Below are 72,089 nucleotides of genomic sequence, written 5' to 3' on the forward strand. Positions count from 1 at the left end.
GACTCGCGAACACCCGCGAAATCGCAGACTCGCGAACACCCGCGAAATCGCGGACTCGCGAACACTCCCGAAATAGCGGACTCGCGAACACTCGCGAAATCGCGGACTCGCGAACACTCGCAAAATCGCGAAATCGCGGACTCGCAAAATCGCGGACTCGCGGACACTCGCGAAATCGCGGACTCGCGAACACCCGCGAAATCGCGGACTCGCGAACACTCGCGAAATCGCGGACTCGCGAAATCGCGGACTCGCTAACACTCCCGAAATAGCGGACTCGCGAACACCCGCGAAATCGAAGACTCGCGAACACCCTGGTGAAAACCCGCGAAATCGCGGACTCGCGAACACCCGCGAAATCGCGGACTCGCGAAATCACGGACTCGCGAAATCGCGGACTCGCGAACACTCCCGAAATCGCGGACTCGCGAACAGCCGCGAAATCGCGGACTCGCGAACACCAGCGAAATCGCGGACACGCGAACACTCCCGAAATCGCGGACTCGCGAACACCCGCGAAATCGCGGTCTCGCGAACACCCGCGAAATCGCGGACTCGCGAACACCCGCGAAATCGCGGACTCGCGAAATCGCGGACTCGCGAACAATCCCGAAATTGCGGACTCGCGGACACCCGCGAAATAGCGGACTCGCGAAATCGCGAACACTCGCGAATTCGCGGACTCGCGAACACTCGCGAAATCGCGGACTCGCGAACACTCGCGAAATCGCGGACTCGCGAACACTCCCGAAATCGCGGACTCGCGAACACTCCTGAAATAGCGGACTCGCGAACACCAGCGAAATCGCGGACTCGCGAACACTCCCGAAATCGCGGACTCGCGAACACCCGCGAAATCGCGGACTCGCGAACACCCGCGAAATCGCGGACTCGCGAAATCGCGGACTCGCGAATACTCCCGACATCGCCGACTCGCGAACACTCCCGAAATCGCGGACTCGCGAACACTCCCGAAATAGCGGACTCGCGAACACCAGCGAAATCGCAGACTCGCGAACACTCCCGAAATCGCGGACTCGCGAACACCCGCGAAATCGCGAACACCCGCGAAATCGCGGACTCGCGAAATCACGGACTCGCGAAATCGCGGACTCGCGAACACTCCCGAAATCGCGGACTCGCGAACAGCCGCGAAATCGCGGACTCGCGAAATCGCGGACTCGCGAACACCCGCGAAATCGCGGACTCGCGAACACTCGCGAAATCGCGGACTCGCGAACTCTCCCGAAATCGCGGACTCGCGAAAACCCGCGAAATCGCGGACTCGCGAACACCCGCGAAATCGCGGACTCGCGAAATCGCGGACTCGCGAACACTCCCGAAATCGCGGACTCGCGGATACGCGAAATCGCGGACTCGCGAACACCCGCGAAATCGCGGACTCGCGAAATCGCGGACTCGCGAAATCGCGGACACGCGAAATCGCGGACTCGCGAACACCCGCGAAATCGCGGACTCGCGAAATCGCGGACTCGCGAAATCACGGACTCGCGAAATCGCGGACTCGCGAACACTCCCGAAATCGCGGACTCGCGAACACTCGCGAACACTCGCAAAATCGCGAAATCGCGGACTCGCAAAATCGCGGACTCGCGGACACTCGCGAAATCGCGGACTCGCGAACACCCGCGAAATCGCGGACTCGCGAACACTCGCGAAATCGCGGACTCGCGAACACTCCCGAAATAGCGGACTCGCGAACACCCGCGAAATCGCAGACTCGCGAACACCCGCGAAATCGCAGACTCGCGAACACCCGCGAAATCGCGGACTCGCGAAATCGCGGACTCGCGAAATCGCGGACTCGCGAACACTCGCGAAATCGCGGACTCTCGAACAATCCTGAAATTGCGGACTCGCGAACACCCGCGAAATAGCGGACTCGCGAAATCGCGAACACTCGCGAATTCGCGGACTCGCGAACACTCGCGAAATCGCGGACTCGCGAACACTCGCGAAATCGCGGACTCGCGAACACTCCCGAAATCGCGAACTCGCGAACACTCGCGAAATCGCGGACTCGCGAACACTCCCGAAATAGCGGACTCGCGAACACCCGCGAAATCGCAGACTCGCGAACACCCGCGAAATCGCGGACTCGCGAACACTCCCGAAATAGCGGACTCGCGAACACTCGCGAAATCGCGGACTCGCGAACACTCCCGAAATCGCGAACTCGCGAACACTCGCGAAATCGCGGACTCGCGAACACTCCCGAAATAGCGGACTCGCGAACACCCGCGAAATCGCAGACTCGCGAACACCCGCGAAATCGCAGACTCGCGAACACCCGCGAAATCGCAGACTCGCGAACACCCGCGAAATCGCGGACTCGCGAACACCCGCGAAATCGCGGACTCGCAAACACCCGCGAAATCGCGGACTCGCGAAATCACGGACTCGCGAAATCGCGGACTCGCGAACACCCGCGAAATCGCGGACTCGCGAAATCACGGACTCGCGAAATCGCGGACTCGCGAACACTCCCGAAATCGCGGACTCGCGAACACCTGCGAAATCGCGAACACTCCCGAAATCGCGGACTCGCGAACACCCGCGAAATCGCGGACTCGCGAACACCCGCGAAATCGCGGACTCGCGAAATCGCGGACTCGCGAACACTCCCGAAATCGCGGACTCGCGGATACGCGAAATCGCGGACTCGCGAACACCCGCGAAATCGCGGACTCGCGAAATCGCGGACACGCGAAATCGCGGACTCGCGAACACCCGCGAAATCGCGGACTCGCGAAATCGCGGACTCGCGAAATCACGGACTCGCGAAATCGCGGACTCGCGAACACTCCCGAAATCGCGGACTCGCGAACACTCGCGAACACTCGCAAAATCGCGAAATCGCGGACTCGCAAAATCGCGGACTCGCGGACACTCGCGAAATCGCGGACTCGCGAACACCCGCGAAATCGCGGACTCGCGAACACTCGCGAAATCGCGGACTCGCGAAATCGCGGACTCGCTAACACTCCCGAAATAGCGGACTCGCGAACACCCGCGAAATCGAAGACTCGCGAACACCCTGGTGAAAACCCGCGAAATCGCGGACTCGCGAACACCCGCGAAATCGCGGACTCGCGAAATCACGGACTCGCGAAATCGCGGACTCGCGAACACTCCCGAAATCGCGGACTCGCGAACAGCCGCGAAATCGCGGACTCGCGAACACCAGCGAAATCGCGGACACGCGAACACTCCCGAAATCGCGGACTCGCGAACACCCGCGAAATCGCGGTCTCGCGAACACCCGCGAAATCGCGGACTCGCGAACACCCGCGAAATCGCGGACTCGCGAAATCGCGGACTCGCGAACAATCCCGAAATTGCGGACTCGCGGACACCCGCGAAATAGCGGACTCGCGAAATCGCGAACACTCGCGAATTCGCGGACTCGCGAACACTCGCGAAATCGCGGACTCGCGAACACTCGCGAAATCGCGGACTCGCGAACACTCCCGAAATCGCGGACTCGCGAACACTCCCGAAATAGCGGACTCGCGAACACAAGCGAAATCGCGGACTCGCGAACACTCCCGAAATCGCGGACTCGCGAACACCCGCGAAATCGCGGACTCGCGAAATCGCGGACTCGCGAATACTCCCGACATCGCCGACTCGCGAACACTCCCGAAATCGCGGACTCGCGAACACTCCCGAAATAGCGGACTCGCGAACACCAGCGAAATCGCAGACTCGCGAACACTCCCGAAATCGCGGACTCGCGAACACCCGCGAAATCGCGAACACCCGCGAAATCGCGGACTCGCGAACACTCCCGAAATTGCGGACTCGCGAACACCCGCGAAATCGCGGACTCGCGAACACCCGCGAAATCGCGGACTCGCGAACACCCGCGAAATGGCGGACTCGCGAAATCACGGACTCGCGAAATCGCGGACTCGGGAACACCCGCGAAATCGCGGACTCGCGAACACCAGCGAAATCGCGGAATCGCGAACACTCCCGAAATCACGGACTCGCGAAATCGCGGACTCGCGAACACCAGCGAAATCGCGGACTCGCGAACACTCCCGAAATCGCGGACTCGCGGACTCGCGGACACTCGCGAAATCGCGGACTCGCGAACACCCGCGAAATCGCGGACACGCGAAATCACGGACTCGCGAAATCACGGACTCGCGAACACTCGCGAAATCGCGGACTCGCGAACACTCGCGAAATCGCGGACTCGCGAACACTCCCGAAATCGCGAACTCGCGAACACTCGCGAAATCGCGGACTCGCGAACACTCCCGAAATAGCGGACTAGCGAACACCCGCGAAATCGCGGACTCGCGAACACTCCCGAAATCGCGAACTCGCGAACACTCGCGAAATCGCGGACTCGCGAACACTCCCGAAATAGCGGACTAGCGAACACCCGCGAAATCGCAGACTCGCGAACACCCGCGAAATCGCAGACTCGCGAACACCCGCGAAATCGCGGACTCGCGAACACTCCCGAAATAGCGGACTCGCGAACACCCGCGAAATCGCGGACTCGCGAACACTCGCGAAATCGCGGACTCGCGAACACTCCCGAAATCGCGAACTCGCGAAAACTCGCGAAATCGCGGACTCGCGAACACTCCCGAAATAGCGGACTAGCGAACACCCGCGAAATCGCAGACTCGCGAACACCCGCGAAATCGCAGACTCGCGAACACCCGCGAAATCGCGGACTCGCGAACACCCGCGAAATCGCGGACTCGCAAACACCCGCGAAATCGCGGACTCGCGAAATCACGGACTCGCGAAATCGCGGACTCGCGAACACCCGCGAAATCGCGGACTCGCGAAATCACGGACTCGCGAAATCGCGGACTCGCGAACACTCCCGAAATCGCGGACTCGCGAACACCTGCGAAATCGCGAACACTCCCGAAATCGCGGACTCGCGAACACCCGCGAAGTCGCGGACTCGCGAACACTCGCGAAATCGCGGACTCGCGAACACTCGCGAAATCGCGGACTCGCGAACTCTCCCGAAATCGCGGACTCGCGAAAACCCGCGAAATCGCGGACTCGCGAACACCCGCGAAATCGCGGACTCGCGAAATCGCGGACTCGCGAACACTCCCGAAATCGCGGACTCGCGGATACGCGAAATCGCGGACTCGCGAACACCCGCGAAATCGCGGACTCGCGAAATCGCGGACTCGCGAAATCGCGGACACGCGAAATCGCGGACTCGCGAACACCCGCGAAATCGCGGACTCGCGAAATCGCGGACTCGCGAAATCACGGACTCGCGAAATCGCGGACTCGCGAACACTCCCGAAATCGCGGACTCGCGAACACTCGCGAACACTCGCAAAATCGCGAAATCGCGGACTCGCAAAATCGCGGACTCGCGGACACTCGCGAAATCGCGGACTCGCGAACACCCGCGAAATCGCGGACTCGCGAACACTCGCGAAATCGCGGACTCGCGAACACTCCCGAAATAGCGGACTCGCGAACACCCGCGAAATCGCGGACTCGCGAACACCCGCGAAATCGCGGACTCGCGAACACCCGCGAAATCGCGGACTCGCGAAATCGCGGACTCGCGAACACTCCCGAAATCGCGGACTCGCGGATACGCGAAATCGCGGACTCGCGAACACCCGCGAAATCGCGGACTCGCGAAATCGCGGACTCGCGAAATCGCGGACACGCGAAATCGCGGACTCGCGAACACCCGCGAAATCGCGGACTCGCGAAATCGCGGACTCGCGAAATCACGGACTCGCGAAATCGCGGACTCGCGAACACTCCCGAAATCGCGGACTCGCGAACACTCGCGAACACTCGCAAAATCGCGAAATCGCGGACTCGCAAAATCGCGGACTCGCGGACACTCGCGAAATCGCGGACTCGCGAACACCCGCGAAATCGCGGACTCGCGAACACTCGCGAAATCGCGGACTCGCGAACACTCCCGAAATAGCGGACTCGCGAACACCCGCGAAATCGCAGACTCGCGAACACCCGCGAAATCGCAGACTCGCGAACACCCGCGAAATCGCGGACTCGCGAAATCGCGGACTCGCGAAATCGCGGACTCGCGAACACTCGCGAAATCGCGGACTCTCGAACAATCCTGAAATTGCGGACTCGCGAACACCCGCGAAATAGCGGACTCGCGAAATCGCGAACACTCGCGAATTCGCGGACTCGCGAACACTCGCGAAATCGCGGACTCGCGAACACTCGCGAAATCGCGGACTCGCGAACACTCCCGAAATCGCGAACTCGCGAACACTCGCGAAATCGCGGACTCGCGAACACTCCCGAAATAGCGGACTCGCGAACACCCGCGAAATCGCAGACTCGCGAACACCCGCGAAATCGCGGACTCGCGAACACTCCCGAAATAGCGGACTCGCGAACACTCGCGAAATCGCGGACTCGCGAACACTCCCGAAATCGCGAACTCGCGAACACTCGCGAAATCGCGGACTCGCGAACACTCCCGAAATAGCGGACTCGCGAACACCCGCGAAATCGCAGACTCGCGAACACCCGCGAAATCGCAGACTCGCGAACACCCGCGAAATCGCAGACTCGCGAACACCCGCGAAATCGCGGACTCGCGAACACCCGCGAAATCGCGGACTCGCAAACACCCGCGAAATCGCGGACTCGCGAAATCACGGACTCGCGAAATCGCGGACTCGCGAACACCCGCGAAATCGCGGACTCGCGAAATCACGGACTCGCGAAATCGCGGACTCGCGAACACTCCCGAAATCGCGGACTCGCGAACACCTGCGAAATCGCGAACACTCCCGAAATCGCGGACTCGCGAACACCCGCGAAATCGCGGACTCGCGAACACCCGCGAAATCGCGGACTCGCGAAATCGCGGACTCGCGAACACTCCCGAAATCGCGGACTCGCGGATACGCGAAATCGCGGACTCGCGAACACCCGCGAAATCGCGGACTCGCGAAATCGCGGACTCGCGAAATCGCGGACACGCGAAATCGCGGACTCGCGAACACCCGCGAAATCGCGGACTCGCGAAATCGCGGACTCGCGAAATCACGGACTCGCGAAATCGCGGACTCGCGAACACTCCCGAAATCGCGGACTCGCGAACACTCGCGAACACTCGCAAAATCGCGAAATCGCGGACTCGCAAAATCGCGGACTCGCGGACACTCGCGAAATCGCGGACTCGCGAACACCCGCGAAATCGCGGACTCGCGAACACTCGCGAAATCGCGGACTCGCGAAATCGCGGACTCGCTAACACTCCCGAAATAGCGGACTCGCGAACACCCGCGAAATCGAAGACTCGCGAACACCCTGGTGAAAACCCGCGAAATCGCGGACTCGCGAACACCCGCGAAATAGCGGACTCGCGAAATCGCGAACACTCGCGAATTCGCGGACTCGCGAACACTCGCGAAATCGCGGACTCGCGAACACTCGCGAAATCGCGGACTCGCGAACACTCCCGAAATCGCGGACTCGCGAACACTCCCGAAATAGCGGACTCGCGAACACAAGCGAAATCGCGGACTCGCGAACACTCCAGAAATCGCGGACTCGCGAACACCCGCGAAATCGCGGACTCGCGAAATCGCGGACTCGCGAATACTCCCGACATCGCCGACTCGCGAACACTCCCGAAATCGCGGACTCGCGAACACTCCCGAAATAGCGGACTCGCGAACACCAGCGAAATCGCAGACTCGCGAACACTCCCGAAATCGCGGACTCGCGAACACCCGCGAAATCGCGAACACCCGCGAAATCGCGGACTCGCGAACACTCCCGAAATTGCGGACTCGCGAACACCCGCGAAATCGCGGACTCGCGAACACCCGCGAAATCGCGGACTCGCGAACACCCGCGAAATGGCGGACTCGCGAAATCACGGACTCGCGAAATCGCGGACTCGGGAACACCCGCGAAATCGCGGACTCGCGAACACCAGCGAAATCGCGGAATCGCGAACACTCCCGAAATCACGGACTCGCGAAATCGCGGACTCGCGAACACCAGCGAAATCGCGGACTCGCGAACACTCCCGAAATCGCGGACTCGCGGACTCGCGGACACTCGCGAAATCGCGGACTCGCGAACACCCGCGAAATCGCGGACACGCGAAATCACGGACTCGCGAAATCACGGACTCGCGAACACTCGCGAAATCGCGGACTCGCGAACACTCGCGAAATCGCGGACTCGCGAACACTCCCGAAATCGCGAACTCGCGAACACTCGCGAAATCGCGGACTCGCGAACACTCCCGAAATAGCGGACTAGCGAACACCCGCGAAATCGCAGACTCGCGAACACCCGCGAAATCGCAGACTCGCGAACACCCGCGAAATCGCGGACTCGCGAACACTCCCGAAATAGCGGACTCGCGAACACCCGCGAAATCGCGGACTCGCGAACACTCGCGAAATCGCGGACTCGCGAACACTCCCGAAATCGCGAACTCGCGAACACTCGCGAAATCGCGGACTCGCGAACACTCCCGAAATAGCGGACTAGCGAACACCCGCGAAATCGCAGACTCGCGAACACCCGCGAAATCGCAGACTCGCGAACACCCGCGAAATCGCGGACTCGCGAACACCCGCGAAATCGCGGACTCGCAAACACCCGCGAAATCGCGGACTCGCGAAATCACGGACTCGCGAAATCGCGGACTCGCGAACACCCGCGAAATCGCGGACTCGCGAAATCACGGACTCGCGAAATCGCGGACTCGCGAACACTCCCGAAATCGCGGACTCGCGAACACCTGCGAAATCGCGAACACTCCCGAAATCGCGGACTCGCGAACACCCGCGAAGTCGCGGACTCGCGAACACTCGCGAAATCGCGGACTCGCGAACTCTCCCGAAATCGCGGACTCGCGAAAACCCGCGAAATCGCGGACTCGCGAACACCCGCGAAATAGCGGACTCGCGAAATCGCGAACACTCGCGAATTCGCGGACTCGCGAACACTCGCGAAATCGCGGACTCGCGAACACTCGCGAAATCGCGGACTCGCGAACACTCCCGAAATCGCGAACTCGCGAACACTCGCGAAATCGCGGACTCGCGAACACTCCCGAAATAGCGGACTCGCGAACACCCGCGAAATCGCAGACTCGCGAACACCCGCGAAATCGCGGACTCGCGAACACTCCCGAAATAGCGGACTCGCGAACACCAGCGAAATCGCGGACTCGCGAACACTCCCGAAATCGCGGACTCGCGAACACCCGCGAAATCGCGGACTCGCGAAATCGCGGACTCGCGAATACTCCCGACATCGCGGACTCGCGAACACTCCCGAAATCGCGGACTCGCGAACACTCCCGAAATCGCGAAATCGCGGACTCGCGAACACTCGCGAAATTGCGGACTCGCGAACACTCGCGAAATCGCGGACTCGCGAACACTCGCGAAATCGCGGACTCGCGAACACCCGCGAAATCGCGGACTCGCGAACACCCGCGAAATAGCGGACTCGCGAAATCGCGAACACTCGCGAATTCGCGGACTCGCGAACACTCGCGAAATCGCGGACTCGCGAACACTCGCGAAATCGCGGACTCGCGAACACTCCCGAAATCGCGGACTCGCGAACACTCCCGAAATAGCGGACTCGCGAACACCAGCGAAATCGCGGACTCGCGAACACTCCCGAAATCGCGGACTCGCGAACACCCGCGAAATCGCGGACTCGCGAAATCGCGGACTCGCGAATACTCCCGACATCGCGGACTCGCGAACACTCCCGAAATCGCGGACTCGCGAACACTCCCGAAATCGCGAAATCGCGGACTCGCGAACACTCGCGAAATCGCGGACTCGCGAACACTCGCGAAATCGCAGACTCGCGAAAACCCGCGAAATCGCGGACTCGCGAACACTCCCGAAATTGCGGACTCGCGAACACCCGCGAAATCGCGGACTCGCGAACACCCGCGAAATCGCGGACTCGCGAAATCGCGGACTCGCGAAATCACGGACTCGCGAAATCACGGACTCGCGAAATCGCGGACTCGCGAACACTCGCGAAATCGCGGACTCGGGAACACCCGCGAAATCGCGGACTGGCGAACACCAGCGAAATCGCGGAATCGCGAACACTCCCGAAATCACGGACTCGCGAAATCGCGGACTCGCGAACACTCGCGAAATCGCGGACTCGCGAAATCACGGACTCGCGAAATCGCGGACTCGCGAACACTCCCGAAATCGCGGACTCGCGAACACTCCCGAAATCGCGGACTCGCGAACACCCGCGAAATCGCGGACTCGCGAACACCCGCGAAATCGCGGACTCGCGAACACCCGCGAAATCGCGGACTCGCGGACTCGCGAACACTCGCGAAATTGCGGACTCGCGAACACTCGCGAAATCGCGGACTCGCGAACACTCGCGAAATCGCGGACTCGCGAACACCCGCGAAATCGCGGACTCGCGAACACCCGCGAAATAGCGGACTCGCGAAATCGCGAACACTCGCGAATTCGCGGACTCGCGAACACTCGCGAAATCGCGGACTCGCGAACACTCGCGAAATCGCGGACTCGCGAACACTCCCGAAATCGCGGACTCGCGAACACTCCCGAAATAGCGGACTCGCGAACACCAGCGAAATCGCGGACTCGCGAACACTCCCGAAATCGCGGACTCGCGAACACCCGCGAAATCGCGGACTCGCGAAATCGCGGACTCGCGAATACTCCCGACATCGCGGACTCGCGAACACTCCCGAAATCGCGGACTCGCGAACACTCCCGAAATCGCGAAATCGCGGACTCGCGAACACTCCCGAAATAGCGGACTCGCGAACACTCCCGAAATCGCGAAATCGCGGACTCGCGAACACTCCCGAAATCGCGGACTCGCGAACACTCCCGAAATAGCGGACTCGCGAACACAAGCGAAATCGCGGACTCGCGAACACTCCCGAAATCGCGGACTCGCGAACACCCGCGAAATCGCGGACTCGCGAAATCGCGGACTCGCGAATACTCCCGACATCGCCGACTCGCGAACACTCCCGAAATCGCGGACTCGCGAACACTCCCGAAATAGCGGACTCGCGAACACCAGCGAAATCGCAGACTCGCGAACACTCCCGAAATCGCGGACTCGCGAACACCCGCGAAATCGCGAACACCCGCGAAATCGCGGACTCGCGAACACTCCCGAAATTGCGGACTCGCGAACACCCGCGAAATCGCGGACTCGCGAACACCCGCGAAATCGCGGACTCGCGAACACCCGCGAAATGGCGGACTCGCGAAATCACGGACTCGCGAAATCGCGGACTCGGGAACACCCGCGAAATCGCGGACTCGCGAACACCAGCGAAATCGCGGAATCGCGAACACTCCCGAAATCACGGACTCGCGAAATCGCGGACTCGCGAACACTCGCGAAATCGCGGACTCGCGAAATCACGGACTCGCGAAATCGCGGACTCGCGAACACTCCCGAAATCGCGGACTCGCGAACACCTGCGAAATCGCGAACACTCCCGAAATCGCGGACTCGCGAACACCCGCGAAATCGCGGACTCGCGAACACTCGCGAAATCGCGGACTCGCGAACTCTCCCGAAATCGCGGACTCGCGAAAACCCGCGAAATCGCGGACTCGCGAACACCCGCGAAATCGCGGACTCGCGAAATCGCAGACTCGCGAACACTCCCGAAATCGCGGACTCGCGGATACGCGAACACCCGCGAAATCGCGGACTCGCGAAATCGCGGACTCGCGAACACCCGCGATATCGCGGACTCGCGAAATCGCGGACTCGCGAAATCACGGACTCGCGAACACTCCCGAAATCGCGGACTCGCGAACACTCGCGAACACTCGCAAAATCGCGAAATCGCGGACTCGCAAAATCGCGGACTCGCGGACACTCGCGAAATCGCGGACTCGCGAACACCCGCGAAATCGCGGACTCGCGAACACTCGCGAAATCGCGGACTCGCGAAATCGCGGACTCGCTAACACTCCCGAAATAGCGGACTCGCGAACACCCGCGAAATCGAAGACTCGCGAACACCCTGGTGAAAACCCGCGAAATCGCGGACTCGCGAACACCCGCGAAATCGCGGACTCGCGAAATCACGGACTCGCGAAATCGCGGACTCGCGAACACTCCCGAAATCGCGGACTCGCGAACAGCCGCGAAATCGCGGACTCGCGAACACCAGCGAAATCGCGGACTCGCGAACACTCCCGAAATCGCGGACTCGCGGACTCGCGGACACTCGCGAAATCGCGGACTCGCGAACACCCGCGAAATCGCGGACACGCGAAATCGCGGACTCGCGAACACTCCCGAAATAGCGGACTCGCGAACACCCGCGAAATCGCGGACTCGCGAACACTCGCGAAATCGCGGACTCGCGAACACTCCCGAAATCGCGAACTCGCGAACACTCGCGAAATCGCGGACTCGCGAACACTCCCGAAATAGCGGACTAGCGAACACCCGCGAAATCGCAGACTCGCGAACACCCGCGAAATCGCGGACTCGCGAACACCCGCGAAATCGCGGACTCGCAAACACCCGCGAAATCGCGGACTCGCGAAATCACGGACTCGCGAAATCGCGGACTCGCGAACACCCGCGAAATCGCGGACTCGCGAAATCACGGACTCGCGAAATCGCGGACTCGCGAACACTCCCGAAATCGCGGACTCGCGAACACCTGCGAAATCGCGAACACTCCCGAAATCGCGGACTCGCGAACACCCGCGAAATCGCGGACTCGCGAACACTCGCGAAATCGCGGACTCGCGAACTCTCCCGAAATCGCGGACTCGCGAAAACCCGCGAAATCGCGGACTCGCGAACACCCGCGAAATCGCGGACTCGCGAAATCGCGGACTCGCGAACACTCCCGAAATCGCGGACTCGCGGATACGCGAAATCGCGGACTCGCGAACACCCGCGAAATCGCGGACTCGCGAAATCGCGGACACGCGAAATCGCGGACTCGCGAACACCCGCGAAATCGCGGACTCGCGAAATCGCGGACTCGCGAAATCACGGACTCGCGAAATCGCGGACTCGCGAACACTCCCGAAATCGCGGACTCGCGAACACTCGCGAACACTCGCAAAATCGCGAAATCGCGGACTCGCAAAATCGCGGACTCGCGGACACTCGCGGAATCGCGGACTCGCGAACACCCGCGAAATCGCGGACTCGCGAACACTCGCGAAATCGCGGACTCGCGAACACTCCCGAAATAGCGGACTCGCGAACACCCGCGAAATCGCAGACTCGCGAACACCCGCGAAATCGCAGACTCGCGAACACCCGCGAAATCGCGGACTCGCGAAATCGCGGACTCGCGAAATCGCGGACTCGCGAACACTCGCGAAATCGCGGACTCTCGAACAATCCCGAAATTGCGGACTCGCGAACACCCGCGAAATAGCGGACTCGCGAAATCGCGAACACTCGCGAATTCGCGGACTCGCGAACACTCGCGAAATCGCGGACTCGCGAACACTCGCGAAATCGCGGACTCGCGAACACTCCCGAAATCGCGAACTCGCGAACACTCGCGAAATCGCGGACTCGCGAACACTCCCGAAATAGCGGACTCGCGAACACCCGCGAAATCGCAGACTCGCGAACACCCGCGAAATCGCGGACTCGCGAACACTCCCGAAATAGCGGACTCGCGAACACTCGCGAAATCGCGGACTCGCGAACACTCCCGAAATCGCGAACTCGCGAACACTCGCGAAATCGCGGACTCGCGAACACTCCCGAAATAGCGGACTCGCGAACACCCGCGAAATCGCAGACTCGCGAACACCCGCGAAATCGCGGACTCGCGAACACTCCCGAAATAGCGGACTCGCGAACACTCGCGAAATCGCGGACTCGCGAACACTCGCAAAATCGCGAAATCGCGGACTCGCAAAATCGCGGACTCGCGGACACTCGCGAAATCGCGGACTCGCGAACACCCGCGAAATCGCGGACTCGCGAACACGCGAAATCGCGGACTCGCGAAATCGCGGACTCGCTAACACTCCCGAAATAGCGGACTCGCGAACACCCGCGAAATCGAAGACTCGCGAACACCCTGGTGAAAACCCGCGAAATCGCGGACTCGCGAACACCCGCGAAATCGCGGACTCGCGAAATCACGGACTCGCGAAATCGCGGACTCGCGAACACTCCCGAAATCGCGGACTCGCGAACAGCCGCGAAATCGCGGACTCGCGAACACCAGCGAAATCGCGGAAACGCGAACACTCCCGAAATCGCGGACTCGCGAACACCCGCGAAATCGCGGTCTCGCGAACACCCGCGAAATCGCGGACTCGCGAACACCCGCGAAATCGCGGACTCGCGAAATCGCGGACTCGCGAACAATCCCGAAATTGCGGACTCGCAAACACCCGCGAAATAGCGGACTCGCGAAATCGCGAACACTCGCGAATTCGCGGACTCGCGAACACTCGCGAAATCGCGGACTCGCGAACACTCGCGAAATCGCGGACTCGCGAACACTCCCGAAATCGCGGACTCGCGAACACTCCCGAAATAGCGGACTCGCGAACACCAGCGAAATCGCGGACTCGCGAACACTCCCGAAATCGCGGACTCGCGAACACCCGCGAAATCGCGGACTCGCGAAATCGCAGACTCGCGAATACTCCCGACATCGCCGACTCGCGAACACTCCCGAAATCGCGGACTCGCGAACACTCCCGAAATAGCGGACTCGCGAACACCAGCGAAATCGCGGACTCGCGAACACTCCCGAAATCGCGGACTCGCGAACACCCGCGAAATCGCGGACTCGCGAAATCGCGGACTCGCGAATACTCCCGACATCGCGGACTCGCGAACACTCCCGAAATCGCGGACTCGCGAACACTCCCGAAATCGCGAAATCGCGGACTCGCGAACACTCGCGAAATTGCGGACTCGCGAACACTCGCGAAATCGCGGACTCGCGAACACTCGCGAAATCGCGGACTCGCGAACACCCGCGAAATCGCGGACTCGCGAACACCCGCGAAATAGCGGACTCGCGAAATCGCGAACACTCGCGAATTCGCGGACTCGCGAACACTCGCGAAATCGCGGACTCGCGAACACTCGCGAAATCGCGGACTCGCGAACACTCCCGAAATCGCGGACTCGCGAACACTCCCGAAATAGCGGACTCGCGAACACCAGCGAAATCGCGGACTCGCGAACACTCCCGAAATCGCGGACTCGCGAACACCCGCGAAATCGCGGACTCGCGAAATCGCGGACTCGCGAATACTCCCGACATCGCGGACTCGCGAACACTCCCGAAATCGCGGACTCGCGAACACTCCCGAAATCGCGAAATCGCGGACTCGCGAACACTCGCGAAATCGCGGACTCGCGAACACTCGCGAAATCGCGGACTCGCGAAAACCCGCGAAATCGCGGACTCGCGAACACTCCCGAAATTGCGGACTCGCGAACACCCGCGAAATCGCGGACTCGCGAACACCCGCGAAATCGCGGACTCGCGAAATCGCGGACTCGCGAAATCACGGACTCGCGAAATCACGGACTCGCGAAATCGCGGACTCGCGAACACTCGCGAAATCGCGGACTCGGGAACACCCGCGAAATCGCGGACTGGCGAACACCAGCGAAATCGCGGAATCGCGAACACTCCCGAAACCACGGACTCGCGAAATCGCGGACTCGCGAACACTCGCGAAATCGCGGACTCGCGAAATCACGGACTCGCGAAATCGCGGACTCGCGAACACTCCCGAAATCGCGGACTCGCGAACACTCCCGAAATCGCGGACTCGCGAACACCCGCGAAATCGCGGACTCGCGAACACCCGCGAAATCGCGGACTCGCGAACACCCGCGAAATCGCGGACTCGCGGACTCGCGAACACTCGCGAAATTGCGGACTCGCGAACACTCGCGAAATCGCGGACTCGCGAACACTCGCGAAATCGCGGACTCGCGAACACCCGCGAAATCGCGGACTCGCGAACACCCGCGAAATAGCGGACTCGCGAAATCGCGAACACTCGCGAATTCGCGGACTCGCGAACACTCGCGAAATCGCGGACTCGCGAACACTCGCGAAATCGCGGACTCGCGAACACTCCCGAAATCGCGGACTCGCGAACACTCCCGAAATAGCGGACTCGCGAACACCAGCGAAATCGCGGACTCGCGAACACTCCCGAAATCGCGGACTCGCGAACACCCGCGAAATCGCGGACTCGCGAAATCGCGGACTCGCGAATACTCCCGACATCGCGGACTCGCGAACACTCCCGAAATCGCGGACTCGCGAACACTCCCGAAATCGCGAAATCGCGGACTCGCGAACACTCGCGAAATCGCGGACTCGCGAACACTCGCGAAATCGCGGACTCGCGAAAACCCGCGAAATCGCGGACTCGCGAACACTCCCGAAATTGCGGACTCGCGAACACCCGCGAAATCGCGGACTCGCGAACACCCGCGAAATCGCGGACTCGCGAAATCGCGGACTCGCGAAATCACGGACTCGCGAAATCACGGACTCGCGAAATCGCGGACTCGCGAACACTCGCGAAATCGCGGACTCGGGAACACCCGCGAAATCGCGGACTGGCGAACACCAGCGAAATCGCGGAATCACGAACACTCCCGAAATCACGGACTCGCGAAATCGCGGACTCGCGAACACTCGCGAAATCGCGGACTCGCGAAATCACGGACTCGCGAAATCGCGGACTCGCGAACACTCCCGAAATCGCGGACTCGCGAACACTCCCGAAATCGCGGACTCGCGAACACCCGCGAAATCGCGGACTCGCGAACACCCGCGAAATCGCGGACTCGCGAACACCCGCGAAATCGCGGACTCGCGAAATCGCGGACTCGCGAAATCGCGGACTCGCGAAATCGCGGACTCGCGAACACTCGCGAAATCGCGGACTCTCGAACAATCCCGAAATTGCGGACTCGCGAACACCCGCGAAATAGCGGACTCGCGAAATCGCGAACACTCCCGAAATTGCGGACTCGCGAACACCCGCGAAATCGCGGACTCGCGAACACCCGCGAAATCGCGGACTCGCGAAATCACGGACACGCGAAATCACGGACTCGCGAAATCGCGAACTCGCGAACACTCGCGAAATCGCGGACTCGCGAACACCCGCGAAATCGCAGACTCGCGAACACCCGCGAAATCGCGGACTCGCGAACACTCCCGAAATAGCGGACTCGCGAACACTCGCGAAATCGCGGACTCGCGAACACTCCCGAAATCGCGAACTCGCGAACACTCGCGAAATCGCGGACTCGCGAACACTCCCGAAATAGCGGACTCGCGAACACCCGCGAAATCGCAGACTCGCGAACACCCGCGAAATCGCGGACTCGCGAACACTCCCGAAATAGCGGACTCGCGAACACTCGCGAAATCGCGGACTCGCGAACACTCGCAAAATCGCGAAATCGCGGACTCGCAAAATCGCGGACTCGCGGACACTCGCGAAATCGCGGACTCGCGAACACCCGCGAAATCGCGGACTCGCGAACACTCGCGAAATCGCGGACTCGCGAAATCGCGGACTCGCTAACACTCCCGAAATAGCGGACTCGCGAACACCCGCGAAATCGAAGACTCGCGAACACCCTGGTGAAAAACCGCGAAATCGCGGACTCGCGAACACCCGCGAAATCGCGGACTCGCGAAATCACGGACTCGCGAAATCGCGGACTCGCGAACACTCCCGAAATCGCGGACTCGCGAACAGCCGCGAAATCGCGGACTCGCGAACACCAGCGAAATCGCGGACACGCGAACACTCCCGAAATCGCGGACTCGCGAACACCCGCGAAATCGCGGTCTCGCGAACACCCGCGAAATCGCGGACTCGCGAACACCCGCGAAATCGCGGACTCGCGAAATCGCGGACTCGCGAACAATCCCGAAATTGCGGACTCGCGGACACCCGCGAAATAGCGGACTCGCGAAATCGCGAACACTCGCGAATTCGCGGACTCGCGAACACTCGCGAAATCGCGGACTCGCGAACACTCGCGAAATCGCGGACTCGCGAACACTCCCGAAATCGCGGACTCGCGAACACTCCCGAAATAGCGGACTCGCGAACACCAGCGAAATCGCGGACTCGCGAACACTCCCGAAATCGCGGACTCGCGAACACCCGCGAAATCGCGGACTCGCGAAATCGCGGACTCGCGAATACTCCCGACATCGCCGACTCGCGAACACTCCCGAAATCGCGGACTCGCGAACACTCCCGAAATAGCGGACTCGCGAACACCAGCGAAATCGCAGACTCGCGAACACTCCCGAAATCGCGGACTCGCGAACACCCGCGAAATCGCGAACACCCGCGAAATCGCGGACTCGCGAACACTCCCGAAATTGCGGACTCGCGAACACCCGCGAAATCGCGGACTCGCGAACACCCGCGAAATCACGGACTCGCGAACACCCGCGAAATCGCGGACTCGCGAAATCACGGACTCGCGAAATCGCGGACTCGGGAACACCCGCGAAATCGCGGACTCGCGAACACCAGCGAAATCGCGGAATCGCGAACACTCCCGAAATCACGGACTCGCGAAATCGCGGACTCGCGAACACTCGCGAAATCGCGGACTCGCGAAATCACGGACTCGCGAAATCGCGGACTCGCGAACACTCCCGAAATCGCGGACTCGCGAACACCTGCGAAATCGCGAACACTCCCGAAATCGCGGACTCGCGAACACCCGCGAAATCGCGGACTCGCGAACACTCGCGAAATCGCGGACTCGCGAACTCTCCCGAAATCGCGGACTCGCGAAAACCCGCGAAATCGCGGACTCGCGAACACCCGCGAAATCGCGGACTCGCGAAATCGCGGACTCGCGAACACTCCCGAAATCGCGGACTCGCGGATACGCGAACACCCGCGAAATCGCGGTGTCGCGAAATCGCGGACTCGCGAACACCCGCGAAATCGCGGACTCGCGAAATCGCGGACTCGCGAAATCACGGACTCGCGAAATCGCGGACTCGCGAACACTCCCGAAATCGCGGACTCGCGAACACTCGCGAACACTCGCAAAATCGCGAAATCGCGGACTCGCAAAATCGCGGACTCGCGGACACTCGCGAAATCGCGGACTCGCGAACACCCGCGAAATCGCGGACTCGCGAACACTCGCGAAATCGCGGACTCGCGAAATCGCGGACTCGCTAACACTCCCGAAATAGCGGACTCGCGAACACCCGCGAAATCGAAGACTCGCGAACACCCTGGTGAAAACCCGCGAAATCGCGGACTCGCGAACACCCGCGAAATCGCGGACTCGCGAAATCACGGACTCGCGAAATCGCGGACTCGCGAACACTCCCGAAATCGCGGACTCGCGAACAGCCGCGAAATCGCGGACTCGCGAACACCAGCGAAATCGCGGACTCGCGAACACTCCCGAAATCGCGGACTCGCGGACTCGCGGACACTCGCGAAATCGCGGACTCGCGAACACCCGCGAAATCGCGGACACGCGAAATCACGGACTCGCGAAATCACGGACTCGCGAACACTCGCGAAATCGCGGACTCGCGAACACTCGCGAAATCGCGGACTCGCGAACACTCCCGAAATCGCGAACTCGCGAACACTCGCGAAATCGCGGACTCGCGAACACTCCCGAAATAGCGGACTCGCGAACACCCGCGAAATCGCAGACTCGCGAATTCCCGCGAAATCGCAGACTCGCGAACACCCGCGAAATCGCGGACTCGCGAACACTCCCGAAATAGCGGACTCGCGAACACTCCCGAAATAGCGGACTCGCGAACACCCGCGAAATCGCGGACTCGCGAACACTCGCGAAATCGCGGACTCGCGAACACTCCCGAAATCGCGAACTCGCGAACACTCGCGAAATCGCGGACTCGCGAACACTCCCGAAATAGCGGACTAGCGAACACCCGCGAAATCGCAGACTCGCGAACACCCGCGAAATCGCAGACTCGCGAACACCCGCGAAATCGCAGACTCGCGAACACCCGCGAAATCGCGGACTCGCGAACACCCGCGAAATCGCGGACTCGCAAACACCCGCGAAATCGCGGACTCGCGAAATCACGGACTCGCGAAATCGCGGACTCGCGAACACCCGCGAAATCGCGGACTCGCGAAATCACGGACTCGCGAAATCGCGGACTCGCGAACACTCCCGAAATCGCGGACTCGCGAACACCTGCGAAATCGCGAACACTCCCGAAATCGCGGACTCGCGAACACCCGCGAAATCGCGGACTCGCGAACACTCGCGAAATCGCGGACTCGCGAACTCTCCCGAAATCGCGGACTCGCGAAAACCCGCGAAATCGCGGACTCGCGAACACCCGCGAAATCGCGGACTCGCGAAATCGCGGACTCGCGAACACTCCCGAAATCGCGGACTCGCGGATACGCGAAATCGCGGACTCGCGAACACCCGCGAAATCGCGGACTCGCGAAATCGCGGACTCGCGAAATCGCGGACACGCGAAATCGTGGACTCGCAAACACCCGCGAAATCGCGGACTCGCGAAATCGCGGACTCGCGAAATCACGGACTCGCGAAATCGCGGACTCGCGAACACTCCCGAAATCGCGGACTCGCGAATACTCGCGAACACTCGCAAAATCGCGAAATCGCGGACTCGCAAAATCGCGGACTCGCGGACACTCGCGAAATCGCGGACTCGCGAACACCCGCGAAATCGCGGACTCGCGAACACTCGCGAAATCGCGGACTCGCGAACACTCCCGAAATAGCGGACTCGCGAACACCCGCGAAATCGCAGACTCGCGAACACCCGCGAAATCGCAGACTCGCGAACACCCGCGAAATCGCGGACTCGCGAAATCGCGGACTCGCGAAATCGCGGACTCGCGAACACTCGCGAAATCGCGGACTCTCGAACAATCCCGAAATTGCGGACTCGCGAACACCCGCGAAATAGCGGACTCGCGAAATCGCGAACACTCGCGAATTCGCGGACTCGCGAACACTCGCGAAATCGCGGACTCGCGAACACTCGCGAAATCGCGGACTCGCGAACACTCCCGAAATCGCGAACCCGCGAACACTCGCGAAATCGCGGACTCGCGAACACTCCCGAAATAGCGGACTCGCGAACACCCGCGAAATCGCAGACTCGCGAACACCCGCGAAATCGCGGACTCGCGAACACTCCCGAAATAGCGGACTCGCGAACACTCGCGAAATCGCGGACTCGCGAACACTCCCGAAATCGCGAACTCGCGAACACTCGCGAAATCGCGGACTCGCGAACACTCCCGAAATAGCGGACTCGCGAACACCCGCGAAATCGCAGACTCGCGAACACCCGCGAAATCGCGGACTCGCGAACACTCCCGAAATAGCGGACTCGCGAACACTCGCGAAATCGCGGACTCGCGAACACTCGCAAAATCGCGAAATCGCGGACTCGCAAAATCGCGGACTCGCGGACACTCGCGAAATCGCGGACTCGCGAACACCCGCGAAATCGCGGACTCGCGAACACTCGCGAAATCGCGGACTCGCGAAATCGCGGACTCGCTAACACTCCCGAAATAGCGGACTCGCGAACACCCGCGAAATCGAAGACTCGCGAACACCCTGGTGAAAACCCGCGAAATCGCGGACTCGCGAACACCCGCGAAATCGCGGACTCGCGAAATCACGGACTCGCGAAATCGCGGACTCGCGAACACTCCCGAAATCGCGGACTCGCGAACAGCCGCGAAATCGCGGACTCGCGAACACCAGCGAAATCGCGGACACGCGAACACTCCCGAAATCGCGGACTCGCGAACACCCGCGAAATCGCGGTCTCGCGAACACCCGCGAAATCGCGGACTCGCGAACACCCGCGAAATCGCGGACTCGCGAAATCGCGGACTCGCGAACACTCCCGAAATCGCGGACTCGCGAACACCCGCGAAATCGCGGACTCGCGAAATCGCGGACTCGCGAATACTCCCGACATCGCCGACTCGCGAACACTCCCGAAATCGCGGACTCGCGAACACTCCCGAAATAGCGGACTCGCGAACACCAGCGAAATCGCAGACTCGCGAACACTCCCGAAATCGCGGACTCGCGAACACTCCCGAAATAGCGGACTCGCGAACACCAGCGAAATCGCAGACTCGCGAACACTCCCGAAATCGCGGACTCGCGAACACCCGCGAAATCGCGAACACCCGCGAAATCGCGGACTCGCGAACACTCCCGAAATTGCGGACTCGCGAACACCCGCGAAATCGCAGACTCGCGAACACCCGCGAAATCGCGGACTCGCGAACACTCCCGAAATAGCGGACTCGCGAACACTCGCGAAATCGCGGACTCGCGAACACTCCCGAAATCGCGAACTCGCGAACACTCGCGAAATCGCGGACTCGCGAACACTCCCGAAATAGCGGACTCGCGAACACCCGCGAAATCGCAGACTCGCGAACACCCGCGAAATCGCGGACTCGCGAACACTCCCGAAATAGCGGACTCGCGAACACTCGCGAAATCGCGGACTCGCGAACACTCGCAAAATCGCGAAATCGCGGACTCGCAAAATCGCGGACTCGCGGACACTCGCGAAATCGCGGACTCGCGAACACCCGCGAAATCGCGGACTCGCGAACACGCGAAATCGCGGACTCGCGAAATCGCGGACTCGCTAACACTCCCGAAATAGCGGACTCGCGAACACCCGCGAAATCGAAGACTCGCGAACACCCTGGTGAAAACCCGCGAAATCGCGGACTCGCGAACACCCGCGAAATCGCGGACTCGCGAAATCACGGACTCGCGAAATCGCGGACTCGCGAACACTCCCGAAATCGCGGACTCGCGAACAGCCGCGAAATCGCGGACTCGCGAACACCAGCGAAATCGCGGACACGCGAACACTCCCGAAATCGCGGACTCGCGAACACCCGCGAAATCGCGGTCTCGCGAACACCCGCGAAATCGCGGACTCGCGAACACCCGCGAAATCGCGGACTCGCGAAATCGCGGACTCGCGAACAATCCCGAAATTGCGGACTCGCAAACACCCGCGAAATAGCGGACTCGCGAAATCGCGAACACTCGCGAATTCGCGGACTCGCGAACACTCGCGAAATCGCGGACTCGCGAACACTCGCGAAATCGCAGACTCGCGAATACTCCCGACATCGCCGACTCGCGAACACTAACGAAATCGCGGACTCGCGAACACTCCCGAAATAGCGGACTCGCGAACACCAGCGAAATCGCGGACTCGCGAACACTCCCGAAATCGCGGACTCGCGAACACCCGCGAAATCGCGGACTCGCGAAATCGCGGACTCGCGAATACTCCCGACATCGCGGACTCGCGAACACTCCCGAAATCGCGGACTCGCGAACACTCCCGAAATCGCGAAATCGCGGACTCGCGAACACTCGCGAAATTGCGGACTCGCGAACACTCGCGAAATCGCGGACTCGCGAACACTCGCGAAATCGCGGACTCGCGAACACCCGCGAAATCGCGGACTCGCGAACACCCGCGAAATAGCGGACTCGCGAAATCGCGAACACTCGCGAATTCGCGGACTCGCGAACACTCGCGAAATCGCGGACTCGCGAACACTCGCGAAATCGCGGACTCGCGAACACTCCCGAAATCGCGGACTCGCGAACACTCCCGAAATAGCGGACTCGCGAACACCAGCGAAATCGCGGACTCGCGAACACTCCCGAAATCGCGGACTCGCGAACACCCGCGAAATCGCGGACTCGCGAAATCGCGGACTCGCGAATACTCCCGACATCGCGGACTCGCGAACACTCCCGAAATCGCGGACTCGCGAACACTCCCGAAATCGCGAAATCGCGGACTCGCGAACACTCGCGAAATCGCGGACTCGCGAAAACCCGCGAAATCGCGGACTCGCGAACACTCCCGAAATTGCGGACTCGCGAACACCCGCGAAATCGCGGACTCGCGAAAACCCGCGAAATCGCGGACTCGCGAAATCGCGGACTCGCGAAATCACGGACTCGCGAAATCACGGACTCGCGAAATCGCGGACTCGCGAACACTCGCGAAATCGCGGACTCGGGAACACCCGCGAAATCGCGGACTGGCGAACACCAGCGAAATCGCGGAATCGCGAACACTCCCGAAATCACGGACTCGCGAAATCGCGGACTCGCGAACACTCGCGAAATCGCGGACTCGCGAAATCACGGACTCGCGAAATCGCGGACTCGCGAACACTCCCGAAATCGCGGACTCGCGAACACTCCCGAAATCGCGGACTCGCGAACACCCGCGAAATCGCGGACTCGCGAACACCCGCGAAATCGCGGACTCGCGAACACCCGCGAAATCGCGGACTCGCGGACTCGCGAACACTCGCGAAATTGCGGACTCGCGAACACTCGCGAAATCGCGGACTCGCGAACACTCGCGAAATCGCGGACTCGCGAACACCCGCGAAATCGCGGACTCGCGAACACCCGCGAAATAGCGGACTCGCGAAATCGCGAACACTCGCGAATTCGCGGACTCGCGAACACTCGCGAAATCGCGGACTCGCGAACACTCGCGAAATCGCGGACTCGCGAACACTCCCGAAATCGCGGACTCGCGAACACTCCCGAAATAGCGGACTCGCGAACACCAGCGAAATCGCGGACTCGCGAACACTCCCGAAATCGCGGACTCGCGAACACCCGCGAAATCGCGGACTCGCGAAATCGCGGACTCGCGAATACTCCCGACATCGCGGACTCGCGAACACTCCCGAAATCGCGGACTCGCGAACACTCCCGAAATCGCGAAATCGCGGACTCGCGAACACTCGCGAAATCGCGGACTCGCGAACACTCGCGAAATCGCGGACTCGCGAAAACCCGCGAAATCGCGGACTCGCGAACACTCCCGAAATTGCGGACTCGCGAACACCCGCGAAATCGCGGACTCGCGAACACCCGCGAAATCGCGGACTCGCGAAATCGCGGACTCGCGAAATCACGGACTCGCGAAATCACGGACTCGCGAAATCGCGGACTCGCGAACACTCGCGAAATCGCGGACTCGGGAACACCCGCGAAATCGCGGACTGGCGAACACCAGCGAAATCGCGGAATCGCGAACACTCCCGAAATCACGGACTCGCGAAATCGCGGACTCGCGAACACTCGCGAAATCGCGGACTCGCGAAATCACGGACTCGCGAAATCGCGGACTCGCGAACACTCCCGAAATCGCGGACTCGCGAACACTCCCGAAATCGCGGACTCGCGAACACCCGCGAAATCGCGGACTCGCGAACACCCGCGAAATCGCGGACTCGCGAACACCCGCGAAATCGCGGACTCGCGAAATCGCGGACTCGCGAACACCCGCGAAATCGCGGACTCGCGAACACCCGCGAAATCGCGGACTCGCGGACTCGCGAACACTCGCGAAATTGCGGACTCGCGAACACTCGCGAAATCGCGGACTCGCGAACACTCGCGAAATCGCGGACTCGCGAACACCCGCGAAATCGCGGACTCGCGAACACCCGCGAAATAGCGGACTCGCGAAATCGCGAACACTCGCGAATTCGCGGACTCGCGAACACTCGCGAAATCGCGGACTCGCGAACACTCGCGAAATCGCGGACTCGCGAACACTCCCGAAATCGCGGACTCGCGAACACTCCCGAAATAGCGGACTCGCGAACACCAGCGAAATCGCGGACTCGCGAACACTCCCGAAATCGCGGACTCGCGAACACCCGCGAAATCGCGGACTCGCGAAATCGCGGACTCGCGAATACTCCCGACATCGCGGACTCGCGAACACTCCCGAAATCGCGGACTCGCGAACACTCCCGAAATCGCGAAATCGCGGACTCGCGAACACTCGCGAAATCGCGGACTCGCGAACACTCGCGAAATCGCGGACTCGCGAAAACCCGCGAAATCGCGGACTCGCGAACACTCCCGAAATTGCGGACTCGCGAACACCCGCGAAATCGCGGACTCGCGAACACCCGCGAAATCGCGGACTCGCGAAATCGCGGACTCGCGAAATCACGGACTCGCGAAATCACGGACTCGCGAAATCACGGACTCGCGAAATCGCGGACTCGCGAACACTCGCGAAATCGCGGACTCGGGAACACCCGCGAAATCGCGGACTGGCGAACACCAGCGAAATCGCGGAATCGCGAACACTCCCGAAATCACGGACTCGCGAAATCGCGGACTCGCGAACACTCGCGAAATCGCGGACTCGCGAACACCAGCGAAATCGCGGAATCGCGAACACTCCCGAAATCACGGACTCGCGAAATCGCGGACTCGCGAACACTCGCGAAATCGCGGACTCGCGAAATCACGGACTCGCGAAATCGCGGACTCGCGAACACTCCCGAAATCGCGGACTCGCGAACACTCCCGAAATCGCGGACTCGCGAACACCCGCGAAATCGCGGACTCGCGAACACCCGCGAAATCGCGGACTCGCGAACACCCGCGAAATCGCGGACTCGCGAAATCGCGGACTCGCGAACACTCGCGAAATCGCGGACTCTCGAACAATCCCGAAATTGCGGACTCGCGAACACCCGCGAAATAGCGGACTCGCGAAATCGCGAACACTCCCGAAATTGCGGACTCGCGAACACCCGCGAAATCGCGGACTCGCGAACACCCGCGAAATCGCGGACTCGCGAAATCACGGACACGCGAAATCACGGACTCGCGAAATCGCGGACTCGCGAACACTCGCGAAATCGCGGACTCGGGAACACCCGCGAAATCGCGGACTGGCGAACACCAGCGAAATCGCGGAATCGCGAACACTCCCGAAATCACGGACTCGCGAAATCGCGGACTCGCGAACACTCGCGAAATCGCGGACTCGCGAAATCACGGACTCGCGAAATCGCGGACTCGCGAACACTCCCGAAATCGCGGACTCGCGAACACTCCCGAAATCGCGGACTCGCGAACACCCGCGAAATCGCGGACTCGCGAACACCCGCGAAATCGCGGACTCGCGAACACCCGCGAAATCGCGGACTCGCGAAATCGCGGACTCGCGAACACTCGCGAAATCGCGGACTCTCGAACAATCCCGAAATTGCGGACTCGCGAACACCCGCGAAATAGCGGACTCGCGAAATCGCGAACACTCGCGAATTCGCGGACTCGCGAACACTCGCGAAATCGCGGACTCGCGAACACTCGCGAAATCGCGGACTCGCGAACACTCCCGAAATCGCGAACTCGCGAACACTCGCGAAATCGCGGACTCGCGAACACTCCCGAAATAGCGGACTCGCGAACACCCGCGAAATCGCAGACTCGCGAACACCCGCGAAATCGCGGACTCGCGAACACTCCCGAAATAGCGGACTCGCGAACACTCGCGAAATCGCGGACTCGCGAACACTCGCAAAATCGCGAAATCGCGGACTCGCAAAATCGCGGACTCGCGGACACTCGCGAAATCGCGGACTCGCGAACACCCGCGAAATCGCGGACTCGCGAACACGCGAAATCGCGGACTCGCGAAATCGCGGACTCGCTAACACTCCCGAAATAGCGGACTCGCGAACACCCGCGAAATCGAAGACTCGCGAACACCCTGGTGAAAACCCGCGAAATCGCGGACTCGCGAACACCCGCGAAATCGCGGACTCGCGAAATCACGGACTCGCGAAATCGCGGACTCGCGAACACTCCCGAAATCGCGGACTCGCGAACAGCCGCGAAATCGCGGACTCGCGAACACCAGCGAAATCGCGGACACGCGAACACTCCCGAAATCGCGGACTCGCGAACACCCGCGAAATCGCGGTCTCGCGAACACCCGCGAAATCGCGGACTCGCGAACACCCGCGAAATCGCGGACTCGCGAAATCGCGGACTCGCGAACAATCCCGAAATTGCGGACTCGCAAACACCCGCGAAATAGCGGACTCGCGAAATCGCGAACACTCGCGAATTCGCGGACTCGCGAACACTCGCGAAATCGCGGACTCGCGAACACTCGCGAAATCGCGGACTCGCGAACACTCCCGAAATCGCGGACTCGCGAACACTCCCGAAATAGCGGACTCGCGAACACCAGCGAAATCGCGGACTCGCGAACACTCCCGAAATCGCGGACTCGCGAACACCCGCGAAATCGCGGACTCGCGAAATCGCAGACTCGCGAATACTCCCGACATCGCCGACTCGCGAACACTCCCGAAATCGCGGACTCGCGAACACTCCCGAAATAGCGGACTCGCGAACACCAGCGAAATCGCGGACTCGCGAACACTCCCGAAATCGCGGACTCGCGAACACCCGCGAAATCGCGGACTCGCGAAATCGCGGACTCGCGAATACTCCCGACATCGCGGACTCGCGAACACTCCCGAAATCGCGGACTCGCGAACACTCCCGAAATCGCGAAATCGCGGACTCGCGAACACTCGCGAAATTGCGGACTCGCGAACACTCGCGAAATCGCGGACTCGCGAACACTCGCGAAATCGCGGACTCGCGAACACCCGCGAAATCGCGGACTCGCGAACACCCGCGAAATAGCGGACTCGCGAAATCGCGAACACTCGCGAATTCGCGGACTTTCGAACACTCGCGAAATCGCGGACTCGCGAATACTCCCGACATCGCGGACTCGCGAACACTCCCGAAATCGCGGACTCGCGAACACTCCCGAAATCGCGAAATCGCGGACTCGCGAACACTCGCGAAATCGCGGACTCGCGAACACTCGCGAAATCGCGGACTCGCGAAAACCCGCGAAATCGCGGACTCGCGAACACTCCCGAAATTGCGGACTCGCGAACACCCGCGAAATCGCGGACTCGCGAACACCCGCGAAATCGCGGACTGGCGAAATCGCGGACTCGCGAAATCACGGACTCGCGAAATCACGGACTCGCGAAATCGCGGACTCGCGAACACTCGCGAAATCGCGGACTCGGGAACACCCGCGAAATCGCGGACTGGCGAACACCAGCGAAATCGCGGAATCGCGAACACTCCCGAAATCACGGACTCGCGAAATCGCGGACTCGCGAAATCGCGGACTCGGGAACACCCGCGAAATCGCGGACTGGCGAACACCAGCGAAATCGCGGAATCGCGAACACTCCCGAAATCACGGACTCGCGAAATCGCGGACTCGCGAACACTCGCGAAATCGCGGACTCGCGAAATCACGGACTCGCGAAATCGCGGACTCGCGAACACTCCCGAAATCGCGGACTCGCGAACACTCCCGAAATCGCGGACTCGCGAACACCCGCGAAATCGCGGACTCGCGAACACCCGCGAAATCGCGGACTCGCGAACACCCGCGAAATCGCGGAATCGCGGACTCGCGAACACTCGCGAAATTGCGGACTCGCGAACACTCGCGAAATCGCGGACTCGCGAACACTCGCGAAATCGCGGACTCGCGAACACCCGCGAAATCGCGGACTCGCGAACACCCGCGAAATAGCGGACTCGCGAAATCGCGAACACTCGCGAATTCGCGGACTCGCGAACACTCGCGAAATCGCGGACTCGCGAACACTCGCGAAATCGCGGACTCGCGAACACTCCCGAAATCGCGGACTCGCGAACACTCCCGAAATAGCGGACTCGCGAACACCAGCGAAATCGCGGACTCGCGAACACTCCCGAAATCGCGGACTCGCGAACACCCGCGAAATCGCGGACTCGCGAAATCGCGGACTCGCGAATACTCCCGACATCGCGGACTCGCGAACACTCCCGAAATCGCGGACTCGCGAACACTCCCGAAATCGCGAAATCGCGGACTCGCGAACACTCGCGAAATCGCGGACTCGCGAACACTCGCGAAATCGCGGACTCGCGAAAACCCGCGAAATCGCGGACTCGCGAACACTCCCGAAATTGCGGACTCGCGAACACCCGCGAAATCGCGGACTCGCGAACACCCGCGAAATCGCGGACTCGCGAAATCGCGGACTCGCGAAATCACGGACTCGCGAAATCACGGACTCGCGAAATCGCGGACTCGCGAACACTCGCGAAATCGCGGACTCGGGAACACCCGCGAAATCGCGGACTGGCGAACACCAGCGAAATCGCGGAATCGCGAACACTCCCGAAATCACGGACTCGCGAAATCGCGGACTCGCGAACACTCGCGAAATCGCGGACTCGCGAAATCACGGACTCGCGAAATCGCGGACTCGCGAACACTCCCGAAATCGCGGACTCGCGAACACTCCCGAAATCGCGGACTCGCGAACACCCGCGAAATCGCGGACTCGCGAACACCCGCGAAATCGCGGACTCGCGAACACCCGCGAAATCGCGGACTCGCGAAATCGCGGACTCGCGAAATCGCGGACTCGCGAACACTCGCGAAATCGCGGACTCTCGAACAATCCCGAAATTGCGGACTCGCGAACACCCGCGAAATAGCGGACTCGCGAAATCGCGAACACTCCCGAAATTGCGGACTCGCGAACACCCGCGAAATCGCGGACTCGCGAACACCCGCGAAATCGCGGACTCGCGAAATCACGGACACGCGAAATCACGGACTCGCGAAATCGCGGACTCGCGAACACTCGCGAAATCGCGGACTCGGGAACACCCGCGAAATCGCGGACTGGCGAACACCAGCGAAATCGCGGAATCGCGAACACTCCCGAAATCACGGACTCGCGAAATCGCGGACTCGCGAACACTCGCGAAATCGCGGACTCGCGAAATCACGGACTCGCGAAATCGCGGACTCGCGAACACTCCCGAAATCGCGGACTCGCGAACACTCCCGAAATCGCGGACTCGCGAACACCCGCGAAATCGCGGACTCGCGAACACCCGCGAAATCGCGGACTCGCGAACACCCGCGAAATCGCGGACTCGCGAAATCTTGGACTCGCGAAATCGCGGACTCGCGAACACTCGCGAAATCGCGGACTCTCGAACAATCCCGAAATTGCGGACTCGCGAACACCCGCGAAATAGCGGACTCGCGAAATCGCGAACACTCGCGAATTCGCGGACTCGCGAACACTCGCGAAATCGCGGACTCGCGAACACTCGCGAAATCGCGGACTCGCGAACACTCCCGAAATCGCGAACTCGCGAACACTCGCGAAATCGCGGACTCGCGAACACTCCCGAAATCGCGGACTCGCGAACACCCGCGAAATCGCAGACTCGCGAACACCCGCGAAATCGCGGACTCGCGAACACTCCCGAAATAGCGGACTCGCGAACACCCGCGAAATCGCAGACTCGCGAACACTCCCGAAATCGCGGACTCGCGAACACCCGCGAAATCGCGAACACCCGCGAAATCGCGGACTCGCGAACACTCCCGAAATTGCGGACTCGCGAACACCCGCGAAATCGCGGACTCGCGAACACCCGCGAAATCGCGGACTCGCGAACACCCGCGAAATCGCGGACTCGCGAAATCACGGACTCGCGAAATCGCGGACTCGGGAACACCCGCGAAATCGCGGACTCGCGAACACCAGCGAAATCGCGGAATCGCGAACACTCCCGAAATCACGGACTCGCGAAATCGCGGACTCGCGAACACTCCCGAAATCGCGGACTCGCGAACACCCGCGAAATCGCGGACTCGCGAACACCCGCGAAATCGCGGACTCGCGAACACCCGCGAAATCGCGGACTCGCGAAATCGCGGACTCGCGAACACTCGCGAAATCGCGGACTCTCGAACAATCCCGAAATTGCGGACTCGCGAACACCCGCGAAATAGCGGACTCGCGAAATCGCGAACACTCGCGAATTCGCGGACTCGCGAACACTCGCGAAATCGCGGACTCGCGAACACTCGCGAAATCGCGGACTCGCGAACACTCCCGAAATCGCGAACTCGCGAACACTCGCGAAATCGCGGACTCGCGAACACTCCCGAAATAGCGGACTCGCGAACACCCGCGAAATCGCAGACTCGCGAACACCCGCGAAATCGCGGACTCGCGAAATCGCGGACTCGCGAACACTCGCGAAATCGCGGATTCTCGAACAATCCCGAAATTGCGGACTCGCGAACACCCGCGAAATAGCGGACTCGCGAAATCGCGAACACTCGCGAATTCGCGGACTCGCGAACACTCGCGAAATCGCGGACTCGCGAACCCTCGCGAAATCGCGGACTCGCGAACACTCCCGAAATCGCGAACTCGCGAACACTCGCGAAATCGCGGACTCGCGAACACTCCCGAAATAGCGGACTCGCGAACATCCGCGAAATCGCAGACTCGCGAACACCCGCGAAATCGCGGACTCGCGAACACCCGCGAAATCGCGGACTCGCGAAATCACGGACTCGCGAAATCGCGGACTCGGGAACACCCGCGAAATCGCGGACTCGCGAACACCAGCGAAATCGCGGAATCGCGAACACTCCCGAAATCACGGACTCGCGAAATCGCGGACTCGCGAACACTCCCGAAATCGCGGACTCGCGAACACCCGCGAAATCGCGGACTCGCGAACACCCGCGAAATCGCGGACTCGCGAACACCCGCGAAATCGCGGACTCGCGAAATCGCGGACTCGCGAACACTCGCGAAATCGCGGACTCTCGAACAATCCCGAAATTGCGGACTCGCGAACACCCGCGAAATAGCGGACTCGCGAAATCGCGAACACTCGCGAATTCGCGGACTCGCGAACACTCGCGAAATCGCGGACTCGCGAACACTCGCGAAATCGCGGACTCGCGAACACTCCCGAAATCGCGAACTCGCGAACACTCGCGAAATCGCGGACTCGCGAACACTCCCGAAATAGCGGACTCGCGAACACCCGCGAAATCGCAGACTCGCGAACACCCGCGAAATCGCGGACTCGCGAAATCGCGGACTCGCGAACACTCGCGAAATCGCGGATTCTCGAACAATCCCGAAATTGCGGACTCGCGAACACCCGCGAAATAGCGGACTCGCGAAATCGCGAACACTCGCGAATTCGCGGACTCGCGAACACTCGCGAAATCGCGGACTCGCGAACACTCGCGAAATCGCGGACTCGCGAACACTCCCGAAATCGCGAACTCGCGAACACTCGCGAAATCGCGGACTCGCGAACACTCCCGAAATAGCGGACTCGCGAACACCCGCGAAATCGCAGACTCGCGAACACCCGCGAAATCGCGGACTCGCGAACACTCCCGAAATAGCGGACTCGCGAACACCCGCGAAATCGCAGACTCGCGAACACTCCCGAAATCGCGGACTCGCGAACACCCGCGAAATCGCGAACACCCGCGAAATCGCGGACTCGCGAACACTCCCGAAATTGCGGACTCGCGAACACCCGCGAAATCGCGGACTCGCGAACACCCGCGAAATCGCGGACTCGCGAACACCCGCGAAATCGCGGACTCGCGAAATCACGGACTCGCGAAATCGCGGACTCGGGAACACCCGCGAAATCGCGGACTCGCGAACACCAGCGAAATCGCGGAATCGCGAACACTCCCGAAATCACGGACTCGCGAAATCGCGGACTCGCGAACACTCGCGAAATCGCGGACTCGCGAAATCACGGACTCGCGAAATCGCGGACTCGCGAACACTCCCGAAATCGCGGACTCGCGAACACCTGCGAAATCGCGAACACTCCCGAAATCGCGGACTCGCGAACACCCGCGAAATCGCGGACTCGCGAACACTCGCGAAATCGCGGACTCGCGAACTCTCCCGAAATCGCGGACTCGCGAAAACCCGCGAAATCGCGGACTCGCGAACACCCGCGAAATCGCGGACTCGCGAAATCGCGGACTCGCGAACACTCCCGAAATCGCGGACTCGCGGATACGCGAACACCCGCGAAATCGCGAAATCGCGGACTCGCAAAATCGCGGACTCGCGGACACTCGCGAAATCGCGGACTCGCGAACACCCGCGAAATCGCGGACTCGCGAACACTCGCGAAATCGCGGACTCGCGAAATCGCGGACTCGCTAACACTCCCGAAATAGCGGACTCGCGAACACCCGCGAAATCGAAGACTCGCGAACACCCTGGTGAAAACCCGGGAAATCGCGGACTCGCGAACACCCGCGAAATCGCGGACTCGCGAAATCACGGACTCGCGAAATCGCGGACTCGCGAACACTCCCGAAATCGCGGACTCGCGAACAGCCGCGAAATCGCGGACTCGCGAACACCAGCGAAATCGCGGACTCGCGAACACTCCCGAAATCGCGGACTCGCGAACACTCCCGAAATCGCGGACTCGCGAACACTCCCGAAATCGCGGACACTCCCGAAATCGCGGACTCGGGAACACCAGCGAAATCGCGGACTCGCGGACACCCGCGAAATCGCGGAATCGCGAACACTCCCGAAATCGCGGACTCGCGAACACCCGCGAAATCGCGGACTCGCGAACACCCGCGAAATCGCGGACTCGCGAACACCCGCGAAATCGCGGACTCGCGAAATCGCGGACTCGCGAACACTCGCGAAATCGCGGACTCTCGAACAATCCCGAAATTGCGGACTCGCGAACACTCGCGAATTCGCGGACTCGCGAACACTCGCGAAATCGCGGACTCGCGAACACTCGCGAAATCGCGGACTCGCGAACACTCCCGAAATCGCGAACTCGCGCGGACTCGCGAACACTCCCGAAATAGCGGACTCGCGAACACCCGCGAAATCGCAGACTCGCGAACACCCGCGAAATCGCGGACTCGCGAAATCGCGGACTCGCGAACACTCGCGAAATCGCGGACTCTCGAAAAATCCCGAAATTGCGGACTCGCGAACACCCGCGAAATAGCGGACTCGCGAAATCGCGAACACTCGCGAAATCGCGGACTCGCGAACACTCCCGAAATAGCGGACTCGCGAACACCCGCGAAATCGCAGACTCGCGAACACCCGCGAAATCGCGGACTCGCGAAATCGCGGACTCGCGAACACTCGCGAAATCGCGGATTCTCGAACAATCCCGAAATTGCGGACTCGCGAACACCCGCGAAATAGCGGACTCGCGAAATCGCGAACACTCGCGAATTCGCGGACTCGCGAACACTCGCGAAATCGCGGACTCGCGAACACTCGCGAAATCGCGGACTCGCGAACACTCCCGAAATCGCGAACTCGCGAACACTCGCGAAATCGCGGACTCGCGAACACTCCCGAAATAGCGGACTCGCGAACACCCGCGAAATCGCAGACTCGCGAACACCCGCGAAATCGCGGACTCGCGAACACTCCCGAAATAGCGGACTCGCGAACACCCGCGAAATCGCAGACTCGCGAACACTCCAGAAATCGCGGACTCGCGAACACCCGCGAAATCGCGAACACCCGCGAAATCGCGGACTCGCGAAATCACGGACTCGCGAAATCGCGGACTCGGGAACACCCGCGAAATCGCGGACTCGCGAAATCACGGACTCGCGAAATCGCGGACTCGGGAACACCCGCGAAATCGCGGACTCGCGAAATCACGGACTCGCGAAATCGCGGACTCGGGAACACCCGCGAAATCGCGGACTCGCGAACACCAGCGAAATCGCGGAATCGCGAACACTCCCGAAATCACGGACTCGCGAAATCGCGGACTCGCGAACACTCGCGAAATCGCGGACTCGCGAAATCACGGACTCGCGAAATCGCGGACTCGCGAACACTCCCGAAATCGCGGACTCGCGAACACCTGCGAAATCGCGAACACTCCCGAAATCGCGGACTCGCGAACACCCGCGAAATCGCGGACTCGCGAACACTCGCGAAATCGCGGACTCGCGAACTCTCCCGAAATCGCGGACTCGCGAAAACCCGCGAAATCGCGGACTCGCGAACACCCGCGAAATCGCGGACTCGCGAAATCGCGGACTCGCGAACACTCCCGAAATCGCGGACTCGCGGATACGCGAACACCCGCGAAATCGCGAAATCGCGGACTCGCAAAATCGCGGACTCGCGGACACTCGCGAAATCGCGGACTCGCGAACACCCGCGAAATCGCGGACTCGCGAACACTCGCGAAATCGCGGACTCGCGAAATCGCGGACTCGCTAACACTCCCGAAATAGCGGACTCGCGAACACCCGCGAAATCGAAGACTCGCGAACACCCTGGTGAAAACCCGCGAAATCGCGGACTCGCGAACACCCGCGAAATCGCGGACTCGCGAAATCACGGACTCGCGAAATCGCGGACTCGCGAACACTCCCGAAATCGCGGACTCGCGAACAGCCGCGAAATCGCGGACTCGCGAACACCAGCGAAATCGCGGACTCGCGAACACTCCCGAAATCGCGGACTCGCGAACACTCCCGAAATCGCGGACTCGCGAACACTCCCGAAATCGCGGACACTCCCGAAATCGCGGACTCGGGAACACCAGCGAAATCGCGGACTCGCGGACACCCGCGAAATCGCGGAATCGCGAACACTCCCGAAATCGCGGACTCGCGAACACCCGCGAAATCGCGGACTCGCGAACACCCGCGAAATCGCGGACTCGCGAACACCCGCGAAATCGCGGACTCGCGAAATCGCGGACTCGCGAACACTCGCGAAATCGCGGACTCTCGAACAATCCCGAAATTGCGGACTCGCGAACACTCGCGAATTCGCGGACTCGCGAACACTCGCGAAATCGCGGACTCGCGAACACTCGCGAAATCGCGGACTCGCGAACACTCCCGAAATCGCGAACTCGCGCGGACTCGCGAACACTCCCGAAATAGCGGACTCGCGAACACCCGCGAAATCGCAGACTCGCGAACACCCGCGAAATCGCGGACTCGCGAAATCGCGGACTCGCGAACACTCGCGAAATCGCGGACTCTCGAAATATCCCGAAATTGCGGACTCGCGAACACCCGCGAAATAGCGGACTCGCGAAATCGCGAACACTCGCGAATTCGCGGACTCGCGAACACTCGCGAAATCGCGGACTCGCGAACACTCCCGAAATCGCGAACTCGCGAACACTCGCGAAATCGCGGACTCGCGAACACTCCCGAAATAGCGGACTCGCGAACACCCGCGAAATCGCAGACTCGCGAACACCCGCGAAATCGCGGACTCGCGAAATCGCGGACTCGCGAACACTCGCGAAATCGCGGATTCTCGAACAATCCCGAAATTGCGGACTCGCGAACACCCGCGAAATAGCGGACTCGCGAAATCGCGAACACTCGCGAATTCGCGGACTCGCGAACACTCGCGAAATCGCGGACTCGCGAACACTCGCGAAATCGCGGACTCGCGAACACTCCCGAAATCGCGAACTCGCGAACACTCGCGAAATCGCGGACTCGCGAACACTCCCGAAATAGCGGACTCGCGAACACCCGCGAAATCGCAGACTCGCGAACACCCGCGAAATCGCGGACTCGCGAACACTCCCGAAATAGCGGACTCGCGAACACCCGCGAAATCGCAGACTCGCGAACACTCCAGAAATCGCGGACTCGCGAACACCCGCGAAATCGCGAACACCCGCGAAATCGCGGACTCGCGAACACTCCCGAAATTGCGGACTCGCGAACACCCGCGAAATCGCGGACTCGCGAACACCCGCGAAATCGCGGACTCGCGAACACCCGCGAAATCGCGGACTCGCGAAATCACGGACTCGCGAAATCGCGGACTCGCGAACACTCGCGAAATCGCGGACTCTCGAACAATCCCGAAATTGCGGACTCGCGAACACCCGCGAAATAGCGGACTCGCGAAATCGCGAACACTCGCGAATTCGCGGACTCGCGAACACTCGCGAAATCGCGGACTCGCGAACACTCGCGAAATCGCGGACTCGCGAACACTCCCGAAATCGCGAACTCGCGAACACTCGCGAAATCGCGGACTCGCGAACACTCCCGAAATAGCGGACTCGCGAACACCCGCGAAATCGCAGACTCGCGAACACCCGCGAAATCGCGGACTCGCGAAATCGCGGACTCGCGAACACTCGCGAAATCGCGGATTCTCGAACAATCCCGAAATTGCGGACTCGCGAACACCCGCGAAATAGCGGACTCGCGAAATCGCGAACACTCGCGAATTCGCGGACTCGCGAACACTCGCGAAATCGCGGACTCGCGAACACTCGCGAAATCGCGGACTCGCGAACACTCCCGAAATCGCGAACTCGCGAACACTCGCGAAATCGCGGACTCGCGAACACTCCCGAAATAGCGGACTCGCGAACACCCGCGAAATCGCAGACTCGCGAACACCCGCGAAATCGCGGACTCGCGAACACTCCCGAAATAGCGGACTCGAGAACACCCGCGAAATCGCAGACTCGCGAACACTCCCGAAATCGCGGACTCGCGAACACCCGCGAAATCGCGAACACCCGCGAAATCGCGGACTCGCGAACACTCCCGAAATTGCGGACTCGCGAACACCCGCGAAATCGCGGACTCGCGAACACCCGCGAAATCGCGGACTCGCGAACACCCGCGAAATCGCGGACTCGCGAAATCACGGACTCGCGAAATCGCGGACTCGGGAACACCCGCGAAATCGCGGACTCGCGAACACCAGCGAAATCGCGGAATCGCGAACACTCCCGAAATCACGGACTCGCGAAATCGCGGACTCGCGAACACTCGCGAAATCGCGGACTCGCGAAATCACGGACTCGCGAAATCGCGGACTCGCGAACACTCCCGAAATCGCGGACTCGCGAACACCTGCGAAATCGCGAACACTCCCGAAATCGCGGACTCGCGAACACCCGCGAAATCGCGGACTCACGAACACTCGCGAAATCGCGGACTCGCGAACTCTCCCGAAATCGCGGACTCGCGAAAACCCGCGAAATCGCGGACTCGCGAACACCCGCGAAATCGCGGACTCGCGAAATCGCGGACTCGCGAACACTCCCGAAATCGCGGACTCGCGGATACGCGAACACCCGCGAAATCGCGAAATCGCGGACTCGCAAAATCGCGGACTCGCGGACACTCGCGAAATCGCGGACTCGCGAACACCCGCGAAATCGCGGACTCGCGAACACTCGCGAAATCGCGGACTCGCGAAATCGCGGACTCGCTAACACTCCCGAAATAGCGGACTCGCGAACACCCGCGAAATCGAAGACTCGCGAACACCCTGGTGAAAACCCGCGAAATCGCGGACTCGCGAACACCCGCGAAATCGCGGACTCGCGAAATCACGGACTCGCGAAATCGCGGACTCGCGAACACTCCCGAAATCGCGGACTCGCGAACAGCCGCGAAATCGCGGACTCGCGAACACCAGCGAAATCGCGGACTCGCGAACACTCCCGAAATCGCGGACTCGCGAACACTCCCGAAATCGCGGACTCGCGAACACTCGCGAAATCGCGGACTCGCGAACACTCGCGAAATCGCGGACTCGCGAACACTCCCGAAATCGCGAACTCGCGAACACTCGCGAAATCGCGGACTCGCGAACACTCCCGAAATAGCGGACTCGCGAACACCCGCGAAATCGCAGACTCGCGAACACCCGCGAAATCGCGGACTCGCGAACACTCCCGAAATAGCGGACTCGCGAACACCCGCGAAATCGCAGACTCGCGAACACTCCAGAAATCGCGGACTCGCGAACACCCGCGAAATCGCGAACACCCGTGAAATCGCGGACTCGCGAACACTCCCGAAATTGCGGACTCGCGAACACCCGCGAAATCGCGGACTCGCGAACACCCGCGAAATCGCGGACTCGCGAACACCCGCGAAATCGCGGACTCGCGAAATCACGGACTCGCGAAATCGCGGACTCGGGAACACCCGCGAAATCGCGGACTCGCGAAATCACGGACTCGCGAAATCGCGGACTCGGGAACACCCGCGAAATCGCGGACTCGCGAACACCAGCGAAATCGCGGAATCGCGAATACTCCCGAAATCACGGACTCGCGAAATCGCGGACTCGCGAACACTCGCGAAATCGCGGACTCGCGAAATCACGGACTCGCGAAATCGCGGACTCGCGAACACTCCCGAAATCGCGGACTCGCGAACACCTGCGAAATCGCGAACACTCCCGAAATCGCGGACTCGCGAACACCCGCGAAATCGCGGACTCGCGAACACTCGCGAAATCGCGGACTCGCGAACTCTCCCGAAATCGCGGACTCGCGAAAACCCGCGAAATCGCGGACTCGCGAACACCCGCGAAATCGCGGACTCGCGAAATCGCGGACTCGCGAACACTCCCGAAATCGCGGACTCGCGGATACGCGAACACCCGCGAAATCGCGAAATCGCGGACTCGCAAAATCGCGGACTCGCGGACACTCGCGAAATCGCGGACTCGCGAACACCCGCGAAATCGCGGACTCGCGAACACTCGCGAAATCGCGGACTCGCGAAATCGCGGACTCGCTAACACTCCCGAAATAGCGGACTCGCGAACACCCGCGAAATCGAAGACTCGCGAACACCCTGGTGAAAACCCGCGAAATCGCGGACTCGCGAACACCCGCGAAATCGCGGACTCGCGAAATCACGGACTCGCGAAATCGCGGACTCGCGAACACTCCCGAAATCGCGGACTCGCGAACAGCCGCGAAATCGCGGACTCGCGAACACCAGCGAAATCGCGGACTCGCGAACACTCCCGAAATCGCGGACTCGCGAACACTCCCGAAATCGCGGACTCGCGAACACTCCCGAAATCGCGGACACTCCCGAAATCGCGAACTCGGGAACACCAGCGAAATCGCGGACTCGCGGACACCCGCGAAATCGTGGAATCGCGAACACTCCCGAAATCGCGGACTCGCGAACACCCGCGAAATCGCGGACTCGCGAACACCCGCGAAATCGCGGACTCGCGAACACCCGCGAAATCGCGGACTCGCGAAATCGCGGACTCGCGAACACTCGCGAAATCGCGGACTCTCGAACAATCCCGAAATTGCGGACTCGCGAACACTCGCGAATTCGCGGACTCGCGAACACTCGCGAAATCGCGGACTCGCGAACACTCGCGAAATCGCGGACTCGCGAACACTCCCGAAATCGCGAACTCGCGCGGACTCGCGAACACTCCCGAAATAGCGGACTCGCGAACACCCGCGAAATCGCAGACTCGCGAACACCCGCGAAATCGCGGACTCGCGAAATCGCGGACTCGCGAACACTCGCGAAATCGCGGACTCTCGAACAATCCCGAAATTGCGGACTCGCGAACACCCGCGAAATAGCGGACTCGCGAAATCGCGAACACTCGCGAATTCGCGGACTCGCGAACACTCGCGAAATCGCGGACTCGCGAACACTCCCGAAATCGCGAACTCGCGAACACTCGCGAAATCGCGGACTCGCGAACACTCCCGAAATAGCGGACTCGCGAACACCCGCGAAATCGCAGACTCGCGAACACCCGCGAAATCGCGGACTCGCGAAATCGCGGACTCGCGAACACTCGCGAAATCGCGGATTCTCGAACAATCCCGAAATTGCGGACTCGCGAACACCCGCGAAATAGCGGACTCGCGAAATCGCGAACACTCGCGAATTCGCGGACTCGCGAACACTCGCGAAATCGCGGACTCGCGAACACTCGCGAAATCGCGGACTCGCGAACACTCCCGAAATCGCGAACTCGCGAACACTCGCGAAATCGCGGACTCGCGAACACTCCCGAAATAGCGGACTCGCGAACACCCGCGAAATCGCAGACTCGCGAACACCCGCGAAATCGCGGACTCGCGAACACTCCCGAAATAGCGGACTCGCGAACACCCGCGAAATCGCAGACTCGCGAACACTCCAGAAATCGCGGACTCGCGAACACCCGCGAAATCGCGAACACCCGCGAAATCGCGGACTCGCGAACACTCCCGAAATTGCGGACTCGCGAACACCCGCGAAATCGCGGACTCGCGAACACCCGCGAAATCGCGGACTCGCGAACACCCGCGAAATCGCGGACTCGCGAAATCACGGACTCGCGAAATCGCGGACTCGGGAACACCCGCGAAATCGCGGACTCGCGAAATCACGGACTCGCGAAATCGCGGACTCGGGAACACCCGCGAAATCGCGGACTCGCGAACACCAGCGAAATCGCGGAATCGCGAACACTCCCGAAATCACGGACTCGCGAAATCGCGGACTCGCGAACACTCGCGAAATCGCGGACTCGCGAAATCACGGACTCGCGAAATCGCGGACTCGCGAACACTCCCGAAATCGCGGACTCGCGAACACCTGCGAAATCGCGAACACTCCCGAAATCGCGGACTCGCGAACACCCGCGAAATCGCGGACTCGCGAACACTCGCGAAATCGCGGACTCGCGAACTCTCCCGAAATCGCGGACTCGCGAAAACCCGCGAAATCGCGGACTCGCGAACACCCGCGAAATCGCGGACTCGCGAAATCGCGGACTCGCTAACACTCCCGAAATAGCGGACTCGCGAACACCCGCGAAATCGAAGACTCGCGAACACCCTGGTGAAAACCCGCGAAATCGCGGACTCGCGAACACCCGCGAAATCGCGGACTCGCGAAATCACGGACTCGCGAAATCGCGGACTCGCGAACACTCCCGAAATCGCGGACTCGCGAACAGCAGCGAAATCGCGGACTCGCGAACACCAGCGAAATCGCGGACTCGCGAACACTCCCGAAATCGCGGACTCGCGAACACTCCCGAAATCGCGGACTCGCGAAATCGCGGACTCGGGAACACCAGCGAAATCGCGGACTCGCGGACACCCGCGAAATCGCGGAATCGCGAACACTCCCGAAATCGCGGACTCGCGAACACCCGCGAAATCGCGGACTCGCGAACACCCGCGAAATCGCGGACTCGCGAACACCCGCGAAATCGCGGACTCGCGAAATCGCGGACTCGCGAACACTCGCGAAATCGCGGACTCTCGAACAATCCCGAAATTGCGGACTCGCGAACACTCGCGAATTCGCGGACTCGCGAACACTCGCGAAATCGCGGACTCGCGAACACTCGCGAAATCGCGGACTCGCGAACACTCCCGAAATCGCGAACTCGCGCGGACTCGCGAACACTCCCGAAATAGCGGACTCGCGAACACCCGCGAAATCGCAGACTCGCGAACACCCGCGAAATCGCGGACTCGCGAAATCGCGGACTCGCGAACACTCGCGAAATCGCGGACTCTCGAACAATCCCGAAATTGCGGACTCGCGAACACCCGCGAAATAGCGGACTCGCGAAATCGCGAACACTCGCGAATTCGCGGACTCGCGAACACTCGCGAAATCGCGGACTCGCGAACACTCCCGAAATCGCGAACTCGCGAACACTCGCGAAATCGCGGACTCGCGAACACTCCCGAAATAGCGGACTCGCGAACACCCGCGAAATCGCAGACTCGCGAACACCCGCGAAATCGCGGACTCGCGAAATCGCGGACTCGCGAACACTCGCGAAATCGCGGATTCTCGAACAATCCCGAAATTGCGGACTCGCGAACACCCGCGAAATAGCGGACTCGCGAAATCGCGAACACTCCCGAAATCGCGGAGTCGCGAACACCCGCGAAATCGCGGACTCGCGAACACTCGCGAAATCGCGGACTCGCGAACACTCCCGAAATAGCGGACTCGCGAACACCCGCGAAATCGCAGACTCGCGAACACCCGCGAAATCGCGGACTCGCGAACACTCCCGAAATAGCGGACTCGCGAACACCCGCGAAATCGCAGACTCGCGAACACTCCAGAAATCGCGGACTCGCGAACACCCGCGAAATCGCGAACACCCGCGAAATCGCGGACTCGCGAACACTCCCGAAATAGCGGACTCGCGAACACCCGCGAAATCGCGGACTCACGAACACCCGCGAAATCGCGGACTCGCGAACACCCGCGAAATCGCGGACTCGCGAAATCACGGACTCGCGAAATCGCGGACTCGGGAACACCCGCGAAATCGCGGACTCGCGAACACCAGCGAAATCGCGGAATCGCGAACACTCCCGAAATCACGGACTCGCGAAATCGCGGACTCGCGAACACTCGCGAAATCGCGGACTCGCGAAATCACGGACTCGCGAAATCGCGGACTCGCGAACACTCCCGAAATCGCGGACTCGCGAACACCTGCGAAATCGCGAACACTCCCGAAATCGCGGAGTCGCGAACACCCGCGAAATCGCGGACTCGCGAACACTCCCGAAATCGCGGAGTCGCGAACACCCGCGAAATCGCGGACTCGCGAACACTCGCGAAATCGCGGACTCGCGAACTCTCCCGAAATCGCGGACTCGCGAAAACCCGCGAAATCGCGGACTCGCGAACACCCGCGAAATCGCGGACTCGCGAAATCGCGGACTCGCGAACACTCCCGAAATCGCGGACTCGCGGATACGCGAACACCCGCGAAATCGCGAAATCGCGGACTCGCAAAATCGCGGACTCGCGGACACTCGCGAAATCGCGGACTCGCGAACACCCGCGAAATCGCGGACTCGCGAACACTCGCGAAATCGCGGACTCGCGAAATCGCGGACTCGCTAACACTCCCGAAATAGCGGACTCGCGAACACCCGCGAAATCGAAGACTCGCGAACACCCTGGTGAAAACCCGCGAAATCGCGGACTCGCGAACACCCGCGAAATCGCGGACTCGCGAAATCACGGACTCGCGAAATCGCGGACTCGCGAACACTCCCGAAATCGCGGATTCTCGAACAATCCCGAAATTGCGGACTCGCGAACACCCGCGAAATAGCGGACTCGCGAAATCGCGAACACTCGCGAATTCGCGGACTCGCGAACACTCGCGAAATCGCGGACTCGCGAACACTCGCGAAATCGCGGACTCGCGAACACTCCCGAAATCGCGAACTCGCGAACACTCGCGAAATCGCGGACTCGCGAACACTCCCGAAATAGCGGACTCGCGAACACCCGCGAAATCGCAGACTCGCGAACACCCGCGAAATCGCGGACTCGCGAACACTCCCGAAATAGCGGACTCGCGAACACCCGCGAAATCACAGACTCGCGAACACTCCAGAAATCGCGGACTCGCGAACACCCGCGAAATCGCGAACACCCGCGAAATCGCGGACTCGCGAACACTCTCGAAATTGCGGACTCGCGAACACCCGCGAAATCGCGGACTCGCGAACACCCGCGAAATCGCGGACTCGCGAACACCCTGGTGAAAACCCGCGAAATCGCGGACTCGCGAACACCCGCGAAATCGCGGACTCGCGAAATCACGGACTCGCGAAATCGCGGACTCGCGAACACTCCCGAAATCGCGGACTCGCGAACACCTGCGAAATCGCGAACACTCCCGAAATCGCGGAGTCGCGAACACCCGCGAAATCGCGGACTCGCGAACACTCCCGAAATCGCGGAGTCGCGAACACCCGCGAAATCGCGGACTCGCGAACACCCGCGAAATCGCGAACACCCGCGAAATCGCGGACTCGCGAACACTCTCGAAATTGCGGACTCGCGAACACCCGCGAAATCGCGGACTCGCGAACACTCCCGAAATCGCGGACTCGCGAACACTCCCGAAATCGCGGACACTCCCGAAATCGCGGACTCGGGAACACCAGCGAAATCGCGGACTCGCGGACACCCGCGAAATCGCGGAATCGCGAACACTCCCGAAATCGCGGACTCGCGAACACCCGCGAAATCGCGGACTCGCGAACACCCGCGAAATCGCGGACTCGCGAACACCCGCGAAATCGCGGACTCGCGAAATCGCGGACTCGCGAACACTCGCGAAATCGCGGACTCTCGAACAATCCCGAAATTGCGGACTCGCGAACACTCGCGAATTCGCGGACTCGCGAACACTCGCGAAATCGCGGACTCGCGAACACTCGCGAAATCGCGGACTCGCGAACACTCCCGAAATCGCGAACTCGCGCGGACTCGCGAACACTCCCGAAATAGCGGACTCGCGAACACCCGCGAAATCGCAGACTCGCGAACACCCGCGAAATCGCGGACTCGCGAAATCGCGGACTCGCGAACACTCGCGAAATCGCGGACTCTCGAAATATCCCGAAATTGCGGACTCGCGAACACCCGCGAAATAGCGGACTCGCGAAATCGCGAACACTCGCGAATTCGCGGACTCGCGAACACTCGCGAAATCGCAGACTCGCGAACACTCCCGAAATCGCGAACTCGCGAACACTCGCGAAATCGCGGACTCGCGAACACTCCCGAAATAGCGGACTCGCGAACACCCGCGAAATCGCAGACTCGCGAACACCCGCGAAATCGCGGACTCGCGAAATCGCGGACTCGCGAACACTCGCGAAATCGCGGATTCTCGAACAATCCCGAAATTGCGGACTCGCGAACACCCGCGAAATAGCGGACTCGCGAAATCGCGAACACTCGCGAATTCGCGGACTCGCGAACACTCGCGAAATCGCGGACTCGCGAACACTCGCGAAATCGCGGACTCGCGAACACTCCCGAAATCGCGAACTCGCGAACACTCGCGAAATCGCGGACTCGCGAACACTCCCGAAATAGCGGACTCGCGAACACCCGCGAAATCGCAGACTCGCGAACACCCGCGAAATCGCGGACTCGCGAACACTCCCGAAATAGCGGACTCGCGAACACCCGCGAAATCGCAGACTCGCGAACACTCCAGAAATCGCGGACTCGCGAACACCCGCGAAATCGCGAACACCCGCGAAATCGCGGACTCGCGAACACTCCCGAAATTGCGGACTCGCGAACACCCGCGAAATCGCGGACTCGCGAACACCCGCGAAATCGCGGACTCGCGAACACCCGCGAAATCGCGGACTCGCGAAATCACGGACTCGCGAAATCGCGGACTCGCGAACACTCGCGAAATCGCGGACTCTCGAACAATCCCGAAATTGCGGACTCGCGAACACCCGCGAAATAGCGGACTCGCGAAATCGCGAACACTCGCGAATTCGCGGACTCGCGAACACTCGCGAAATCGCGGACTCGCGAACACTCGCGAAATCGCGGACTCGCGAACACTCCCGAAATCGCGAACTCGCGAACACTCGCGAAATCGCGGACTCGCGAACACTCCCGAAATAGCGGACTCGCGAACACCCGCGAAATCGCAGACTCGCGAACACCCGCGAAATCGCGGACTCGCGAAATCGCGGACTCGCGAACACTCGCGAAATCGCGGATTCTCGAACAATCCCGAAATTGCGGACTCGCGAACACCCGCGAAATAGCGGACTCGCGAAATCGCGAACACTCGCGAATTCGCGGACTCGCGAACACTCGCGAAATCGCGGACTCGCGAACACTCGCGAAATCGCGGACTCGCGAACACTCCCGAAATCGCGAACTCGCGAACACTCGCGAAATCGCGGACTCGCGAACACTCCCGAAATAGCGGACTCGCGAACACCCGCGAAATCGCAGACTCGCGAACACCCGCGAAATCGCGGACTCGCGAACACTCCCGAAATAGCGGACTCGAGAACACCCGCGAAATCGCAGACTCGCGAACACTCCCGAAATCGCGGACTCGCGAACACCCGCGAAATCGCGAACACCCGCGAAATCGCGGACTCGCGAACACTCCCGAAATTGCGGACTCGCGAACACCCGCGAAATCGCGGACTCGCGAACACCCGCGAAATCGCGGACTCGCGAACACCCGCGAAATCGCGGACTCGCGAAATCACGGACTCGCGAAATCGCGGACTCGGGAACACCCGCGAAATCGCGGACTCGCGAACACCAGCGAAATCGCGGAATCGCGAACACTCCCGAAATCACGGACTCGCGAAATCGCGGACTCGCGAACACTCGCGAAATCGCGGACTCGCGAAATCACGGACTCGCGAAATCGCGGACTCGCGAACACTCCCGAAATCGCGGACTCGCGAACACCTGCGAAATCGCGAACACTCCCGAAATCGCGGACTCGCGAACACCCGCGAAATCGCGGACTCACGAACACTCGCGAAATCGCGGACTCGCGAACTCTCCCGAAATCGCGGACTCGCGAAAACCCGCGAAATCGCGGACTCGCGAACACCCGCGAAATCGCGGACTCGCGAAATCGCGGACTCGCGAACACTCCCGAAATCGCGGACTCGCGGATACGCGAACACCCGCGAAATCGCGAAATCGCGGACTCGCAAAATCGCGGACTCGCGGACACTCGCGAAATCGCGGACTCGCGAACACCCGCGAAATCGCGGACTCGCGAACACTCGCGAAATCGCGGACTCGCGAAATCGCGGACTCGCTAACACTCCCGAAATAGCGGACTCGCGAACACCCGCGAAATCGAAGACTCGCGAACACCCTGGTGAAAACCCGCGAAATCGCGGACTCGCGAACACCCGCGAAATCGCGGACTCGCGAAATCACGGACTCGCGAAATCGCGGACTCGCGAACACTCCCGAAATCGCGGACTCGCGAACAGCCGCGAAATCGCGGACTCGCGAACACCAGCGAAATCGCGGACTCGCGAACACTCCCGAAATCGCGGACTCGCGAACACTCCCGAAATCGCGGACTCGCGAACACTCGCGAAATCGCGGACTCGCGAACACTCGCGAAATCGCGGACTCGCGAACACTCCCGAAATCGCGAACTCGCGAACACTCGCGAAATCGCGGACTCGCGAACACTCCCGAAATAGCGGACTCGCGAACACCCGCGAAATCGCAGACTCGCGAACACCCGCGAAATCGCGGACTCGCGAACACTCCCGAAATAGCGGACTCGCGAACACCCGCGAAATCGCAGACTCGCGAACACTCCAGAAATCGCGGACTCGCGAACACCCGCGAAATCGCGAACACCCGTGAAATCGCGGACTCGCGAACACTCCCGAAATTGCGGACTCGCGAACACCCGCGAAATCGCGGACTCGCGAACACCCGCGAAATCGCGGACTCGCGAACACCCGCGAAATCGCGGACTCGCGAAATCACGGACTCGCGAAATCGCGGACTCGGGAACACCCGCGAAATCGCGGACTCGCGAAATCACGGACTCGCGAAATCGCGGACTCGGGAACACCCGCGAAATCGCGGACTCGCGAACACCAGCGAAATCGCGGACTCGCGAACACCAGCGAAATCGCGGAATCGCGAACACTCCCGAAATCACGGACTCGCGAAATCGCGGACTCGCGAACACTCGCGAAATCGCGGACTCGCGAAATCACGGACTCGCGAAATCGCGGACTCGCGAACACTCCCGAAATCGCGGACTCGCGAACACCTGCGAAATCGCGAACACTCCCGAAATCGCGGACTCGCGAACACCCGCGAAATCGCGGACTCGCGAACACTCGCGAAATCGCGGACTCGCGAACTCTCCCGAAATCGCGGACTCGCGAAAACCCGCGAAATCGCGGACTCGCGAACACCCGCGAAATCGCGGACTCGCGAAATCGCGGACTCGCGAACACTCCCGAAATCGCGGACTCGCGGATACGCGAACACCCGCGAAATCGCGAAATCGCGGACTCGCAAAATCGCGGACTCGCGGACACTCGCGAAATCGCGGACTCGCGAACACCCGCGAAATCGCGGACTCGCGAACACTCGCGAAATCGCGGACTCGCGAAATCGCGGACTCGCTAACACTCCCGAAATAGCGGACTCGCGAACACCCGCGAAATCGAAGACTCGCGAACACCCTGGTGAAAACCCGCGAAATCGCGGACTCGCGAACACCCGCGAAATCGCGGACTCGCGAAATCACGGACTCGCGAAATCGCGGACTCGCGAACACTCCCGAAATCGCGGACTCGCGAACAGCCGCGAAATCGCGGACTCGCGAACACCAGCGAAATCGCGGACTCGCGAACACTCCCGAAATCGCGGACTCGCGAACACTCCCGAAATCGCGGACTCGCGAACACTCCCGAAATCGCGGACACTCCCGAAATCGCGAACTCGGGAACACCAGCGAAATCGCGGACTCGCGGACACCCGCGAAATCGTGGAATCGCGAACACTCCCGAAATCGCGGACTCGCGAACACCCGCGAAATCGCGGACTCGCGAACACCCGCGAAATCGCGGACTCGCGAACACCCGCGAAATCGCGGACTCGCGAAATCGCGGACTCGCGAACACTCGCGAAATCGCGGACTCTCGAACAATCCCGAAATTGCGGACTCGCGAACACTCGCGAATTCGCGGACTCGCGAACACTCGCGAAATCGCGGACTCGCGAACACTCGCGAAATCGCGGACTCGCGAACACTCCCGAAATCGCGAACTCGCGCGGACTCGCGAACACTCCCGAAATAGCGGACTCGCGAACACCCGCGAAATCGCAGACTCGCGAACACCCGCGAAATCGCGGACTCGCGAAATCGCGGACTCGCGAACACTCGCGAAATCGCGGACTCTCGAACAATCCCGAAATTGCGGACTCGCGAACACCCGCGAAATAGCGGACTCGCGAAATCGCGAACACTCGCGAATTCGCGGACTCGCGAACACTCGCGAAATCGCGGACTCGCGAATACTCCCGAAATCGCGAACTCGCGAACACTCGCGAAATCGCGGACTCGCGAACACTCCCGAAATAGCGGACTCGCGAACACCCGCGAAATCGCAGACTCGCGAACACCCGCGAAATCGCGGACTCGCGAAATCGCGGACTCGCGAACACTCGCGAAATCGCGGATTCTCGAACAATCCCGAAATTGCGGACTCGCGAACACCCGCGAAATAGCGGACTCGCGAAATCGCGAACACTCGCGAATTCGCGGACTCGCGAACACTCGCGAAATCGCGGACTCGCGAACACTCGCGAAATCGCGGACTCGCGAACACTCCCGAAATCGCGAACTCGCGAACACTCGCGAAATCGCGGACTCGCGAACACTCCCGAAATAGCGGACTCGCGAACACCCGCGAAATCGCAGACTCGCGAACACCCGCGAAATCGCGGACTCGCGAACACTCCCGAAATAGCGGACTCGCGAACACCCGCGAAATCGCAGACTCGCGAACACTCCAGAAATCGCGGACTCGCGAACACCCGCGAAATCGCGAACACCCGCGAAATCGCGGACTCGCGAACACTCCCGAAATTGCGGACTCGCGAACACCCGCGAAATCGCGGACTCGCGAACACCCGCGAAATCGCGGACTCGCGAACACCCGCGAAATCGCGGACTCGCGAAATCACGGACTCGCGAAATCGCGGACTCGGGAACACCCGCGAAATCGCGGACTCGCGAAATCACGGACTCGCGAAATCGCGGACTCGGGAACACCCGCGAAATCGCGGACTCGCGAACACCAGCGAAATCGCGGAATCGCGAACACTCCCGAAATCACGGACTCGCGAAATCGCGGACTCGCGAACACTCGCGAAATCGCGGACTCGCGAAATCACGGACTCGCGAAATCGCGGACTCGCGAACACTCCCGAAATCGCGGACTCGCGAACACCTGCGAAATCGCGAACACTCCCGAAATCGCGGACTCGCGAACACCCGCGAAATCGCGGACTCGCGAACACTCGCGAAATCGCGGACTCGCGAACTCTCCCGAAATCGCGGACTCGCGAAAACCCGCGAAATCGCGGACTCGCGAACACCCGCGAAATCGCGGACTCGCGAAATCGCGGACTCGCTAACACTCCCGAAATAGCGGACTCGCGAACACCCGCGAAATCGAAGACTCGCGAACACCCTGGTGAAAACCCGCGAAATCGCAGACTCGCGAACACTCCAGAAATCGCGGACTCGCGAACACCCGCGAAATCGCGAACACCCGCGAAATCGCGGACTCGCGAACACTCCCGAAATTGCGGACTCGCGAACACCCGCGAAATCGCGGACTCGCGAACACCCGCGAAATCGCGGACTCGCGAACACCCGCGAAATCGCGGACTCGCGAAATCACGGACTCGCGAAATCGCGGACTCGGGAACACCCGCGAAATCGCGGACTCGCGAAATCACGGACTCGCGAAATCGCGGACTCGGGAACACCCGCGAAATCGCGGACTCGCGAACACCAGCGAAATCGCGGAATCGCGAACACTCCCGAAATCACGGACTCGCGAAATCGCGGACTCGCGAACACTCGCGAAATCGCGGACTCGCGAAATCACGGACTCGCGAAATCGCGGACTCGCGAACACTCCCGAAATCGCGGACTCGCGAACACCTGCGAAATCGCGAACACTCCCGAAATCGCGGACTCGCGAACACCCGCGAAATCGCGGACTCGCGAACACTCGCGAAATCGCGGACTCGCGAACTCTCCCGAAATCGCGGACTCGCGAAAACCCGCGAAATCGCGGACTCGCGAACACCCGCGAAATCGCGGACTCGCGAAATCGCGGACTCGCTAACACTCCCGAAATAGCGGACTCGCGAACACCCGCGAAATCGAAGACTCGCGAACACCCTGGTGAAAACCCGCGAAATCGCGGACTCGCGAACACCCGCGAAATCGCGGACTCGCGAAATCACGGACTCGCGAAATCGCGGACTCGCGAACACTCCCGAAATCGCGGACTCGCGAACAGCAGCGAAATCGCGGACTCGCGAACACCAGCGAAATCGCGGACTCGCGAACACTCCCGAAATCGCGGACTCGCGAACACTCCCGAAATCGCGGACTCGCGAAATCGCGGACTCGGGAACACCAGCGAAATCGCGGACTCGCGGACACCCGCGAAATCGCGGAATCGCGAACACTCCCGAAATCGCGGACTCGCGAACACCCGCGAAATCGCGGACTCGCGAACACCCGCGAAATCGCGGACTCGCGAACACCCGCGAAATCGCGGACTCGCGAAATCGCGGACTCGCGAACACTCGCGAAATCGCGGACTCTCGAACAATCCCGAAATTGCGGACTCGCGAACACTCGCGAATTCGCGGACTCGCGAACACTCGCGAAATCGCGGACTCGCGAACACTCGCGAAATCGCGGACTCGCGAACACTCCCGAAATCGCGAACTCGCGCGGACTCGCGAACACTCCCGAAATAGCGGACTCGCGAACACCCGCGAAATCGCAGACTCGCGAACACCCGCGAAATCGCGGACTCGCGAAATCGCGGACTCGCGAACACTCGCGAAATCGCGGACTCTCGAACAATCCCGAAATTGCGGACTCGCGAACACCCGCGAAATAGCGGACTCGCGAAATCGCGAACACTCGCGAATTCGCGGACTCGCGAACACTCGCGAAATCGCGGACTCGCGAACACTCCCGAAATCGCGAACTCGCGAACACTCGCGAAATCGCGGACTCGCGAACACTCCCGAAATAGCGGACTCGCGAACACCCGCGAAATCGCAGACTCGCGAACACCCGCGAAATCGCGGACTCGCGAAATCGCGGACTCGCGAACACTCGCGAAATCGCGGATTCTCGAACAATCCCGAAATTGCGGACTCGCGAACACCCGCGAAATAGCGGACTCGCGAAATCGCGAACACTCCCGAAATCGCGGAGTCGCGAACACCCGCGAAATCGCGGACTCGCGAACACTCGCGAAATCGCGGACTCGCGAACACTCCCGAAATAGCGGACTCGCGAACACCCGCGAAATCGCAGACTCGCGAACACCCGCGAAATCGCGGACTCGCGAACACTCCCGAAATAGCGGACTCGCGAACACCCGCGAAATCGCAGACTCGCGAACACTCCAGAAATCGCGGACTCGCGAACACCCGCGAAATCGCGAACACCCGCGAAATCGCGGACTCGCGAACACTCCCGAAATAGCGGACTCGCGAACACCCGCGAAATCGCGGACTCACGAACACCCGCGAAATCGCGGACTCGCGAACACCCGCGAAATCGCGGACTCGCGAAATCACGGACTCGCGAAATCGCGGACTCGGGAACACCCGCGAAATCGCGGACTCGCGAACACCAGCGAAATCGCGGAATCGCGAACACTCCCGAAATCACGGACTCGCGAAATCGCGGACTCGCGAACACTCGCGAAATCGCGGACTCGCGAAATCACGGACTCGCGAAATCGCGGACTCGCGAACACTCCCGAAATCGCGGACTCGCGAACACCTGCGAAATCGCGAACACTCCCGAAATCGCGGAGTCGCGAACACCCGCGAAATCGCGGACTCGCGAACACTCCCGAAATCGCGGAGTCGCGAACACCCGCGAAATCGCGGACTCGCGAACACTCGCGAAATCGCGGACTCGCGAACTCTCCCGAAATCGCGGACTCGCGAAAACCCGCGAAATCGCGGACTCGCGAACACCCGCGAAATCGCGGACTCGCGAAATCGCGGACTCGCGAACACTCCCGAAATCGCGGACTCGCGGATACGCGAACACCCGCGAAATCGCGAAATCGCGGACTCGCAAAATCGCGGACTCGCGGACACTCGCGAAATCGCGGACTCGCGAACACCCGCGAAATCGCGGACTCGCGAACACTCGCGAAATCGCGGACTCGCGAAATCGCGGACTCGCTAACACTCCCGAAATAGCGGACTCGCGAACACCCGCGAAATCGAAGACTCGCGAACACCCTGGTGAAAACCCGCGAAATCGCGGACTCGCGAACACCCGCGAAATCGCGGACTCGCGAAATCACGGACTCGCGAAATCGCGGACTCGCGAACACTCCCGAAATCGCGGATTCTCGAACAATCCCGAAATTGCGGACTCGCGAACACCCGCGAAATAGCGGACTCGCGAAATCGCGAACACTCGCGAATTCGCGGACTCGCGAACACTCGCGAAATCGCGGACTCGCGAACACTCGCGAAATCGCGGACTCGCGAACACTCCCGAAATCGCGAACTCGCGAACACTCGCGAAATCGCGGACTCGCGAACACTCCCGAAATAGCGGACTCGCGAACACCCGCGAAATCGCAGACTCGCGAACACCCGCGAAATCGCGGACTCGCGAACACTCCCGAAATAGCGGACTCGCGAACACCCGCGAAATCACAGACTCGCGAACACTCCAGAAATCGCGGACTCGCGAACACCCGCGAAATCGCGAACACCCGCGAAATCGCGGACTCGCGAACACTCTCGAAATTGCGGACTCGCGAACACCCGCGAAATCGCGGACTCGCGAACACCCGCGAAATCGCGGACTCGCGAACACCCGCGAAATCGCGGACTCGCGAAATCACGGACTCGCGAAATCGCGGACTCGGGAACACCCGCGAAATCGCGGACTCGCGAAAACCAGCGAAATCGCGGAATCGCGAACACTCCCGAAATCACGGACTCGCGAAATCGCGGACTCGCGAACACTCGCGAAATCGCGGACTCGCGAAATCACGGACTCGCGAAATCGCGGACTCGCGAACACTCCCGAAATCGCGGACTCGCGAACACCTGCGAAATCGCGAACACTCCCGAAATCGCGGACTCGCGAACACCCGCGAAATCGCGGACTCGCGAACACTCGCGAAATCGCGGACTCGCCTACTCTCCCGAAATCGCGGACTCGCGAAAACCCGCGAAATCGCGGACTCGCGAACACCCGCGAAATCGCGGACTCGCGAAATCGCGGACTCGCGAACACTCCCGAAATCGCGGACTCGCGGATACGCGAACACCCGCGAAATCGCGAAATCGCGGACTCGCAAAATCGCGGACTCGCGGACACTCGCGAAATAGCGGACTCGCGAACACCCGCGAAATCGCAGACTCGCGAACACTCCAGAAATCGCGGACTCGCGAACACCCGCGAAATCGCGAACACCCGCGAAATCGCGGACTCGCGAACACTCCCGAAATAGCGGACTCGCGAACACCCGCGAAATCGCGGACTCACGAACACCCGCGAAATCGCGGACTCGCGAACACCCGCGAAATCGCGGACTCGCGAAATCACGGACTCGCGAAATCGCGGACTCGGGAACACCCGCGAAATCGCGGACTCGCGAACACCAGCGAAATCGGGGAATCGCGAACACTCCCGAAATCACGGACTCGCGAAATCGCGGACTCGCGAACACTCGCGAAATCGCGGACTCGCGAAATCACGGACTCGCGAAATCGCGGACTCGCGAACACTCCCGAAATCGCGGACTCGCGAACACCTGCGAAATCGCGAACACTCCCGAAATCGCGGAGTCGCGAACACCCGCGAAATCGCGGACTCGCGAACACTCCCGAAATCGCGGAGTCGCGAACACCCGCGAAATCGCGGACTCGCGAACACTCGCGAAATCGCGGACTCGCGAACTCTCCCGAAATCGCGGACTCGCGAAAACCCGCGAAATCGCGGACTCGCGAACACCCGCGAAATCGCGGACTCGCGAAATCGCGGACTCGCGAACACTCCCGAAATCGCGGACTCGCGGATACGCGAACACCCGCGAAATCGCGAAATCGCGGACTCGCAAAATCGCGGACTCGCGGACACTCGCGAAATCGCGGACTCGCGAACACCCGCGAAATCGCGGACTCGCGAACACTCGCGAAATCGCGGACTCGCGAAATCGCGGACTCGCTAACACTCCCGAAATAGCGGACTCGCGAACACCCGCGAAATCGAAGACTCGCGAACACCCTGGTGAAAACCCGCGAAATCGCGGACTCGCGAACACCCGCGAAATCGCGGACTCGCGAAATCACGGACTCGCGAAATCGGGGACTCGCGAACACTCCCGAAATCGCGGATTCTCGAACAATCCCGAAATTGCGGACTCGCGAACACCCGCGAAATAGCGGACTCGCGAAATCGCGAACACTCGCGAATTCGCGGACTCGCGAACACTCGCGAAATCGCGGACTCGCGAACACTCGCGAAATCGCGGACTCGCGAACACTCCCGAAATCGCGAACTCGCGAACACTCGCGAAATCGCGGACTCGCGAACACTCCCGAAATAGCGGACTCGCGAACACCCGCGAAATCGCAGACTCGCGAACACCCGCGAAATCGCGGACTCGCGAACACTCCCGAAATAGCGGACTCGCGAACACCCGCGAAATCACAGACTCGCGAACACTCCAGAAATCGCGGACTCGCGAACACCCGCGAAATCGCGAACACCCGCGAAATCGCGGACTCGCGAACACTCTCGAAATTGCGGACTCGCGAACACCCGCGAAATCGCGGACTCGCGAACACCCGCGAAATCGCGGACTCGCGAACACCCGCGAAATCGCGGACTCGCGAAATCACGGACTCGCGAAATCGCGGACTCGGGAACACCCGCGAAATCGCGGACTCGCGAAAACCAGCGAAATCGCGGAATCGCGAACACTCCCGAAATCACGGACTCGCGAAATCGCGGACTCGCGAACACTCGCGAAATCGCGGACTCGCGAAATCACGGACTCGCGAAATCGCGGACTCGCGAACACTCCCGAAATCGCGGACTCGCGAACACCTGCGAAATCGCGAACACTCCCGAAATCGCGGACTCGCGAACACCCGCGAAATCGCGGACTCGCGAACACTCGCGAAATCGCGGACTCGCCTACTCTCCCGAAATCGCGGACTCGCGAAAACCCGCGAAATCGCGGACTCGCGAACACCCGCGAAATCGCGGACTCGCGAAATCGCGGACTCGCGAACACTCCCGAAATCGCGGACTCGCGGATACGCGAACACCCGCGAAATCGCGAAATCGCGGACTCGCAAAATCGCGGACTCGCGGACACTCGCGAAATCGCGGACTCGCGAACACCCGCGAAATCGCGGACTCGCGAACACTCGCGAAATCGCGGACTCGCGAAATCGCGGACTCGCTAACACTCCCGAAATAGCGGACTCGCGAACACCCGCGAAATCGAAGACTCGCGAACACCCTGGTGAAAACCCGCGAAATCGCGGACTCGCGAACACCCGCGAAATCGCGGACTCGCGAAATCACGGACTCGCGAAATCGCGGACTCGCGAACACTCCCGAAATCGCGGACTCGCGAACAGCCGCGAAATCGCGGACTCGCGAACACCAGCGAAATCGCGGACTCGCGAACACTCCCGAAATCGCGGACTCGCGAACACTCCCGAAATCGCGGACTCGCGAACACCTGCGAAATCGCGAACACTCCCGAAATCGCGGACTCGCGAACACCCGCGAAATCGCGGACTCGCGAACACTCGCGAAATCGCGGACTCGCCTACTCTCCCGAAATCGCGGACTCGCGAAAACCCGCGAAATCGCGGACTCGCGAACACCCGCGAAATCGCGGACTCGCGAAATCGCGGACTCGCGAACACTCCCGAAATCGCGGACTCGCGGATACGCGAACACCCGCGAAATCGCGAAATCGCGGACTCGCAAAATCGCGGACTCGCGGACACTCGCGAAATCGCGGACTCGCGAACACCCGCGAAATCGCGGACTCGCGAACACTCGCGAAATCGCGGACTCGCGAAATCGCGGACTCGCTAACACTCCCGAAATAGCGGACTCGCGAACACCCGCGAAATCGAAGACTCGCGAACACCCTGGTGAAAACCCGCGAAATCGCGGACTCGCGAACACCCGCGAAATCGCGGACTCGCGAAATCACGGACTCGCGAAATCGCGGACTCGCGAACACTCCCGAAATCGCGGACTCGCGAACAGCCGCGAAATCGCGGACTCGCGAACACCAGCGAAATCGCGGACTCGCGAACACTCCCGAAATCGCGGACTCGCGAACACTCCCGAAATCGCGGACTCGCGAACACTCCCGAAATCGCGGACACTCCCGAAATCGCGGACTCGGGAACACCAGCGAAATCGCTGACTCGCGGACACCCGCGAAATCGCGGAATCGCGAACACTCCCGAAATCGCGGACTCGCGAACACCCGCGAAATCGCGGACTCGCGAACACCCGCGAAATCGCGGACTCGCGAACACCCGCGAAATCGCGGACTCGCGAAATCGCGGACTCGCGAACACTCGCGAAATCGCGGACTCTCGAACAATCCCGAAATTGCGGACTCGCGAACACTCGCGAATTCGCGGACTCGCGAACACTCGCGAAATCGCGGACTCGCGAACACTCGCGAAATCGCGGACTCGCGAACACTCCCGAAATCGCGAACTCGCGCGGACTCGCGAACACTCCCGAAATAGCGGACTCGCGAACACCCGCGAAATCGCAGACTCGCGAACACCCGCGAAATCGCGGACTCGCGAAATCGCGGACTCGCGAACACTCGCGAAATCGCGGACTCTCGAAATATCCCGAAATTGCGGACTCGCGAACACCCGCGAAATAGCGGACTCGCGAAATCGCGAACACTCGCGAATTCGCGGACTCGCGGACACTCGCGAAATCGCGGACTCGCGAACACCCGCGAAATCGCGGACTCGCGAACACTCGCGAAATCGCGGACTCGCGAAATCGCGGACTCGCTAACACTCCCGAAATAGCGGACTCGCGAACACCCGCGAAATCGAAGACTCGCGAACACCCTGGTGAAAACCCGCGAAATCGCGGACTCGCGAACACCCGCGAAATCGCGGACTCGCGAAATCACGGACTCGCGAAATCGCGGACTCGCGAACACTCCCGAAATCGCGGACTCGCGAACAGCCGCGAAATCGCGGACTCGCGAACACCAGCGAAATCGCGGACTCGCGAACACTCCCGAAATCGCGGACTCGCGAACACTCCCGAAATCGCGGACTCGCGAACACTCCCGAAATCGCGGACACTCCCGAAATCGCGGACTCGGGAACACCAGCGAAATCGCTGACTCGCGGACACCCGCGAAATCGCGGAATCGCGAACACTCCCGAAATCGCGGACTCGCGAACACCCGCGAAATCGCGGACTCGCGAACACCCGCGAAATCGCGGACTCGCGAACACCCGCGAAATCGCGGACTCGCGAAATCGCGGACTCGCGAACACTCGCGAAATCGCGGACTCTCGAACAATCCCGAAATTGCGGACTCGCGAACACTCGCGAATTCGCGGACTCGCGAACACTCGCGAAATCGCGGACTCGCGAACACTCGCGAAATCGCGGACTCGCGAACACTCCCGAAATCGCGAACTCGCGCGGACTCGCGAACACTCCCGAAATAGCGGACTCGCGAACACCCGCGAAATCGCAGACTCGCGAACACCCGCGAAATCGCGGACTCGCGAAATCGCGGACTCGCGAACACTCGCGAAATCGCGGACTCTCGAAATATCCCGAAATTGCGGACTCGCGAACACCCGCGAAATAGCGGACTCGCGAAATCGCGAACACTCGCGAATTCGCGGACTCGCGAACACTCGCGAAATCGCGGACTCGCGAACACTCCCGAAATCGCGAACTCGCGAACACTCGCGAAATCGCGGACTCGCGAACACTCCCGAAATAGCGGACTCGCGAACACCCGCGAAATCGCAGACTCGCGAACACCCGCGAAATCGCGGACTCGCGAAATCGCGGACTCGCGAACACTCGCGAAATCGCGGACTCTCGAAATATCCCGAAATTGCGGACTCGCGAACACCCGCGAAATAGCGGACTCGCGAAATCGCGAACACTCGCGAATTCGCGGACTCGCGAACACTCGCGAAATCGCGGACTCGCGAACACTCCCGAAATCGCGAACTCGCGAACACTCGCGAAATCGCGGACTCGCGAACACCCGCGAAATCGCGGACTCGCGAAATCACGGACTCGCGAAATCGCGGACTCGCGAACACTCCCGAAATCGCGGACTCGCGAACAGCCGCGAAATCGCGGACTCGCGAACACCAGCGAAATCGCGGACTCGCGAACACTCCCGAAATCGCGGACTCGCGAACACTCCCGAAATCGCGGACTCGCGAACACTCCCGAAATCGCGGACACTCCCGAAATCGCGGACTCGGGAACACCAGCGAAATCGCTGACTCGCGGACACCCGCGAAATCGCGGAATCGCGAACACTCCCGAAATCGCGGACTCGCGAACACCCGCGAAATCGCGGACTCGCGAACACCCGCGAAATCGCGGACTCGCGAACACCCGCGAAATCGCGGACTCGCGAAATCGCGGACTCGCGAACACTCGCGAAATCGCGGACTCTCGAACAATCCCGAAATTGCGGACTCGCGAACACTCGCGAATTCGCGGACTCGCGAACACTCGCGAAATCGCGGACTCGCGAACACTCGCGAAATCGCGGACTCGCGAACACTCCCGAAATCGCGAACTCGCGCGGACTCGCGAACACTCCCGAAATAGCGGACTCGCGAACACCCGCGAAATCGCAGACTCGCGAACACCCGCGAAATCGCGGACTCGCGAAATCGCGGACTCGCGAACACTCGCGAAATCGCGGACTCTCGAAATATCCCGAAATTGCGGACTCGCGAACACCCGCGAAATAGCGGACTCGCGAAATCGCGAACACTCGCGAATTCGCGGACTCGCGAACACTCGCGAAATCGCGGACTCGCGAACACTCCCGAAATCGCGAACTCGCGAACACTCGCGAAATCGCGGACTCGCGAACACTCCCGAAATAGCGGACTCGCGAACACCCGCGAAATCGCAGACTCGCGAACACCCGCGAAATCGCGGACTCGCGAAATCGCGGACTCGCGAACACTCGCGAAATCGCGGATTCTCGAACAATCCCGAAATTGCGGACTCGCGAACACCCGCGAAATAGCGGACTCGCGAAATCGCGAACACTCGCGAATTCGCGGACTCGCGAACACTCGCGAAATCGCGGACTCGCGAACACTCGCGAAATCGCGGACTCGCGAACACTCCCGAAATCGCGAACTCGCGAACACTCGCGAAATCGCGGACTCGCGAACACTCCCGAAATAGCGGACTCGCGAACACCCGCGAAATCGCAGACTCGCGAACACCCGCGAAATCGCGGACTCGCGAACACTCCCGAAATAGCGGACTCGCGAACACCCGCGAAATCGCAGACTCGCGAACACTCCAGAAATCGCGGACTCGCGAACACCCGCGAAATCGCGAACACCCGCGAAATCGCGGACTCGCGAACACTCCCGAAATTGCGGACTCGCGAACACCCGCGAAATCGCGGACTCGCGAACACCCGCGAAATCGCGGACTCGCGAACACCCGCGAAATCGCGGACTCGCGAAATCACGGACTCGCGAAATCGCGGACTCGCGAACACTCGCGAAATCGCGGACTCTCGAACAATCCCGAAATTGCGGACTCGCGAACACCCGCGAAATAGCGGACTCGCGAAATCGCGAACACTCGCGAATTCGCGGACTCGCGAACACTCGCGAAATCGCGGACTCGCGAACACTCGCGAAATCGCGGACTCGCGAACACTCCCGAAATCGCGAACTCGCGAACACTCGCGAAATCGCGGACTCGCGAACACTCCCGAAATAGCGGACTCGCGAACACCCGCGAAATCGCAGACTCGCGAACACCCGCGAAATCGCGGACTCGCGAAATCGCGGACTCGCGAACACTCGCGAAATCGCGGATTCTCGAACAATCCCGAAATTGCGGACTCGCGAACACCCGCGAAATAGCGGACTCGCGAAATCGCGAACACTCGCGAATTCGCGGACTCGCGAACACTCGCGAAATCGCGGACTCGCGAACACTCGCGAAATCGCGGACTCGCGAACACTCCCGAAATCGCGAACTCGCGAACACTCGCGAAATCGCGGACTCGCGAACACTCCCGAAATAGCGGACTCGCGAACACCCGCGAAATCGCAGACTCGCGAACACCCGCGAAATCGCGGACTCGCGAACACTCCCGAAATAGCGGACTCGAGAACACCCGCGAAATCGCAGACTCGCGAACACTCCCGAAATCGCGGACTCGCGAACACCCGCGAAATCGCGAACACCCGCGAAATCGCGGACTCGCGAACACTCCCGAAATTGCGGACTCGCGAACACCCGCGAAATCGCGGACTCGCGAACACCCGCGAAATCGCGGACTCGCGAACACCCGCGAAATCGCGGACTCGCGAAATCACGGACTCGCGAAATCGCGGACTCGGGAACACCCGCGAAATCGCGGACTCGCGAACACCAGCGAAATCGCGGAATCGCGAACACTCCCGAAATCACGGACTCGCGAAATCGCGGACTCGCGAACACTCGCGAAATCGCGGACTCGCGAAATCACGGACTCGCGAAATCGCGGACTCGCGAACACTCCCGAAATCGCGGACTCGCGAACACCTGCGAAATCGCGAACACTCCCGAAATCGCGGACTCGCGAACACCCGCGAAATCGCGGACTCACGAACACTCGCGAAATCGCGGACTCGCGAACTCTCCCGAAATCGCGGACTCGCGAAAACCCGCGAAATCGCGGACTCGCGAACACCCGCGAAATCGCGGACTCGCGAAATCGCGGACTCGCGAACACTCCCGAAATCGCGGACTCGCGGATACGCGAACACCCGCGAAATCGCGAAATCGCGGACTCGCAAAATCGCGGACTCGCGGACACTCGCGAAATCGCGGACTCGCGAACACCCGCGAAATCGCGGACTCGCGAACACTCGCGAAATCGCGGACTCGCGAAATCGCGGACTCGCTAACACTCCCGAAATAGCGGACTCGCGAACACCCGCGAAATCGAAGACTCGCGAACACCCTGGTGAAAACCCGCGAAATCGCGGACTCGCGAACACCCGCGAAATCGCGGACTCGCGAAATCACGGACTCGCGAAATCGCGGACTCGCGAACACTCCCGAAATCGCGGACTCGCGAACAGCCGCGAAATCGCGGACTCGCGAACACCAGCGAAATCGCGGACTCGCGAACACTCCCGAAATCGCGGACTCGCGAACACTCCCGAAATCGCGGACTCGCGAACACTCGCGAAATCGCGGACTCGCGAACACTCGCGAAATCGCGGACTCGCGAACACTCCCGAAATCGCGAACTCGCGAACACTCGCGAAATCGCGGACTCGCGAACACTCCCGAAATAGCGGACTCGCGAACACCCGCGAAATCGCAGACTCGCGAACACCCGCGAAATCGCGGACTCGCGAACACTCCCGAAATAGCGGACTCGCGAACACCCGCGAAATCGCAGACTCGCGAACACTCCAGAAATCGCGGACTCGCGAACACCCGCGAAATCGCGAACACCCGTGAAATCGCGGACTCGCGAACACTCCCGAAATTGCGGACTCGCGAACACCCGCGAAATCGCGGACTCGCGAACACCCGCGAAATCGCGGACTCGCGAACACCCGCGAAATCGCGGACTCGCGAAATCACGGACTCGCGAAATCGCGGACTCGGGAACACCCGCGAAATCGCGGACTCGCGAAATCACGGACTCGCGAAATCGCGGACTCGGGAACACCCGCGAAATCGCGGACTCGCGAACACCAGCGAAATCGCGGAATCGCGAATACTCCCGAAATCACGGACTCGCGAAATCGCGGACTCGCGAACACTCGCGAAATCGCGGACTCGCGAAATCACGGACTCGCGAAATCGCGGACTCGCGAACACTCCCGAAATCGCGGACTCGCGAACACCTGCGAAATCGCGAACACTCCCGAAATCGCGGACTCGCGAACACCCGCGAAATCGCGGACTCGCGAACACTCGCGAAATCGCGGACTCGCGAACTCTCCCGAAATCGCGGACTCGCGAAAACCCGCGAAATCGCGGACTCGCGAACACCCGCGAAATCGCGGACTCGCGAAATCGCGGACTCGCGAACACTCCCGAAATCGCGGACTCGCGGATACGCGAACACCCGCGAAATCGCGAAATCGCGGACTCGCAAAATCGCGGACTCGCGGACACTCGCGAAATCGCGGACTCGCGAACACCCGCGAAATCGCGGACTCGCGAACACTCGCGAAATCGCGGACTCGCGAAATCGCGGACTCGCTAACACTCCCGAAATAGCGGACTCGCGAACACCCGCGAAATCGAAGACTCGCGAACACCCTGGTGAAAACCCGCGAAATCGCGGACTCGCGAACACCCGCGAAATCGCGGACTCGCGAAATCACGGACTCGCGAAATCGCGGACTCGCGAACACTCCCGAAATCGCGGACTCGCGAACAGCCGCGAAATCGCGGACTCGCGAACACCAGCGAAATCGCGGACTCGCGAACACTCCCGAAATCGCGGACTCGCGAACACTCCCGAAATCGCGGACTCGCGAACACTCCCGAAATCGCGGACACTCCCGAAATCGCGAACTCGGGAACACCAGCGAAATCGCGGACTCGCGGACACCCGCGAAATCGTGGAATCGCGAACACTCCCGAAATCGCGGACTCGCGAACACCCGCGAAATCGCGGACTCGCGAACACCCGCGAAATCGCGGACTCGCGAACACCCGCGAAATCGCGGACTCGCGAAATCGCGGACTCGCGAACACTCGCGAAATCGCGAACTCTCGAACAATCCCGAAATTGCGGACTCGCGAACACTCGCGAATTCGCGGACTCGCGAACACTCGCGAAATCGCGGACTCGCGAACACTCGCGAAATCGCGGACTCGCGAACACTCCCGAAATCGCGAACTCGCGCGGACTCGCGAACACTCCCGAAATAGCGGACTCGCGAACACCCGCGAAATCGCAGACTCGCGAACACCCGCGAAATCGCGGACTCGCGAAATCGCGGACTCGCGAACACTCGCGAAATCGCGGACTCTCGAACAATCCCGAAATTGCGGACTCGCGAACACCCGCGAAATAGCGGACTCGCGAAATCGCGAACACTCGCGAATTCGCGGACTCGCGAACACTCGCGAAATCGCGGACTCGCGAACACTCCCGAAATCGCGAACTCGCGAACACTCGCGAAATCGCGGACTCGCGAACACTCCCGAAATAGCGGACTCGCGAACACCCGCGAAATCGCAGACTCGCGAACACCCGCGAAATCGCGGACTCGCGAAATCGCGGACTCGCGAACACTCGCGAAATCGCGGATTCTCGAACAATCCCGAAATTGCGGACTCGCGAACACCCGCGAAATAGCGGACTCGCGAAATCGCGAACACTCGCGAATTCGCGGACTCGCGAACACTCGCGAAATCGCGGACTCGCGAACACTCGCGAAATCGCGGACTCGCGAACACTCCCGAAATCGCGAACTCGCGAACACTCGCGAAATCGCGGACTCGCGAACACTCCCGAAATAGCGGACTCGCGAACACCCGCGAAATCGCAGACTCGCGAACACCCGCGAAATCGCGGACTCGCGAACACTCCCGAAATAGCGGACTCGCGAACACCCGCGAAATCGCAGACTCGCGAACACTCCAGAAATCGCGGACTCGCGAACACCCGCGAAATCGCGAACACCCGCGAAATCGCGGACTCGCGAACACTCCCGAAATTGCGGACTCGCGAACACCCGCGAAATCGCGGACTCGCGAACACCCGCGAAATCGCGGACTCGCGAACACCCGCGAAATCGCGGACTCGCGAAATCACGGACTCGCGAAATCGCGGACTCGGGAACACCCGCGAAATCGCGGACTCGCGAAATCACGGACTCGCGAAATCGCGGACTCGGGAACACCCGCGAAATCGCGGACTCGCGAACACCAGCGAAATCGCGGAATCGCGAACACTCCCGAAATCACGGACTCGCGAAATCGCGGACTCGCGAACACTCGCGAAATCGCGGACTCGCGAAATCACGGACTCGCGAAATCGCGGACTCGCGAACACTCCCGAAATCGCGGACTCGCGAACACCTGCGAAATCGCGAACACTCCCGAAATCGCGGACTCGCGAACACCCGCGAAATCGCGGACTCGCGAACACTCGCGAAATCGCGGACTCGCGAACTCTCCCGAAATCGCGGACTCGCGAAAACCCGCGAAATCGCGGACTCGCGAACACCCGCGAAATCGCGGACTCGCGAAATCGCGGACTCGCTAACACTCCCGAAATAGCGGACTCGCGAACACCCGCGAAATCGAAGACTCGCGAACACCCTGGTGAAAACCCGCGAAATCGCGGACTCGCGAACACCCGCGAAATCGCGGACTCGCGAAATCACGGACTCGCGAAATCGCGGACTCGCGAACACTCCCGAAATCGCGGACTCGCGAACAGCAGCGAAATCGCGGACTCGCGAACACCAGCGAAATCGCGGACTCGCGAACACTCCCGAAATCGCGGACTCGCGAACACTCCCGAAATCGCGGACTCGCGAAATCGCGGACTCGGGAACACCAGCGAAATCGCGGACTCGCGGACACCCGCGAAATCGCGGAATCGCGAACACTCCCGAAATCGCGGACTCGCGAACACCCGCGAAATCGCGGACTCGCGAACACCCGCGAAATCGCGGACTCGCGAACACCCGCGAAATCGCGGACTCGCGAAATCGCGGACTCGCGAACACTCGCGAAATCGCGGACTCTCGAACAATCCCGAAATTGCGGACTCGCGAACACTCGCGAATTCGCGGACTCGCGAACACTCGCGAAATCGCGGACTCGCGAACACTCGCGAAATCGCGGACTCGCGAACACTCCCGAAATCGCGAACTCGCGCGGACTCGCGAACACTCCCGAAATAGCGGACTCGCGAACACCCGCGAAATCGCAGACTCGCGAACACCCGCGAAATCGCGGACTCGCGAAATCGCGGACTCGCGAACACTCGCGAAATCGCGGACTCTCGAACAATCCCGAAATTGCGGACTCGCGAACACCCGCGAAATAGCGGACTCGCGAAATCGCGAACACTCGCGAATTCGCGGACTCGCGAACACTCGCGAAATCGCGGACTCGCGAACACTCCCGAAATCGCGAACTCGCGAACACTCGCGAAATCGCGGACTCGCGAACACTCCCGAAATAGCGGACTCGCGAACACCCGCGAAATCGCAGACTCGCGAACACCCGCGAAATCGCGGACTCGCGAAATCGCGGACTCGCGAACACTCGCGAAATCGCGGATTCTCGAACAATCCCGAAATTGCGGACTCGCGAACACCCGCGAAATAGCGGACTCGCGAAATCGCGAACACTCCCGAAATCGCGGAGTCGCGAACACCCGCGAAATCGCGGACTCGCGAACACTCGCGAAATCGCGGACTCGCGAACACTCCCGAAATAGCGGACTCGCGAACACCCGCGAAATCGCAGACTCGCGAACACCCGCGAAATCGCGGACTCGCGAACACTCCCGAAATAGCGGACTCGCGAACACCCGCGAAATCGCAGACTCGCGAACACTCCAGAAATCGCGGACTCGCGAACACCCGCGAAATCGCGAACACCCGCGAAATCGCGGACTCGCGAACACTCCCGAAATAGCGGACTCGCGAACACCCGCGAAATCGCGGACTCACGAACACCCGCGAAATCGCGGACTCGCGAACACCCGCGAAATCGCGGACTCGCGAAATCACGGACTCGCGAAATCGCGGACTCGGGAACACCCGCGAAATCGCGGACTCGCGAACACCAGCGAAATCGCGGAATCGCGAACACTCCCGAAATCACGGACTCGCGAAATCGCGGACTCGCGAACACTCGCGAAATCGCGGACTCGCGAAATCACGGACTCGCGAAATCGCGGACTCGCGAACACTCCCGAAATCGCGGACTCGCGAACACCTGCGAAATCGCGAACACTCCCGAAATCGCGGAGTCGCGAACACCCGCGAAATCGCGGACTCGCGAACACTCCCGAAATCGCGGAGTCGCGAACACCCGCGAAATCGCGGACTCGCGAACACTCGCGAAATCGCGGACTCGCGAACTCTCCCGAAATCGCGGACTCGCGAAAACCCGCGAAATCGCGGACTCGCGAACACCCGCGAAATCGCGGACTCGCGAAATCGCGGACTCGCGAACACTCCCGAAATCGCGGACTCGCGGATACGCGAACACCCGCGAAATCGCGAAATCGCGGACTCGCAAAATCGCGGACTCGCGGACACTCGCGAAATCGCGGACTCGCGAACACCCGCGAAATCGCGGACTCGCGAACACTCGCGAAATCGCGGACTCGCGAAATCGCGGACTCGCTAACACTCCCGAAATAGCGGACTCGCGAACACCCGCGAAATCGAAGACTCGCGAACACCCTGGTGAAAACCCGCGAAATCGCGGACTCGCGAACACCCGCGAAATCGCGGACTCGCGAAATCACGGACTCGCGAAATCGCGGACTCGCGAACACTCCCGAAATCGCGGATTCTCGAACAATCCCGAAATTGCGGACTCGCGAACACCCGCGAAATAGCGGACTCGCGAAATCGCGAACACTCGCGAATTCGCGGACTCGCGAACACTCGCGAAATCGCGGACTCGCGAACACTCGCGAAATCGCGGACTCGCGAACACTCCCGAAATCGCGAACTCGCGAACACTCGCGAAATCGCGGACTCGCGAACACTCCCGAAATAGCGGACTCGCGAACACCCGCGAAATCGCAGACTCGCGAACACCCGCGAAATCGCGGACTCGCGAACACTCCCGAAATAGCGGACTCGCGAACACCCGCGAAATCACAGACTCGCGAACACTCCAGAAATCGCGGACTCGCGAACACCCGCGAAATCGCGAACACCCGCGAAATCGCGGACTCGCGAACACTCTCGAAATTGCGGACTCGCGAACACCCGCGAAATCGCGGACTCGCGAACACCCGCGAAATCGCGGACTCGCGAACACCCTGGTGAAAACCCGCGAAATCGCGGACTCGCGAACACCCGCGAAATCGCGGACTCGCGAAATCACGGACTCGCGAAATCGCGGACTCGCGAACACTCCCGAAATCGCGGACTCGCGAACACCTGCGAAATCGCGAACACTCCCGAAATCGCGGAGTCGCGAACACCCGCGAAATCGCGGACTCGCGAACACTCCCGAAATCGCGGAGTCGCGAACACCCGCGAAATCGCGGACTCGCGAACACCCGCGAAATCGCGAACACCCGCGAAATCGCGGACTCGCGAACACTCTCGAAATTGCGGACTCGCGAACACCCGCGAAATCGCGGACTCGCGAACACTCCCGAAATCGCGGACTCGCGAACACTCCCGAAATCGCGGACACTCCCGAAATCGCGGACTCGGGAACACCAGCGAAATCGCGGACTCGCGGACACCCGCGAAATCGCGGAATCGCGAACACTCCCGAAATCGCGGACTCGCGAACACCCGCGAAATCGCGGACTCGCGAACACCCGCGAAATCGCGGACTCGCGAACACCCGCGAAATCGCGGACTCGCGAAATCGCGGACTCGCGAACACTCGCGAAATCGCGGACTCTCGAACAATCCCGAAATTGCGGACTCGCGAACACTCGCGAATTCGCGGACTCGCGAACACTCGCGAAATCGCGGACTCGCGAACACTCGCGAAATCGCGGACTCGCGAACACTCCCGAAATCGCGAACTCGAGCGGGCTCGCGAACACTCCCGAAATAGCGGACTCGCGAACACCCGCGAAATCGCAGACTCGCGAACACCCGCGAAATCGCGGACTCGCGAAATCGCGGACTCGCGAACACTCGCGAAATCGCGGACTCTCGAAATATCCCGAAATTGCGGACTCGCGAACACCCGCGAAATAGCGGACTCGCGAAATCGCGAACACTCGCGAATTCGCGGACTCGCGAACACTCGCGAAATCGCAGACTCGCGAACACTCCCGAAATCGCGAACTCGCGAACACTCGCGAAATCGCGGACTCGCGAACACTCCCGAAATAGCGGACTCGCGAACACCCGCGAAATCGCAGACTCGCGAACACCCGCGAAATCGCGGACTCGCGAAATCGCGGACTCGCGAACACTCGCGAAATCGCGGATTCTCGAACAATCCCGAAATTGCGGACTCGCGAACACCCGCGAAATAGCGGACTCGCGAAATCGCGAACACTCGCGAATTCGCGGACTCGCGAACACTCGCGAAATCGCGGACTCGCGAACACTCGCGAAATCGCGGACTCGCGAACACTCCCGAAATCGCGAACTCGCGAACACTCGCGAAATCGCGGACTCGCGAACACTCCCGAAATAGCGGACTCGCGAACACCCGCGAAATCGCAGACTCGCGAACACCCGCGAAATCGCGGACTCGCGAACACTCCCGAAATAGCGGACTCGCGAACACCCGCGAAATCGCAGACTCGCGAACACTCCAGAAATCGCGGACTCGCGAACACCCGCGAAATCGCGAACACCCGCGAAATCGCGGACTCGCGAACACTCCCGAAATTGCGGACTCGCGAACACCCGCGAAATCGCGGACTCGCGAACACCCGCGAAATCGCGGACTCGCGAACACCCGCGAAATCGCGGACTCGCGAAATCACGGACTCGCGAAATCGCGGACTCGCGAACACTCGCGAAATCGCGGACTCTCGAACAATCCCGAAATTGCGGACTCGCGAACACCCGCGAAATAGCGGACTCGCGAAATCGCGAACACTCGCGAATTCGCGGACTCGCGAACACTCGCGAAATCGCGGACTCGCGAACACTCGCGAAATCGCGGACTCGCGAACACTCCCGAAATCGCGAACTCGCGAACACTCGCGAAATCGCGGACTCGCGAACACTCCCGAAATAGCGGACTCGCGAACACCCGCGAAATCGCAGACTCGCGAACACCCGCGAAATCGCGGACTCGCGAAATCGCGGACTCGCGAACACTCGCGAAATCGCGGATTCTCGAACAATCCCGAAATTGCGGACTCGCGAACACCCGCGAAATAGCGGACTCGCGAAATCGCGAACACTCGCGAATTCGCGGACTCGCGAACACTCGCGAAATCGCGGACTCGCGAACACTCGCGAAATCGCGGACTCGCGAACACTCCCGAAATCGCGAACTCGCGAACACTCGCGAAATCGCGGACTCGCGAACACTCCCGAAATAGCGGACTCGCGAACACCCGCGAAATCGCAGACTCGCGAACACCCGCGAAATCGCGGACTCGCGAACACTCCCGAAATAGCGGACTCGAGAACACCCGCGAAATCGCAGACTCGCGAACACTCCCGAAATCGCGGACTCGCGAACACCCGCGAAATCGCGAACACCCGCGAAATCGCGGACTCGCGAACACTCCCGAAATTGCGGACTCGCGAACACCCGCGAAATCGCGGACTCGCGAACACCCGCGAAATCGCGGACTCGCGAACACCCGCGAAATCGCGGACTCGCGAAATCACGGACTCGCGAAATCGC

This window comes from Conger conger, chromosome 8 (genome assembly GCF_963514075.1).
Source record: "Conger conger chromosome 8, fConCon1.1, whole genome shotgun sequence".
Classification (NCBI taxonomy): domain Eukaryota; kingdom Metazoa; phylum Chordata; class Actinopteri; order Anguilliformes; family Congridae; genus Conger; species Conger conger.